Source organism: Hyaena hyaena, unplaced genomic scaffold (assembly GCF_003009895.1).
Source record: "Hyaena hyaena isolate Hyena2069 unplaced genomic scaffold, ASM300989v1 scaffold_32, whole genome shotgun sequence".
Lineage (NCBI taxonomy): Eukaryota > Metazoa > Chordata > Mammalia > Carnivora > Hyaenidae > Hyaena > Hyaena hyaena.
The window spans coordinates 652,504-724,592 of NW_024080663.1; the positions used below are offsets into that span (position 1 = coordinate 652,504).

General features: G+C 37.9%; 1 protein-coding gene across 5 annotated transcripts; it reads right to left on the bottom strand.

Annotated features, from left to right (window-relative positions):
* Positions 1 to 3,600: 3,600 nt before the first annotated feature.
* Positions 3,601 to 56,848, bottom strand: SLC35A3 (solute carrier family 35 member A3). Of its 5 annotated transcripts, XM_039228435.1 has the most exons (9): positions 56,042 to 56,072; positions 47,921 to 47,930; positions 26,955 to 27,159; positions 20,289 to 20,443; positions 20,089 to 20,211; positions 16,422 to 16,593; positions 12,039 to 12,157; positions 9,157 to 9,290; positions 3,601 to 4,181 (listed from the first exon to the last, which is right to left on the bottom strand). In XM_039228435.1, exons 3-9 carry the CDS (start codon positions 27,139 to 27,141, stop codon positions 4,091 to 4,093), a joined length of 981 nt encoding a protein of 326 aa, XP_039084366.1. In that variant the 5' UTR covers positions 27,142 to 27,159; positions 47,921 to 47,930; positions 56,042 to 56,072; the 3' UTR covers positions 3,601 to 4,090. The 5 variants fall into 5 exon arrangements, with proteins under 5 accessions (XP_039084366.1, XP_039084369.1, XP_039084367.1 ...); XM_039228438.1 differs by lacking the exons at positions 47,921 to 47,930; positions 56,042 to 56,072 and adding an exon at positions 56,571 to 56,848; XM_039228436.1 differs by lacking the exons at positions 47,921 to 47,930; positions 56,042 to 56,072 and adding an exon at positions 56,091 to 56,211 and having other exon boundaries at positions 3,601 to 3,694.
* Between the last annotated feature and the right edge of the window lie 15,241 nt (positions 56,849 to 72,089).

The window sequence follows — 72,089 nt, forward strand, 5'->3', positions numbered from 1 at the left end:
TTTGCTCTCTATGCACTGAATTGATAGTCACAATAAAGCAATTACATTCAAATTATGAAAAAAATATCAATTACTATAATTACTTAATCTTGAGGCTGGCAAACAGATAATTTATTTAAAATAACAAAAAGATTAGGTTATTATCACACAGGTAGAGAAGTTCTAAATAGTTCAAATAAAACCCAGTGTTTCATGCTAGAACACAGGCTAGAAAAAAGGAAGGGAGATCTTTTACATGATAAAGGTAATCAAAGAGGTATGGAAAAGATCAGGAAGTCATTTCTGATATATAGAAATGAATCTAATTCATGGTTAAGTCAAACACAGGTAAAAAGGGAAACAAGGATTATAGGAAGACATTTACAGAGAGTTAATTATGAAAATAATGTTTTTCATAAATCTATTAAATACATAACTGCATACCAAAAAATGACAAAGAGAAATTTATCAATTAAAAAGCCATTTAACAAAAGACCAATTTATACATTTTTCTAATTATGTCCATAGAAAATTTAAATATACAAATCACATTCCCATACTCAAAGGAATCTTTCTAAACAAATGAAACAGACATATAAACAAAATCAGAATTCAAATCATTAAAAAAATATTTTAAAAATCACAGTAAATTATATCTCATAATAAGAAATAAAACAAAATGACAGCTATACACATTTGTTAAAGTTTTAAAAGCTCAATGATGGAGCAACGGTGCATAATTTATTTAAATAAGTACTGTTTACTAATGATTATATACCTATTTTAATATTAGATAATGGATTTAAAGAGCAAATGTTGAAACACCCAAAAAATTGAATTATAGTTATTCTTAAAATGTTAATTTTCCCATGTGTCCAAAGTTGTGAATTACAGTAATATCCTCCAGAAAAGTCAGGTATTTGGTAAAGCAAGGCACATAGGACCAGATTTTGATAAAGGTGCTTTTTCTTTGGTCCTGTTATTACTTTAAATATGCTACATATCTGGATGATTCTTAAGATGACTTTCAATATAGCATAAATAACTTTTATAAACCTTTTCTTATGTAAAGCATACATCCATGTGTAATTAAATATTATAACAATGAAAGTGTAAATAAAACAAGAGATGCTAAAACCCTATTTTTAAAAACAAAACTCAGTTGAATGACTATATAATGACATTTTAAAAGTCCAATAATTTGATATGTCAGAAAACTGTATCAGTTCTTAAAAGTAATCAATAGTACATTAAATCTACTGGGCACAAAGTCAATTGGTTTCTTTTCAAATTCTGTCTCCTTAGAATCTAGTTTAAATATCAAGCTACTTTTCTCTCTATGAAATTGTGACATTCAATATAAATTGATGTAAACATTCAAATTTTGCATCTCTAACTACAGTTTCCACCATAAAAGTAGCCTACAACTTCTCTAAAAATACTGAAGAACTGGTGATGCTACTGTGAAACATCTACATGTTGAATTTCAAACTTTTCTTCCCAAATACCATATTCTTAATTTTTAATAGAACCATCAGCTGGCACTCTTCTCCCATGAATTAGCATATTTTTATAATGAACAAAGTAGTTAAGAGATAACACGTAAACTTTAAAAAGTAAGAATTTAAATAATCAAGGAGTCATCATTATAAAAGATTGATACAATAAGGCTTTTGGAGGTCATCAGAACACACACACCACACACAGGAAAATGGCATTATCTGTATATATAACATGATCTAGGCTACAGGCCCATCTTCAAACATGGTTCTTTCTTTATGAATTAAAAATTATAAGCTACATAACCCAATCTATAATAACATCTTCGAACCTATAAGCAAAGCTTGCCTATTAAAACTTTGCTTTGAAAATATGCTTTAGACTATTTTGTCCTTTGTCACAATTCTTGATTATATTTTTTATAAGCTTTATTGAGAATCTTGAAAATTGTGTTATTTTGGAAACCTAAAAATATATTATGGTAACTAACCTGTCTGGTTTCTAGTATTTGCTTATATCACTTTTTTAAGGGACAGACTAAACCTGAATTAACAATTAGCTGTAAATGTGCACTGAATTAATATGTAAGTGCCCAACTAGTACTTCAATGTGGGCTAAACATAAATCTTCATGTTTACTCTTGAATTCTGTGCATTTGCAGGATTTAGATTTCACTTAGCAGTAGGCAGTAAGATGGAAGTCAGAATGGTGTCAAAAACACCTTGCTCAAAATGTGGTAAATTTATTAAACAAATACTCTAAAAGATGGTCACTAAAAATCATGTCAAGCTTCCAGAAAGTTTGGTTAGTGCCAGTTTGAAATTACCAGTAAACTGACTTAAACTATTTTGTAACTTTAAACACTTTTAAACTTTGAATGCAACAGACTAGGCCTGTGTCCTATAGAGACTAGGTCTGCATAAGCAGAGTAACCCAGCCAGTCCTAATTAGCCAAAAGTATCCAACAGTTTGTAACACAGTATTTTTGAGCCAAATTCTATTTGACAAAATCCATTATAACTATATAAAAATATTTCCTTTTCTACAGTTTTTATACTATTAGAATGCGAGACTTTTAAAAATATACAAAGCACAAATGAAAAAATAAAGTAAAATACTTCTTATACACAATAGGAGAATTCTGTCTATATAGTCAATAATTAAATTAAACCCATATTCCAATTTTAGAAAGTATTCTTGCTCACCAATTCACTTTTCATTCTTGCTATATTTTCTCTCCCTTGAACCAACTTATTAAATAACATATGTAATTTACAACCTCAACTCCAGTGCTAATCAAAACGGAAAAGAAACCACTGTCTTAAAGCAAAGTGGTGGTTCCTTCCCAGCAGCTTTTTAGGGCCACAGAAAGGGAACTCAGAATTTGCTACCTCTCCCAGACATGTGACCAGAGTATTTCCGGGGATGAGAGGCCTAAAAAGTTCTTCTGAGCAGCCTTGAGTTATAGCTATGGTGCCATTTAAAATAATGAAATACAGTGGCAATCTGGAATGTCTCTAAGAAAGGTCATTTTGGTTTCAATTCGTTGACATCTATACTACAATCATTTTGGTTGTTGTTTTTAACAGTTGCAGATTAAAGGAAGTTTTTACAGATCAATGAGTAAAATATTCACTTAAAAACATTCTAGTTGTATACAGTATATGCTTTGATAGCTCAAAATTCTCCAAGTGGAGATATTAGACAATAATTATTTTAAATTATTAAACAAGTATTTATTCCCTTTAAATTACATTTTGAAACTTCAGTGGAAATTACTACATATAGAAATTTAAAGTAATACTGAGGATTCATCTGATTTACAGAAAAGAAAAACAGTTAGGAGATTAAGGACAAAACTCCATTAGTGCAAAAGTCTCTGGTTACTCTCTAGCAAGGATTGCTTTCAACAGTTTTGAAGCACTAAAAGATCTTAAAATGTAGATGGAGAAATAGATATGTGTACTTCTCTACATTAAATTTGAATATGAATTGTTTTCTCTGACAAATTAGACCCAGAATGTTAAGTTTATCAAATTTTATATAGTTGAACAAATAACATTAGCAATTCTTTCTTTAGTAATCTTTTGTATAAATATAAAAATCTCAGATACATGAAAATGTTTTTCAAATCATACTTCTATTTCTTCACAGCGTTATAGGCAATTATAATTATAATTTTCAAACTTTGAATATTCCATGTGATTTGATATTTCTGTACAGAAAAAGATAAAAAACATTTAATAAGATTAAATAGATCTAATCTGCAAAAATTGGTATTGGACATTTGTTGTGTGCTCTTGCAAAGAGTGCATAGGACATTTCTGCAGCAATCAAAAGGTAAAATCTTTTTAAACTCAGATTTCAAGTTTTTTCCAATAATTATTCTAATCCCTGGAAGTACTTTCAAGCTTTGATTTCCAGATGTAATAGGTATTTTGTTAACATATACATGTATTTTAGCTTAAACCTTTATATTTTCAAACCATTTGAATATGATGAGATTCAGCATGGTGATATCTTCTTAGAATCTGTAGAAGTCCTCTATTTAAGATTAATGTTGAGACTCCTAGTGCACCATTGTGAGAAACCAGTTAAAGACAGTATATGACTATGCTTTAGTAGGATTGCCTGTAGGTTTGGGATCATAACCATATAGGAAAGTAGCTGTTATTACAAGGATGGCTCCAAGGAAAAAGACACTAAATAGATGAAGAAAAAATGAAAAAGAGAAAATCAGATTAAAAGCAAACAACTTCTATTTCTTCACTTGTAAACACAATTATAATTTGGGGAAAAAAGTTCCAATAAAATGACTAACAAATACTGAACACTTACTACATTCTAGGTATTCAAGCCACATGTTTTACATGCATCATCTCATTTAGTTCTTATAACAACCCTATGAAGAAGTATTAGTATTGCCCTCATTTTTCTTTAATATACAAGAAAACTGAGGGTTAGAGAGTTTAAGTAACTTGCTTAAAATCCCACTTGAAGTGGAAGACAAGATTCAAATACAGGTCCGTCTGACTCTTGAGCCTGTACTTTAATCCACTGCATTGTATTGTCTCCCAAAGCAAAGATGTTTTATGTTGTATTTCCCCTTAATACGTCTATTGCCTACAATACATTGAATAATAGAAGATCTCAATTTTTAAATATTTGAAAATAAAAAGGGAAAAATGGCTTTTTTTTTTTCAGATCAAAGTAAAGTTCAGTTTAAAATCCAAGGTAGTAATAAGCAAAACTCAGAACCAATTTGCATAGGATACTTTACAAAAGGAAATTAGATTAAATCCAAGTATACTTGGTTTATTCTTCATTTTATCTATCCACAGATATAATATACCTTATTATAAACTTGAAATGAGCTTAAACTGGTACTAGAACTTAAAGTGGAGCTAATCTGAATACCAGCCTTAACTTTTAAGATGTATATTCTTCAAAGTGCTATTAGAGACATGTATTCATCTTGTTTTTAAAGTTTCTATTAACAGTTGAAAATCACTCTCCTGCTTTACAACAATAAACATTTGTTCTATAAAGGAAAAAGATCATAACCCTTCTTATGATATAAAGGGCCCTTCCTAATGTGGTCCCTCCAACCTCATCTCCCATACCCCATCCCACCCAATCTATAACTAAGCCACTCCACTCAGTGAGCACAACATGCCTTTCAAGACAGGCTCTTTGTAGATGCTACTCCCTCTGCTTGCAATGTCTTTCTCCCAAGAAAATTGATTATTCATACCTCAGGTCTAATGTCTCCAAGACTCATTCCCCTAGGCAAAAGTATTCTATGATAAGATTTACTGTGCCATATTAAATAAGACATTATTTACATGTCTGCACTCCTGCTTAACCATGTGCTCAACATTCATCATTATACCCCAAGTGCCTAGGATATAGAAGAGCTCAATAATTATCTGCAGTGATAAATATCTAGTGTTGACTTGACATAAATGGGCAACTTTTCAAAAGCCTTGGATGTAGGTACACATGTAAGGTTAAGATAACATAAACTTCTTACAATACACCTTGAAGAAAATTAGTACCATAGGAATATTTACTAATTACTTAGGCTTTGGATAAGCTTCTGACTGAAAACTTTATTTGTCAGGGATTCTGACTTTTGCTTAGCTCTCTGGACCTCTGGAATATATACCCAACTGAAAAGTTGTCTGATCCTCCCTGAAGGAATCCATTCTATGAAATCACTAACAGGATCTACTAGAAAACCTAATAATATCAGGAAACCCCTGCTTGTCAAGACAGCTATTTTTAGATGGTTCTGAGAGAAAAAAATTTCTTGGGGAAAAACTATTAGAGTACAATGATTACTTCAAGGATCTGAACACCTGAATTATAATAGAATTACATATATACTTCAATAATGTATTAATCATAAAGCTCTCATTTATTTATTCACATATCTATCTCTCTAATCAACGTGGCCTCCTTGAAGAGAGGAAACTATATCTCATTCATAGATTTAAGTTTTTCCAGGATCTGGTATAGTGAAAGGAAGACACATAGTAGACACTTAATACATTTTTGATAAAAGAATAAATAAGCCTAAATACAAGGATGGTTAATACTAATAAGCAAAATAATCAACACAAGAAAAATCAGTTAGGAAAGGAAATACTGGTGATGTGATATCAGTAGAGATGGCTAGTAATCAGCCAGAATTAGGGATCTAGATTTGAAGTGAAGTTGGGACCTATCTTCTTAGAAAGGACAGACAAGGCATGGCAGTGGGTGAGATGAATGAGAGTGAATAGGGATTGACAGATTACCAAAGAAGCAGCCAGAAAAGCAAGTACAGGAGTACCACTTCTGAGAAACCAAAGCAAATTAAAAGAAAAAAAAGAAAAGAAAAAAAAAAAAAAAACTAAACAAAACCAAAAACCAAACCAAACCAAAACAAAACACATACACACAAACTAGGTTTTAGGAAGTGAAATGGGAATAGCAATGGAAAATATAGTAATATATTTAGAATAGAGGTCATTGGATTTAATGCTTAAATGAAGATGTTCTTCACAAAAATAAGAATACAGAAAGATAGAAGGACTAATTGTATTTTAGGAAAAATAATCCATCTACTTTATCTGACTCAGTGTCAAAACATTCAGTCATTCAATAATAATGGTATCATTGTCTTTTCTCTTTTTATCTTCATCCCAACATACTTTACAGACCCTCAGAAACATGGATTTACATGCAGGTATGTATCTTATTGACATACCACTATTTTGTCTCTCTACTGATTTCCCTTTTCCTTTACTTGTTCATTCCCTGAGTGATTCAAAGATTTAAAATTAACACCTTATACAAGGTTTTATTTTTTTTAAGGTATGCCTTTTTATTTTATTTTATTTTTTATGTTTTATTTATTTCTGAGAGAGAAAGAGAGAGAGCATAAACAGGGGAGGGTCAGAGAGAGAGGGAAATACAGAATCTGAAACAGGCTCCAGGCTCTGAGCTAGCTGTCAGCACAGAGCCCCAACATGGGACACGGGGCTCGAACCCACGAACCGTGAGATCATGACCTGAGCCGAAGTCGGACGCTTAACTTACTGAGCCACCCAGGTGCCCCTAAGGTATATCTTTTTAAATGTACCTGAAAAATCTACAGTTCCAAACATTTTCAAATATATAAAGCACATAATTTCCCCATTTAATGAATAGAGTAACTGAAGCATAGTTAAGGTATAGATTCTAGTTGTTAGGCGAGTCTCACTAGCTAAGCAGTCCATTCCCATACCAAACTAGAAACAGAAATAATTTTAAATTCAGGCCACAGAAAAATTACAGATCTCAACATGCATGCCCCAGACCTATTGTCCAGGTTGCTACAAGAAGGAAACCATAAATGTTCAATATAGAAATATAAAGGGCATACTACATATTTCTCCTGCCAAATCCCATCCATAATCCTATCTCACTCTCAATGACGCAAATGAATTTTACTAGCTATATTAAAATTTTAAGATCTTGAACATTCATTCAAAGACACAGAGTACCTCATATAGGCCAACTTTGGCCTTGCTGACTTTTAAGATGGTAATAAACCTTCTGAAGAAAGGAGGAAGGAATGTTAGAACTGAGGGGGATGCTCTTTTATTTCAAGAGTTCTCCTGATTAAGTAACATTTGAACCAAGACCTGAGGATGTGAGAGAGTTTGTCATGTGAATACATAGGAGATGAGTGTTCCAAAATGACTGAAGAACAAGTCAAAGCCTATAGCTAAGAGATTACTGTAACTTAAAAATAAGAAGTGAAAAAGAGTAAAGTAGTATCAGATTATCGGATGAGGACAGAAAAATAGCTGAGGGTCACATCAAATAGGTAATTAATGATGACAACTTTTAGGTGACATGGGAAGCAGAAAGTTTCTGAACAGAATGGTCATATGATCTAATTTACTAAGTGGAGAAAAGTGTAGGGGCACAGAGCAAGAGAAGAAGCAAGAAGATACATCAAGAGATTATTTTCTTAATCAAGATGATAAATGAGTATGCCCTGGACCCGGATGGTAGCAATGAAGTTGTAAGGAAGTTACTTCTTACTTCACTCAGAAGATTAAGAACTTCCCTACATTTGAGCTTTCCTTTCTAAGTCTATCCACATCCATACCTATAGACTCTGCCTTCTCTTAGGTTACTATGGATAAACTGTGTTCCTATTTAAGTCAAGGAAGATTTTGGCCTAAGCAACTAACTGGAAGAATGGAGGAGCTGCCATTTACTAAATTGGGAAAACCTTATAGGGATAGGGAATGAATTATGTAGTAGACATTCAAGTGAAAATGTCAAATAGGCAATTAAATACACAAGCTTGGAATTGAAATTAAAATGTGAAAGTTATTAGCATATAGATGGTATTTAAAGCCTTGAGAATAGAGATCACCTAAGGGAGTGAGTGTAAATAAGAGGTCCAAGGGCAGATCCTTCAGAGCCTCCAAAGTTTAGAAATTGAGAAGATGAGGAGGGGAGTGAAGTTAGAGGAAAACCAAGTATAGCATCCTGGAATCCATTAAAATATAATCTTATTATTTTGGAATTATAAATTAATAATTATTTTAAAAATGATAGGACCTTCAATACCATCTGTGTTTATACTTCATTCTTCCTAACTCCATCTCCTTCCTTGGCATCCAGGACACTACACATCCTGGGTCTTCTGCCTTCCCTTGCAATTCCCTTCCCAACCACTCTTCTTCCAGCCACCATCCAAAACAGTTTTCTCTGGCACCACATTCTGTATGTTAACTATTCTCTTCAAGAATGTCATCTACTCTCCTGGTTTTATCTATATAGATTCCACACATAAAAACCCATTATATTGCTTACTTTATGACTTTATATGACTTATTAACTTTTTTATAGGACTTTTTACTTTGGAGAAAAGGGTTTGGAAAAATTTTTTCAACCTGTTGGGAAAATTCTGGCTACCCAAATTTGTATAAAAACTTTCCAGTGGGAGATTTTCTCTTATGCATTTAGTTTGAAATCTTTTTTTAAAAGACAATTAAAAGGATCCTTTACTATATTTCCATGAATCTTCAAAAGTTGTAATAAAACAAAATTTTTCACACCAAATCTTATTAAGAATTCTTATTTTCTATATATTTTGGAGACTTAAAGAAATAGAAAAGAATGTATTACCTGGTTGGCACAAAATCTTGTAGCCAAAAATAGGATATCAATGTTGATAGTATTATGGATAAAGACGTTGCAAATCCTTTTAAAATATTATCTGCATATTTAATAACAGCAGCTATTACAAGGCCTCCAAGTGCCTGCAAAAGTATTAAAAGATTATTTTAAACAAACATATATAAAATCGCTTTTCAAAACAATCTCAATATTCAATGAAACTATTAGGCTTTTGTCCTATACATTTAATCCCATTATAATAAATGATTTTTATTTTTTAATTTAAAAAATTTAATGTTTATTTATTTTGGGGAGAGAAAGACAGTAAGTGGGGGAGGAACAGAGAGAGAGAGAGGAGGAGACAGAGAATCCAAAGCAGGCTCCTAACTGTCAGCAAAAAGCCTGACATGGGGCTCAAACCCATGAACCATGAGATCATTACCTGAACAGAAGTCAGATACTCAACCAACTAAGCCACCCAGGTGACACTTAAAAATTTTTAAATGTTTATTTATTTATTTTGAGAGAGAGAGAGCAGGGGAGGAGCAGAGAGAGAAAGAGAAAGAGAATCCCAAGCTGGCTCCACAGTATCAGTGCAGAGACCAACATGGGGCTCGAACTCATGAACTGTGAAATCATGCCTGAGCAGAAATCGAGAGTTGGACACTTACCCGATTAAGCCACCCAGGTGCCCCATTAAGTGATTTTTATTAAATATCTCTTATAACCATAGGGTTTTGTTCAATAGCCCTTTTATTTCAAAAGTTACTTGAAGTAACTACCAGCATAATCTGTAGTTTGTTAGTTTAACTGTATTGTAAATAAAACATCTATCCTCAACCAATTTAGTAATTAAACATCACTTGTTCAGACAAATGTGAGAAGACTGTCACTCAGATCAATGAAACATTCTTACTTTTGAAGTAAAAATAAAGTATAATTTAAGTTATTTTACTAGCTTTTCAATAGGCTCCTAAGTTGGCTTCTTTCCTCTAGCTTCTTGTCCTTCAATCCCCTTTTTATTGCTGTCAGACTACTCTACCTGAAAAAATTATAGAAAGAACTTTCTGCCAAATACCTCTCAAATTCCAAATTGTGCCTGCTTAAATTATGAGGGTTTTAGCATACAACACAGTTTTGTTTTCTGCCAAACTCTAGTTATAAACTCCTAAATCTGGGTTACCCATGTTAACAAATTCGTCACAAGACAGAAGCTTATTATTAGTGAAAGTCACAAATTATGCTAATTGAGCTCACTACAAATTGATGTGTGAGTCCCATTACCTCCTGGCAATGTAGTCATTCATCTATTTAGTCTCTATTGAATCATACCAACTATACCAAACCTTCTTTATTTAAAGTCTTCTAGGAAGAGCTTCCTTCTGCTAGGATAAAAGCCATCAAACAAACTTGCCTGACTTACCCTATCTCTATTTTATATTTCTTCTGAATTTCCATTTATCCTTGCCTCCTCTTCTCCTATCTTAAAAATAGAAGTATATTTCCTAAGTCAGGCAGAGAAGGACAAATATCATATGTTTGCACGTAAAGGAGGATTAGGAGGAACTTGACGGAGGAACAAGGGGGAGAAGAAGGGCGGAAATGGTGGGGGAAAGGGAGAGAGGCAAACCATGAGAGACTCTTGAATGCTGACAAAAACTGAGGACGGATGGATGTGGCGGGGAGGAGGGATGGGCATGGAGGAGGACACTTGTGGGGATGAGCACTGAGTGTTATGTGGAAACTAATTTGACAATAAACTATTTGTAAAAAAAAAAAAAATGAATATAATGAACAATGGTAAAAATAAAAAAAAGATGAAATGAGTTTCTGGGTTGGTGCACTCATGGAGGTACTGGGAGTTGGTGTGTCCAGAGTGGGCTTGGAAGCTCCTCACTTCCCCTCCCATACCTTGCCTTATGCATCTCTTCTATCTCACTATTCCTGGGTTGCGTCTTTTATAATAAACCAGAAAACCTAGGTAAAGTGCAAAAAAAAAAAAAAAAAGAAGTATATTTCCTGCTTTCAAAACACAACTACGATTTGCCACCTTTACCCAAATTCTGTAAGAGACCTTGCCTCTTACAGCTTCAAATACCTCTAAAGAAAGGCTTTGTGAGGGCAGTGACTTGTATCTTCACTTTTACATCCTCCAGAGTAATCAAGGTGTTTTTTTTTTTATGATGAAATTACTCAACTCTTGAATAATTTCAAATTATAAACTGAGATAATTTGATAGGAATATTTTAATATGTGTTACAGATTTAATTATCTTGATCTGCTTTTGAGCCTTAATGGGCTGATCACAACTTACTGTACAATGACAAGAACTGTAAAAAAAAAAAACAAAAAAAAACCCTAAAGTTATATTTACCTTCAACTTCAAGTCCTTTAGTCTTAAACTTGCATTTTCATTATGTCAAATTTAAATACCACAAAGTTCATTTATGACCTTTTCAAAGTAAGTTTTCATTATAACATTAAGACCGGTTCTATTTTAACTTCCCTGAATAAACTAGATATAATGAGAGCACCAACAGGAGGGATCTTTTTCTCTCACGTCGTACATCAGTAGCTACTCTGATTCTCTTTATTAAAATAAAGCTTATTAGCATTAAATATAAGACTTTATTTATTTATTTTTATTTTAATGCTTTATTTATTTCTGAGAGAGAGAGAGAGAGAGAGAGACAGCGTGAGCAGGGGAACATCAGAGAGACAGGGAGACACAGAATCTGAAACAGGCTCCAGGCTCTGAGCTGGCTGTCAGCACAGAGCCCGACGCAGGGCTCGAACCCATGAACTGTGAGATCATGACCTTAGCCAAAGTCTGACGCTTAACTGACTAAGCCACCCACATGCCCCTAAATATAAGACTTTAAATGCTTTACCTGAAGAATAACAACTATCCAAGTCAGTTGGTTATATCCCTGAAAAAATCCATTCTTTGACACCAATTCTCCATCATAAATGTACACACCCATTAATCCAAATATACTCCCAAAGAAACCTAAAAAAAAAAAAAAAATTACGGCATGTGTCATTTAGTTTGTCTGGAGAGATATTTTTGCATTGATGTTCTAAAATTTATATTTTAGCTTTTCCTTTTTTATGAAATTTGATAACTATAAAAATCTTTCACTTGGTTATTTATATAAGCCTAACAAAATTAAACTTTGTACTACATTATGACTATAAGGCACAGACAGGAGAATATAAAAAAGAACAGAGATTACCAACCCTGGTAATGTTTAAATCACATGACCACATGGCTGTCTCATTCAAATATCTGAAAAATGCTCACTTTTGGCCTTTTCATTGTGTCTCATATCTTCCTATTGCAAGCTCTACATTCTTATCTATTCATATTCACATACGTAGACATAAAAGCTGAGGTATGTGGCACAGCATTTTTCCTTCTTAAGAAGTTCTGAAAGTACCACAAGTAATATCCAAAAATTCAAAGCTAAGAAATAGTCGGGCAACATCAGAAGCTGTCATTACTAAAGCCTCGAGGTTAAGGAAAGCCTGCTCAGTGTCAGGAGAAACTGTGTCTTCTTCCCTGCTGCGTTCCTTAGTTCTACCACAGAGCTGATCACATTGCCGTGGGACCTACGAGATTTCCAGGCGCGATCCTAAACTGTAAAGAAAGAAACGGATGCCAGTAGGGCTGCTTGTTAGGAGTAGTCTCTGGTATGACATGCAGTCAGAGTGTAGGATGAGGCAGTTTTTATAAAGCCATAACTACTTGAAGTATTCCATGATGGAAAGGAACTGAAAGGATAGGAAATGTTCTTTTAATTTTATTTATGCCAACTTGATCGTTTTTTAATTAAGTTTTTAATTTTAATTCCAATATAGTTAACATACAGTGTTATATTAGTTTCAGATATACATCAGTCATTTTAAGATGTCTAATTTTGAACATGAACGTAATACAAATTTACAAAATTACAAAAATACAAAATACAAAAAGAAACACATGAGTATTAGGTTTCTATTTTTTAATTATAAAACAACATTTGAAAATTAGGAAAATAGGATACACTACAGAAGCTTATATACATGTCAATGTATACAGATCTACAGCATTCTATCAGTTGTGCAATATTCCATTTATGGATGATAATAATAATAAAATACTTATATAACATGATCTTCCACAAATTGTTCTAAGTGCTTTATGTATGTTAACTTACAACAACCCTATTGGGTAGATACTCTTATTCCCATGTTATAGATGAAGAAACTGATACATAGAGAAGTTAAATAAACTTGCCTTGGCTCACACCGCTGCTAAGTGACGGACTCAGGATTTGAATCTAGTCAGTGTAGCTCTGGACTCCATGACCTTAATCACTGCACTATTTAATCATACTGATCATACTGATCATTTATTTGAGTAATATTCTACGTGCTATTTTTTACAATTGCAACCAATGTTAAAATGAATAACCTTGATCTATCTTTGTATTCTTGTGTAAGTATACCTGTAGGATAAATTCTTATTCAGAAGTGGAATTTTTGCATCAAAACATTTATTTAAAATTTTGTTAAATACTCCCAAATTGAGATACAGTAAGGTTATTAGAATCTATATTCCTGGCAACCATAGGTAATACGAGTTCCTATTTCTCCATCTCTGGCTAATATTGGACCTTATCAATTTGCTAATAGTTGACAGTTTGATACTTGAAAAATGCTATTAAATTGTTTTAATTTGTGTTTTTATAATCTCAAGTTATCTATAACTTATTTATATATCCTTTACAAAACTTTTACTTAGCTTACCATTCATGTGTTATGAGGTCAAATTAGAACCCATTAAGCACCATAAAATTATGAATTCGGGCTTTTCATTCTTATAATTCAAGAAAATGTGGGCAACAACAGAAACTTTCATTTCTTTCTTTCCTGATATTTGCATATTTATATAAATAGCTGACCTTAGTGCTTACTATGCAAGGCACTTTATTCTAAACACTTCACAAGTATTAACTCATTTAATCCTCATAGCAACATATGGAGTAAGTACTATAATTAAGTACATTTTATTGATGAGGAAAGTGAAGCAGAGGAAGATTAAGTAACTTCCCTAAGGCCACATAGGTGGCAAATGATGAAATCGGAATTTGAGTGGTCTGACTATAAAATCAAGTGTGCTTATTTACCATACTATAGATATACTATTTCTGAAATGGTGAATTACATTGGTTGGTGCTTCTTAAGGCTGTGTACTTGCCTTCTAGACAAACCAAACACAAAAAGAGCTAACTTAATCTTTAAAAGTATTTACTTTGAATACTCTTTTTTAAAAAATGTTTATTTGTTTTTGAGAGAGAGAGAGAGAGTGCGTGAGAACACGTGTGTGAGCAGGGGAGGGGCATAGAGAAAAGGAGGACAGAGGATCTGAAGCAGGCTCTGTGCTGACAGCAATGCTGGGCTCGAACTCACAAACTGTGAGATCATGACCTGAGCCAAAATCAAGAGTCTGATGCTTAACCTATTGAGCCATCCACATGCCCCTACTTTGAATATTCTTAAAAAACAAAAAAACAGAGAAACTGAAACAAATTCTATGTGATAAATACGAAGGTTCAGTTTGTTATCACATTACTTGAAAACAGCTGGAAAAATGGAAGAATCAAATTTGGAAGGTTTGTTTGGGAACGTTTAACTTAAAGTACAGGCCATTAGGCGTAGACATTCACTGTGGACAGCCTGACTGCTACCAGGAGAGATACGGTATATTTGTTAAGTTGATGTAGACAAAAAAACAAAACACAGTTTTCAAAGATGAGTTCTAAAATCACAGGAACAGGGGTGCCTGGGGGGTTCAGTCGGTTAAGCGCCAACTTCCGCTCAGGTCACGATCTCACAGTTTGTGGGTTCAAGCCCTGCCTCAGGCTCTGTGCTGACAGCGTGGAGCCTGGAGCCTGCTTCAGATTCTGTGTCTTCCTCTCTCTCTGCCCCTTCCCTGCTCACACTCTTGTCTCTCTCTCTCTCAAAAATAAATAAACGTTTAAAAAAAATTTTTTTTAAAGACTAAAAGCAACTTTAAAAAAAAAGTCACAAGGACAGACTTGAAATAGAATGGTTGATTTGCAACGAAGCTATCTCTCACATGCAGCATTTTCTAAAACTAATATACACCTGGAATACTAAATCTGGAATATTGTAGTAGTTTAAATATTTACTCAAATGAAATCCTTAAGTATGTGAGGTCTTTCTGTTATAAACTATTTACCTTCAGTTAGCAAAATTACTACAGAATTTAAAAGCTAAAACATAATATTTTAAAATAAAAAGGTATACTAAAATTTTAAAACAAAGATGAAAGTTTCATCATTTCAAACTTTTTCCATAAGTATCTTTTTTTTTCTTTTTCAGCTTTATTGAGATAAAATTGACAAGTAAAATTGTAAGGTATTTAAAGGGTATGTCTTAGGTTGAAATATAATATGGTGACTATAGTTGACAATACTGTATCATATAATTGACATTTGCCAAGTATCTTAATCTCCTTTCCCTCTCAGGGAGAGAATATGTTATTTGTAACACCTTCTCTGAGAATTGTAGCAACCAAGAAGAAAGTTCCTGAGTCTTCAAATAGTGAGGACAGAAACAGGCTATATACACACTTATGTCACAGACCTAAAATTCCATATTCTTGAATAAAGGCATTCATTTAAAACTCAATGCTTTTGGGTGTTGTTTTTTAGATACAATGTTTTTGGGGGGAGGGAGAGAAAGAGAAAGAGGGAGAGAGAGAATCTTAAGCAGCCTCCATGGCCAGCACTGAGGACTCAGGACTCAGAGCTCCATCTCACAACTATGATGAAATCATGACCTGAACCAAAATCAACAGTTGGATACTTAACCAACTGAGCCACTTAGACGCTCCTTAAGTATAATGTTTTAAAAAGCAAAGACCTTGCCAGATATTTGTATCAATGAGATTTTATGGGAGACTTATTTATTTAAATTGTTTTATGTCTTATTTTGAGAGACAGTGAGTGAGTGGGGGAGGGGCAGAGAGAGAGGAAGACAGAATCTGAAGCAGGCTCCAGGTTCTAAGCTATCAGCACAGAGCCAACGCAGGGCTTGAACCCATGGACTGTGAGGCCATGACTTGAGCCGAAGTCGCACGTTCAACCGACTGAGCCACCCAGGCACCCCGGGAGGCTGATTTATTTAAGATATATAGTAATCTTTAAGTCTAACTTTAAAAAATATCATTAAAAAAAAAACATTAGAAAGCATTTAAAACTTACCAAGTTGAATGTTTCTTATCCAAACTGATTGTTTGGTTTCTTTTAAGATTTTCTCAAAGTAAACCCCAGCGAAGCCACTTGAAAAACATGCTGTGAGAACTGCCATGAGGCCTACAAATTGAGAGCCAGCTGAAAGTTCCTTAGAATCTGGTTCCTGCGAATCTGAGGGCCACTGAACAAGAAGAAAAATGAAACTGGAGTTTATTCTTACGATATTTTACAAAGTACATATTTAGAGTGCACTCTCAGACTTTAAGATAAAAATGCAACCAATACCATTCTTGGGGATTGCAAAGGAGAGCTTCTGAAAGAAAGCCTTAGAATCATTTTATTTTTTTCCCATAGTGATATTACTGTTACAACTTACAATTTTAAAAAATTCCCTAAAAAAGAGAAAGAGAATGAGCAAATGCACAGATGCACAAAACAGCTTCTATAAGCAGTTCAGTTGTAGAAATTCAGAGTGTGAACTGTTAGAGCAGCGAAAATGAGTCTGGAGCTGTTGGTAATTATGGTGGTTCCATATGGTATCATGTTAGCCACTGTGGGCTTTATCCTATAGCTCAGTGTTCCTGAAATTATCCTCATGGCTTTTGTCAAATCTGTGTTCCACCTGAACTATTAATTGTTATTTTAATTTAAATTTTTTAAATATTTTTTTTTTATTTTTTAGAGAGAAAGAGAGAGAGGGAGGGAAACACAGAATCTGAAGCAGGCTCCATGCTCTGAGCTGTTAACACAGAGCCCAACAAGGGGTTTGAACTCACGAACTGTGAGATTATGAAAAGGGCTGAAGTCAGACACTTAACCAACAGAGCCACCCAGGCGCCCCTTGAAACTTTAATTTGAAACATCTCACTTTTTACAATGTAATACCTACTTTAGCTTATCCCTAGCAATATCTATGAAGATATGCGTTTGAAATGACAGTTATATCTTTGTAATAGGCATTTAAAAATACGTAACTAGGGGCAGGCATCTGAGTGGCTCAGCTGGTTAAGTGTCCAACTCTTGGTTTCAGCTCAGGTCATGATCTGGTGGTTTGTAGGTTTGAGCCCCATATTGGGCTCTGTGCTGACAGTGTGGAATCTGCTTGGTATTCTCTCTCTCCCTCTTTCTGCACCTCCTCTGATTGTTTGCTTTCTCACTCAGAATAAATAAATAAACATTTAAAAAATAAAAATAAAAATGGGCACCCTCCTACACTGTTGGTGGGAATGTAAACTGGTACAGCCCCTCTGGAAAACAGTGTGGAGGTTCCTCAGGAAACTAGCAATAGAACTCCCCTATGACCCAGCAATAGCACTGCTAGGAATTTACCCAAGGGATACAGAAATGCTGAGGCATAGGAGCACATGTACCCCAATGTTCATAGCAGCACTCTCCACAATAGCTAAAACATGGAAAGAGCCTAAGTGTCCATCAACAGACGAATGGATCAAGAAGATGTGGTTTATCTATACCATGGAATACTACATGGCAATGAGAAACAATGAAATCTGGCCATGTGTAGCAACATGGATGGACCTTGAGGGTGTTATGCTGAGCGAAATAAGTCAGACAGAGAAGGACAAATATCATATGTGTGCACGTATAGGAGGATTAGGAGGAACTTGATGGAGGAACAAGGGGGAGAAGAAGGGCGGAAATGGTGGGGGAAAGGGAGAGAGGCAAACCATGAGAGACTCTTGAATGCTGACAAAAACTGAGGACAGATGGATGTGGGGGGGAGGGGGGATGGGCATGGAGGAGGGCACTTGTGGGGATGAGCACTGGGTGTTATGAGGAAACTAATTTGACAATAAACTATTTGTAAAAAAATATAAATAAATAAATAAATAAATAAATAACATTTATTCAAGATAGACATAGCACCCCTGGAGAAAGTGATGGGGAAGGAGGGCTCTGGATGGCAGGAAATTGACATGATTGGATTTGTTTTTAGATAGAGTTTGAATTTTGAGGGATGGATAAGACTGAAGTAAAAAAAATCATTTAGGAGGCAAATGATCACATGAGAAAAAAAGACAACATGAACTGGGGAAGTGATAATAGAGACAGAGAAGAACAGAATCAAGAAGCATAGAAAGCAGCATCAGCAAGGTCTTAGTGACTGATTAAATGTACAGGCAAAAGGAAGAGTCTAGGACAACTCCCAGGCAGAGTACATAATGAGGGAAAAAGTACAAGCAAGAATAGGCTTGGTGGAGGAAAAGGTAAAGTTTAGTTTTGGATATGCTCAGTTTATAAAGCCTATTGAATAACCAAACTAAGATGTCCAACAGGTTTTTAGATGTACAAATCTGAAAGTACAGGTGATGACACAGACCAATGAACTATGAGCATATATGTGCTAATAAAAACCTACAGAATGAAGTCTCCAAAAATAAGGACATAATTTAAGGGAAATACCGAGCAAACAAGCAACCCCAGTTATCAAGTATCAAGAAAGAGAACCCCAGGAAGGAACCCAACAAGGAATCATTAGAAAGATAAGATGAGAAGAACCAGGAAAGAATGGTATCAGAGAAGCTGATAAACAACAAGAAGGGACTGATTAATAACTTCAAATGTAGAGCACCTGCATGGCTCAGTTAAGTGTCTGACTTTGGCTCAGGGCATGATCTCTCAGTTTGTGAGTTTGAGCCCTGCATCAGGCTCTGCACTGCTAGTGTGGAGCCTGCTTGGGATTTTCTCTTTCTTCCTTCCTTCCTTCCTTCCTTCCTTCCTTCCTTCCTTCCTTCCTTCCTTCCTTCCTCCCTCCCTCCCTCCCTCCCTCCCTCCCTTCCCTCCTTCCTTCCTTCCTTCCCTCCTTCCTTCTTCCCTTCCCTTCCCTCCTTTCTTTCTTCTCTCTTTCTCTCTCTCTCCCTCTCTCTCTCTCTCTCCCCCTCTCTGCACCTTCCCCACTTGCGTGCTCTGTCTCAAAATAAATCAACAAAACTTTAAAATTTTTTAATAAAATAAATAATCTCAAATTCTCCAGACATCGAGTAAAAATCAGTGTTGTTTTATGTACAATGTTATTTTCCTAACTAGATTTATGTCAGCTATTTTGAGTTTTATTTATTTTAATTTAAAACTTTTTACTCATTCATTCATTCCCTTGTTTAAATTCCGGTATAGTTAACATACAGTGTTTTATTAGTTTCAGGTGTACAATACAGTAACTTAACAGCTCTGTATATTACTTAGGACTCATCAAGGGAAGTGTACTCCTAATCCCCTACACCTATTTCACCCATCCCCCCACCTGCCTCCTCTCTGGTAACCATCAGTTTATTCTGTATAGTTAGGAGTCTGGTTTTGGTTTGTCTCTTTTTTTCTTTGTTTTGTTTCTTAAATGCCACAGATGAGGGAAATCATATGGTATACAAACATAATTGGACATTACTCAGGCATAAAAAAGAATGAAATCTTGTCATTTGTAACAACATAGATGGACCTAGAGAGTATAAGGCTAATAAGTGAAATAACTTCTATAAAACTTTTATTTCTTATTAGTAGCAGTCCTAATGTAATATCTTACTCAAAGGAAGCCCTCAAAAAATGTCAGTTGTGAGAATAAGTATTTACTTGCTTCAACAAATAACAGAAACATATTCTCCATGCACAATACGGTCTTGAAACTGTGATAAACATGAATGGTGTACTTATCTTGAATAGTTACCTGTACAAAAGCAACTCCTGTCATCAGAATGACGAGGGAGAGCCACTGGTACACACCTAATTTTTTACTAAGCATAGACACAGAAAATAATGCTGTCGTAAGAATTTTCAACTGATATGTGACCTGAAAAAGAAAATAGCTAACATTATTGCTTGTTTGTTTGCTTCTTAAAAGAACTACTAGAAATATATTTTAAGTACCTGATAAGTAGCTGCATCCAGATTTGACAGTGCCACATAGAGTAAATTATTCTGAAGAGTATATATCCCTGATGGAATAGCAAGTTTCAGCGTTTCCATAGGTTTATTAAGTATTTCATCATGTAGTATTCGATTCAGTGCTCTTAGACTACATTCTAGAAAACACATGAAATGGATAAAACCAGTAATTAACTCTGAATAAGTTACATACTTTTAAGGCCTCAGTTTTCTCACCTATAAAAAATGGAAACAGACCTACATGTTAAGACACTTTTAGGTCTGAAATATACCATTAATGATATTAATTTTTCAAAAGTTAAATATTATAACACATAAATTAAGAACATCATCCTTATATTCTTTCATTAGGAAATACAAGCAAATTGATTATATATGTATTTACATATATACACATATATATCTGCACATATATATTTATGATCACCAAAAGCTCAAAGCATTAATTTTTCAGCTAAGTATTCTTACTCTATAGTAGCAAAATTATAAAAACTTGAATTTTATGTATTCCATTTTATCACCAGCCATTCAAGCCAATTAATAATTGTGGAGACTTTAATTATAAAAGACAGTAAAACAACTAGAGAGTGTGTTTGGCTGCAAACAACAGAAAACTCAACGAAAACTGGCTCAACCTCAAGGAGATCTGTCTCATCCTCAAAGGGCCAGGGCCAGGTCCAAAGCTGCTAGAGCAGCTCAGTGATGCCGTCAGGGTCCTAAGCTCTCTCTCCATTTATATTGGCTTTTTACCTTCATGCTTCTCATCTACGTCCACAGGACTATTGCAACAAGGTCACCAAATGATCACTGCAGTTCTGCCTGGTTCTTGTTTTGAGGAAGCAAGAAAGAGCAGGAGGATACGGTGACCTAGTGGGCACCTTGTCTGCCCTCACAGACCAGGGTTTTGTTGCACAGCTACCCGCTGCGGCAAGGGAGCTGGGCAATGTAGTCTTTCTTTCATATTCTCCATAGTAGAAATAACAAAGGGAGAAAGGGGGTGGAAATGGACTTCGAGCTAGCCAGCCTACAGTAGTAATCACAAAATAATGTCCAAAGAACTTTGAGAGTTACATAGAGCCCTAAAACCAGGAGAAATCTAAGGATCCTACTACTTTACCAACAATGACACTTCATAGCTGATTTTCTCTCCTAACGTAAAACTTGAAATCTTTGATTATGAAAACTTTCTTTAAAATGGAAAAATTGGGGCGCCTGGGTGGCTCAGTAGGTTAAGCGTCCGACTTTCGCTTGGGTCATGATCTTGCGGTTCGTGGGTTCGATCGTGGGTTCGAGCCCCGCGTCGGGCTCTGTGCTGACTGCCGGCTCAGAGCCTGGAGCCTGTTTCAGAGTCTGTGTCTCCTTCTCTCTCTGACCCTCCCCAGCTCACGCTCTCTCTCTCTCTCTCCTAGAAATAAATAAAAATATTAAAAATATATATATCTGATATTTATCCTTTCCTTACTCTAAAATAATAGTAAAATAAAAGATAACTAAAAGTTACCAAAAGATTTCTTCTTAGATTTAATAGGAAAAAAATCTAAAATGTTAGCTTATTTAAACATTTTTTAAATTAAATTAAAATTTTAAATAATTAATGCTATCACATATTTTTCTCAACAGGAGTTTAGGAAAGTCTTGTTCCATATTCCTTCCAATTCTTGATATTGCTAGACTTTTTCCTTTTGCCAATCTGAGGGTACTGAAATCGAGTCTGTGGCTTTAATTTGATTTCTCTGCTTGCTAGTAAGGTTGATCTATATTCATATATTTTAAAAATATTTATGTAAATATATTTTCATGTTTTTGTTTTTAAAAATTTTTAATATATTTATTGGCCATTCATGTTTCTTTCTTTTTTTTTTTTAAGTTTATTTGAGAGCGAGAGAGCATGTGTGCACAAGCAGGGGAGGGGCAGAGAGAGAGGGAGACAGACTATGAAGCAGGCTCCAGGCTCTAAGCTGCCAGCATAGAGCTCAAAGCGGGGCTCACAAACCTGGCTGAAATAAGACACTTAAGTGACTGAGCCACCCAGGAGGCCCCAGGTTTCTCTTCTGTAAACTGCTTATTTATATTCTTTGTTCACTTTTCTGTTGAGCTGCTTGTCTTTTCCTTATTGAATTATATAAGTTCTTTGATGTTCTGGATGTTCATAATTGGTAGTTACACATGATGTAAATATCTTCTCTCAGTTTCTGGCTTATCTTCTCATTTGGTTCTATATACAGGCATTTTTTCATTGTAACATACCCCAAATTATCCATTTTTTATTTTTTTATTTATTTATTTTTAAAATATTTTTATTTATTTCTAGGAGAGAGAGAGAGAGAGACAGCGTGAGCAGGGGAGGGTCAGAGAGAGAGGGAGTCATAGACTGAAACAGGCTCCAGGCTCTGAGCTGGCAGTCAGCACAGAGCCCGACGTGGGGCTCGAACCCACTAACCACGAGATCATGACCTAAGCGAAAGTCGGACGCTTAACCGACTAAGCCACCCAGGCGCCTCTATCCATTTTTTAAAAGTTCGTTTGTATTCTTTGTATATTATTTAAAATAATTCACAATACCAAGGTCATAAATATCAATCTTTCATCTACCTAGAAATTTTTTTTTAAGGACTCTAACTCATAACCCTGAAATAGAGAATTGCATACTCTATCAACTGAGCCAGCCGGGGGCCCCTGGAATTTATTTTTGTGTATGTATGACTATCTGTACTTCACTTCACTGAGAGTTGGTTTTACTGCCTCTCTCAACAATGCCAACTACTCATGTCAGAGGTAATTTTGGCTCTACAATGCTAAATGAATGGATACTTCCATTGTTCTAGATCTTAGCAACAAAAATACTACTTCCTCATCTTTCCTATTACATTTACATGTATTTTATTCTACTTTACTGGTGACTCAGTCTTCTTTTGCTAGTTTTTCCTTCTCAAACTGACCTCTAAATGTTAGAAATGCTACAGACCTTGGTTTTTGGCCTTTTCTTCTTAGTATTTACTAAATTACTTCATCCAATCCTTGACTTTAAAGAATTATATAAGGTGACAAATTCTTGCGCTCCATATTCATATATTCCACTAATCAACATCTTCATTTGAATGCCTTATAGGCATCTCAAATTTGACATGGCGTAAAAAGAAAGCTTAATTTCCTCTTAACTTATCTTCTATATATCATTTACTGTAATACCTATTCACCCAGTAATTTAACCTAAAAACCTGGGAATTATTCCTCAGACTGGATTCCCCATTTCCTTGACCTACACACACCTACTCTATTAGCAAGTCATGTCAGCTGTAGCTTAAAAAACATTTATGTGAACCAAATCAATGCCATCTTGGACAAACCTGCTGTAAAGGCCCCACTCCCCCAAAACACATGCACACACGCATACACACACACACACACACACTCTGTCCTTTTGTTTAACCACACCTTTAAGCACACCCTTGAGATATAATGTCCATGATCTATCTTGGAGATATGACTGACACATACCTATACTTAAACATTTTCCTCTTGGACTGTCCCCCAACATGTGCTCCTCAGCCTCTAGGGCTATAAAAGCAGGTCTTCAGGGAGATGATGTTGCAGAGATCTACTCCTCTTGCAGCCACCCAAGACACCCTCATCAAGCTGATCTGTCAGCCTTTTTCTTTAGTCTTTGAGGTCTTTCAGCCTTTGGAGGTTGTTTTGCATATACCTCCTGTTCACAGAACAATATCTCATAAACATCATCTCTTCTCTAGCACTGTAATCTAAGCTACCATCATCTGCTTGCCTGGACTAGCACCACAGCTTCCAAACATGACTTCTTGAACCTATTCTTGCATCTCCTCTACTGTCAATATGGTTGCTGTACTGGTCTATCCATGTGCAAAATGGGACATATTTTAAACATTTCGATTATTTACTTTTGCTTTTATGGTAATATCTGTAGCCCTCAAAGCTGTATTGTATTTTCTGAATGCCAATTCAATCTCTCTTTATTCCGTTCTCGTTCTATATCAATATGCTACAGCCATACCGGCCACCATGATAGATTTAAAAGTATACCAAATTTACAAACAATTAAAAAATGGGCAGCAGACTTGAACAGACATTTCTTTAAAGATAAACAAATGGTCAATAAGCACATGAAAAGATGCTCGATGTCATTAGAGAAAATCAAATCAAAATAAGATACCATGTCACACCTACTACAATGACTATACTTTTTATTTTATTATTTTATTTTATTTTATTTTATTTATTTTATTTTATTTTATTTTATTTTATTTTATTTTATTTTGAGAGAGAGGATGAATGCACATGTGGGGGTGGAGAGAGATGAGAGAGAGGAAAAGAGAAAATCCCAAGCAGGTTCCATTCTATTAGAGGAGAGCCTGACACGGGACTCAATCTCACAACTTTGAGATCATGACATAAGCCAAAATCAAGAATTGGTCATTCAACTGACTGAGCCACGTGGCATCCCTATACATTTTCTTGTTTTGAAAATAACAAGTGTTGGTGAGGATGTAGAGAATGTTCAGCCCTCGAACATTGCCAGTGGGAATATAAAATGGTGCAGTAGCTGTGGAAAAGTTTGGTGGCTCTTCAAAAAGTTAAATGCAGGAGTGCCTGGGTGGCTCGGTTGGTTGTGTCCAACTTTGGCTCAGGTTATGATCTCATAGTCCATGAGTTCAAGCTCCACATTGGGCTTTGTGCTGACAGCTCGGAGCCTGGAGCCTGCTCTGGATTCTGTGTCTCCATCTCTCTCTGCCCCTCCACTGTCTCTCTCAAAAATAAATAAACATTAAAAAAAAAAGTTAAATGCAGAATTACCATGTGACTGAATAATTATACTCCAAAGTATATACTCAAAAGTTATGAAAGCAGGGACTTGAGCAGAGACTTATGCCTCTATTGCAATATTAATTATTCAGTGTTCATTACAGCATTATTCACAATAACCAAATGTTGGAAAAAACTTAAGTGTCCATCACTATATTAATGGCTACAATGTTACACACACACACACACACACACATACATATACATACAATGAAATATTATGTAGTAATAAAAAAAATAAAGTTCTGGGGTGCTGAAGTGGCTCAGATGGTTAAGTATCTGACATTTTGAAAAATTTTTTAAATTTATTTCTGAGAAAGAGAGAGACAGTGTGAGCAGGGGAGAGTCAGAGAGAGAGGGAGATACAGAATCCAAAACAGGCTCCAGGCTCTGAGACAGCTGTCAGCACAGAGCCCAAAGTGGGGCTTGAACTCACAAACTGTGAGATCATGACCTGAGCCGAAGTCAGATGCTTAACCAACTGAGCCACCCAGGTGCCCCATGTATTTGACCCTTGATTTGGGCTCAGGTCATGATCTCACAGTTCATGTGATCGAGTCCTGCATGGGACTCTGCACTGACAGCATGAAGCCTATTTGGGATTGTCTCTCTCCCTCTATCTCTGCACCTCCCCGCCCACCCTCGCTAATGCATTTTGTCTCTCTCTCTCTCTCTCTCTCAAAATAAACATTAAAAAAAAGGAATAAAGTTCTGATACATGTTACAACATGGATTAACCCTTTGAAAACACTGTCTAAAATAAGCCAGACATAAAAGGAAAAACACTGTATGATTCTACATAGATGGAAAATCTAGAACAGGCTAATTCATAGAGACAGAGAGTAGAATAGAGGTTTCCAAGTGCTGAAGATAAAAGGAAATGGGAATTATTATTTAATGGTTATAGAGTTTCTGTTTGGTGTGAATGAAGTTTTAGAAATAGTGCTAGTGGTTGTACAACATTGTGAATATAATCCATGCCACTGAATTATACTTAAAAATGGTTAAAGTTGCAAATTTTGATATACAGGTGTGTGTAAAAATATATTTTCCTAGAATTTCAAAGAATTAATAATGTAATATACCCCAAAATAAAGAATTTTATACTTCAAAACCTATGAATTATGTATCAATAAAGCTGTCTTTTTTCTTAAAATGTATCAAATTAGTCACCACTGGACTAACCAATGCAACAAGTAATATAAAAAGGCTTGACTTTTTAGTCAAAAGTCAAAAAATTAGGGGCGCCTGGGTGGCTTAGTCGGTTAAGCGTCTGACTTTCGCTTAGGTCATGATCTCACGGTTCGTGGGTTCGAGCCCCGCGTCGGGCTCTGTGCTGGCTGCCAGCTCGGAGCCTGGAGCCTGTGTCAGTCTGTGTCTCCCTCTCTCTCTGACCCTCCCCTGCTCACGCTGTCTCTCTCTCTCTCCTAGAAGTGGATAAAACATTAAGAAAAAAAAGAAGTCAAAAAATTAGTAAAAAAATTATGACTTCTCTAAATCTCTAAAAGTTAGAGAACTATATAAAATTTACTTATTGTCAAATTATTATAAATGCAAGAAGCTATATTTCATATTTACAGCATTAACTGGAAGACATGAATCATGATATAAATCAGAATAAAATGTCTTTGTTACTAGACTAAAATTGTCTTAAGAAAATAAAAAATGTTCTTAACAGTAGAACATTAGATAAGGTAATGATGTTCAAACGTGTAATTAACAATATACATTTATTTATATATCATACATAAATAACACTAAAATAATCAAGTAAATTGCAATGACTTGAAAATAGAAAACCAAAACGCTTACTGCTATCTTTGTAGACTAATAAAATGCAGGCCATTATTTTCAAAAGTTCAGCAACAACCACTGCTGTAGAAGACAGATAACGAGGTCCCTCTTCTTTTAAAGTCCTAGAATAACGCATCGTTAGAACCAAACTAGTAGTCTGAAAGACCAAAATTCCCAAGGAAAGGTATTTTAGGTTGGAGGACATTGTTTTCTCTTCATTTGCCTGAAAAACAAAATAAGCAGGGCAAATAAACAAAATTAGAAAATACAGAAACATTTATTAAAAATCAGTATGAGATTTCTATTTCCAGACCAAATTGAGTACGTGCATTCCACCCTTTTCCTGCTAATTATAACTATAAACCCTGGACCAAAGACAAGAAGTAACTACAAGAAGACTCAGGAAGGTGAAGAAAATAAGACAAACAGGCTAGAAACCCCAGACCTTTTTTTTTTTTTTAATTTTTTTAAGTTTATTTATTTATTTTGAGAGAGAGAGAGAACACAAACAGGGGAGGGGCAGAGAGAGAGAGAGGAGGACAGAGGAGCCAAAGCAAGCTCTGTGCTGAAAGCAGAGAACCTGAACTGGGGCTTGAACTCACAACCCATGAGATCATGACCTAAACTGAAGTCAGATGCTTAACAGACTGAGGCTGGAGAGGCTAAATTATGATCAGGCAAAAACAATTATATAAGAATTATTTCTAGAATTAAAGAAGTATATTTCATAATGATAAAAGAGTCAATACATCAGTAAGATACAACCAGTACAAAAGAGTATGTGCCTAATAACATAGTTTCAAAATACATGGAACAAAAACTAACAGATTAAAAATCAAACAAACAGAGGCGCCTGGGTGGCTCAGTCGGTTAAGCATCAGACTTTGGGTCAGGTCATGATCTCAGTGTTCATCGGTTCGAGCCCCACTTCGGGCTCTGTGCTGACAGCCAGCTCAGAGCCTGGAGCCTGTTTCGGATTCTGTGTCTCCCTCTCTCTCTGACCCTCCCCTGCACACACTCTCTTTCTCAGAAATAAACAAAACATTTAAAAAACTTTTTTAAAAAAACAGGTAAACCCATAAGTCATAAGGTGAGATTTTAACCTGTTTTCAGTAATTAATAGAATACACACCAAAACCCCCCAGTAAGAATACAGAAGATCTGAACAACAGTATCAACCACCATAACTCTTGCAAACATGGAGATGCTCCACCAAGTGCCTCTTTTAAGGACTTAACACAGTATGTGTGATCAGTTTATTTCTCCTCCACCCATCATTTGCTTCCAAATGATATTAAGGTTCAATGCAATCCCAAGCAAAATCCCTATAGGCTTTTTTGATAGAAACTGACAAGCTGATTTTAAAATTTATATGGAGGGGCACCTGGGTGGTTCAAGGCTTGAACATCCAGCTCTTGATTTCAGCTCAGGTCATGTTCTCACAGTTTGTGAGATTGAGCCCCGTGTCGGGTTCTACACTGGCGGCACAGAGCCTGCTTGGGATTCTCTCTCTCCCTCTCTCTCTACCCTTCCCCCACTCATAAGCACTCTCTCTCTCAAAATAAACTTTATTTAAAAAAAATTTCTTTTTCTTGTTTTTATTTATTTCTGAGAGACAGAGAGAGATTGTGCACAGGGAAGGATCAGAGAGAGAGGGAGACACAGAATCTGAAGCAGGCTCCAGGCTCTGAGCTGGCTGTCAGCACAGAGCCCCGATGCGGGGCTCAAACCCATGAACCCTGCGGTCATGACTTGAGCCAAATTTGGATGCTTCGCTGACTGAGCCACCCATGTGCCCCTCAAAATAAACTTTAAAAATAAAATAAAATTTATATGGAAATGCAAAGGACCTAGACAACCAAAACAATTTTGAAAAGAAAAAACAAAGAAGTTAAACTGAAAGTCCACACTTTCTATAAAGCTCTAGTAATTAAAACTGGTATTGACACAGGACAGAAGTATAGATCAGTGGAACAGACTATAATCCAGGAGTAAGTCCATACATATTTGGTCAAATGACTTTGACAATGGTAACAAAAAGAAATAATTCTAGAACGAGACAACTACATTTTTTATTTTTTTAATGTTTGTTTATTTTGAGAGAGAGAGAGAGAGAGAGAGAGCATTCATGTGCATGTACCTTTGAGAAACAGAGAGAGGGAGAGAATTCTAAGCAGGATCCGCACTGTCAGTGCAGAGCCCTATATGGGGCTTGGTCCCATGAAAGGTGAGATCATGACCTGAACTAATATCAAGACTCAGACACTTAACCAACTGAGCCACCCAGGTACTCCATTTTTAAATGAATCTCTATACTTATTTATCTCACACCAAATATTTAACTAGAAATGAATCACAGACCTGTCTTAAAAGCTAAAGCTATAAATATTCAAGAAGAAAACAAGAGGAAAATTTAGCCACATAGGAATATGCAAAGATTTCTTAGATACAAAAACCACAAACCACAAAAAAAAAAATATGGATAAATTGGATATCATCAAAATTTAAAACTGTTCTTCCAAAGATACTATAAAAATAGAGGCAAACCACATCAGAGGTGAAAATATTCTCAATACATCTCTTGGAGAATGGCCTTGTGTCCAGAATATACACAGAACTCTTACAATACAGTAAGTACAAGACAAACAACCCATGAGCAAAAGATTTGAATAGATACTTCATCAAAAAAGACAAATGAATGACTAACAGGCACATGAAAAGATGTTTGACATCATAGTCATTACAGAAACACAAATTAAAACCACAGTGAGATACCATTATGTAACTACTAGAATGGCTAAAATTGTAAAATTGATGCTACCAAGCAATGGAATGGATTTAGAGCAAATAGAGGTCTTAACATTGCTAGTGAGACTACAAAGTGATACAACCACTTGAACAACAGTTCGGTAGTTTATTTTTTAAAATATTAATAATCTTTTCATATGACCTAGAAATTCCACTTTTAGGTATACTCGAGAGATCTGAAAACATTTATCAATAATGCTTGTATATAATTATTCATGTGAGTTTTATTTGTAACATCCCAAAACTGGAAATAACCCAAATGCCCATTAACAGGTGAATTACTAAACATACTGTGGTACATCCATATGATGGAATACTATTTAGCAATAAAAAGAAATGAAATACTGATGTATGGTAAAACATTAATGAATCTTTTTTTTTTTTAAATATTTTTTATTTATTTCTAGGAAAGAGAGAGAGAGAGAGACAGCGTGAGCAGGGAAGGGTCAGAGAGAGAAGGAGACACAGACTCCGAAATAGGCTCCAGGCTCCGAGCTGGCAGTCAGCACAGAGCGCGACGCGGGGCTCGAACCCACAAACCGCGAGATCATGACCTAAGCGAAAGTCGGACGCTTAACCGACTAAGCCACCCAGGCGCCCCTAAAACATCAATGAATCTTAAAAAGAAATTGAGCAAAAAAGTTTGTAGACAAACTGTATACACTATATGATCCATTTATATGAAATTCTAAAAAGAGCAAAAGTAATTTGCAATGACAGATGCACATTTGTGGTTGACTGTGGCCAGGGATTGACTGCAAAGGGATAGCAAGGAATTTTTGGTGACAGTGGAAATATTCTGTATCTTGATTGTGTGATGGTTATACAATTGTATTCACTTATTGTAACTCACTGAACTGTACATTTAAAAAGGGTACATCTTAATGTGTGTAAATCACAAATCAACAAAATTGATTAAAGATTCAGAACAGGGGTGCCTGGGTGGCTCAGTTGGTTATGCATCCGACTCTTGATTTTGGCTCAGGTCATGATCTCATGGTTCATGGAGTTTGAGCCCCAAGGAGGGCTCTGTGCTGACAGTACAGAACCTGCTTGGGATTCTCTCTCTCCCTTTCTCTCTCTGCCCCTTCCCCACTCGTGTGCACATGCATATGTACACTCTCTCTCTCTCAAAATAAATTGGATATCATCCAATCTGGATGATATATGGATATCATATTGGATAAATATGGATATAGTAGCATACTTTGCTTCTGGCTCTAATTTCTTTGGATTAATACCAATGATGTTCTGTTTGTCTACAGGCCAATTCTATCCTTTCTGTGATTCCATCTTCCATTCTAAGTTTTGTTAATATGAACCCTCTTTATTATATATCTCTTTATAGTTCTCACAACCAAACCACCATTTATGGTTCTAGTTATATGATCCTTTGTCTTTTCTCACCTCATAATTATTAAAATAGCATATAATATATTCAAACAGATTCAACAGTCATTATTTGGTGCCTATACTAGGCCAAGTACCATGGTAACAGAGAGAGCCTATCCTTGAAGGAACAAAGTCTAGCTTATTAAATTTAGCAGTTCCTATCTCAAATTGAATATGCTCCAAATCCAAACAATGTAGCACCATAAATATGAGGATAAAATTTTCAATAGTGAAAAAAAATGATTGGAAGAAATTACCTTAAGTACTTCATCTGAATTTCAGAGAGAAAATATGAATGATATATCTCTTTTTGTTGTATATAAATTAGAGCATCAGGCCCAGAGGAAAGAATACACAGATTTATGTATTAACCACCTCACTTTTGTACATATGCATTAGCAAGAATCCTAATGTGACATGAAATTACAGCATTTTAGGGAGAGAAGATGCTTTAGAAATCATCTAGCACAAATCTCTTCATTTTATTATTTTTTATTTCTTCATTTTAAAATGAAGAAAATAGTGGACAGAGAAGTTAGATGGCTTGTTCAAGGTCATATAATTACTAATTGGAAATATTAAGTTATATAGTTAAATATCAGATTTCTTAGCTCTCACTACATGTAACTGTAGAATTCCAGAGAACATCTGATGGCCTTTATCTCTATATGGAAGGGGTGTGGGTTCCCAGCAATGTACATTTGACATAGGCATCTGATTCTCCTGATTCTCCTGGAAAATCTACTCAAGAAAGTCTTTTGTTTACTGTGCAACTAAGACCATAAAATGTACCTGTTATAACAGCAGTGCTCTAGTTTCTTTTCAAATGAAAATTTAAAGGTCAGATTCTAAGTCAGAATGTACTATCTTTACTACTTTGCTTTTCGATTTCCAAACATGTACAACAACATCAATACATTGGCCTTGATAATTCAGATCTTAAGCATTAATAGTTACAATGTATTTTTTTAAGTATGTGAGATAATAGAAAAAAATATATATTGGTCTTTGCCCCTAGCTCTTGACACAGGGTTCCTGAAACCCTTGTGATTTCCTAAGTGATAAGAGCACTAGGAGCATCTTTTGTTCTAATATTTGGTCTTTGGTCCTGGTTCCTGACATAGGGCTTCTCAAACCCTTGTCATTTCCTGGGTGATCAACTGATCATACCTATGTAATGAGAACTCCATAAAAATCCCAGTAGTATGAACTTCAGAGAGCTTTCAGGATCACAAGCTATACCCAGCATGAGGATGACATAGCCCAACTCCACAGGGACAGACGCTCCTGCACTCAGGACCCTCTGAAATCTGATGTTATGTATCTCTTCATCTAACTGTTAATTTTTTTTAACATTTATTTACTTTTGAGAGACAGAGAGACAGAGCACGAGCAGGGAGGGGCAGAGAGATGGCAGGGGGTAGGGAGGAGAACAGAATCTGAAGCAGCTCCAGGAGCTGTCAGCACAGAACCTGAGGCCTGAACTCACGAACCATGAGATCATGACCTGAGCTGAAGTTGGATGCCCAACCAACTGAGCCACCCAGGTGCCCCTTTTCATCCAATTGCTCATCTGTAACCTTTATCATATCCTTTAATAAACTGGTATAAGAAAATGTTTCTCTGAGTTCTATTAGCCACTCTAGCAATTTGATCCAAGTTGAAGAGGGGAGGGTGTGAACCTCCAATTTGTAGCCAAATTGGACAGAGTTGTGGGTTATGTGGTGACCTATTTACTACTTGCAACTGGCATCTGAACTGGGGTGGGAGAAGTCTTATGAGACTGAAACTCCAACCCATAGGATCTGATACCATCTGCAGGCAGATGGTGTCAGATGAAGTTAGATTGTAGGATACCCAGCTGGTGTCACAGAAAAATGCGTGGTGTGAGGAAACCACACCCCCTCCCCAACATTTGATGACCAAAAATGTCAGAAGTGAAGTGTTAATGTAGGAAGAGGAAAGGAGACACACAGCAGGAAAGAACTGGATTGTTTTTCTAATACCAACTTGGAAAATAAAATATATACAAACAGATGATCACTGGTCCTAGATCAACTGTAAAGAATGCAACTTAACGGGCGCCTGGGTGGCTTAGTCGGTTAAGCGTCCGACTTTCGCTTAGGTCATGATCTCGCGGTTCGTGGGTTCAAGCCCCGCGTCGGGCTCTGTGCTGACTGCCAGCTCAGAGCCTGGAGCCTGTTTCAGTCTGTGACTCCCTCTCTCTCTGACCCTCCCCTGCTCACGCTCTCTCTCTCCTAGAAATAAATTAAAAAAATTAAAAAAAAAAAAAAAGGAACGCAACTTAATTTATAATTCCGCCTAAGGAATGTATAAACTCAAAATGAAAAAAAATACGAGTATTTCAAAGATTATACAAATATTTTTATTTAATGCATACCATAAATTAACAGCAAATTCATAAATATGAAATCTACCAAAATGAAGATTATGTTCCACATCTATAATTTATAAGATTAATACTGTTTCTTCATTTTAAAGTACACAATAGTTTCTCATTATAACTGAACACAAACTCTAAACAATCTTATGTTTAAAATTTAATTTTAGTCCTCCCCACATTTTCTTCTCTTGCCACCTAATTCCCCTTTTTTTTAATCCTTTACGGAATTGCTAATCCTCTGGTTTCTATATTATTGTTTCATTAAAATTTCCTATCTAAGAAACTTGCATACAAATAATCAACAAGAAACTGTGCTAAGTTCTCTCATAAATGTAGCTTTATTCAATTTACTATCAAAGCCTTATAAACCAGTCAACCAACTACTGCTCATGTTTTTTTAAGGTCCCTGGTTACTAAGCTCCCTGAACTCACTGGGAGTTCAGTGAGGCTCTCAGATTTATAGCAGGAGCAGAAGAGTAAGATGCTTAGATGTTCCACTTTTGCCTTTAACAGCTAGACCTAAAAAATGCACTCTCTTTGATTACTAAAGTAAATGATACTACCTCATTCTGATGGCTTTGTTTTGCTTTGTTCTGTATTTTGAAGATAGCATTTAATACTTTTTAATTAAAAAGTATTAACTATAATACTTTTTAAAAAACATTTTTAAATATTTTAATTATTTCTAAATATTCTTAGAAAAATGTAGAAAACTGGGATGCCTGGGTGGCTCAGTCAGTTGAGCCTACAACTCTTGATTATGCCTCAAGTCATGAGCCCTGAGTCAGGCTCCAGGCTCCATGCTGAATGTGGAGCCTGCTAGGGATTCTCTCTTTCTCTCTCTCTCTCTCTCTCTCCGCCCCTCAACCCTGCTCATGCTCTTTAAAATAAATACATACAGGGGCGCCTGGGTGGCTTAGTCGGTTAAGCGTCCGACTTTCGCTTAGGTCATGATCTCGCGGTTCGTGGGTTCGAGCCCCGCATCAGGCTCTGTGCTGACTGCCAGCTCAGAGCCTGGAGCCTTGTTTCAGTCTGTGACTCCCTCTCTCTCTGGCCCTTCCCTACTCACGCTGTCTCTCTCTCATTCCTAGAAATAAATAAAAACATTAAAAATAAATAAATAAATAAATACATACATACATACATATATACATACATAAAGTATTAAAAATAAGAAAAATGGAGAAAACTTGTTTTAATTAGTAAAAACTTCAACCATAATCAACTACCTGAAGACATCTATATTTGGTATAGATTCTGTCAATAATTTTTCTTATTTCAGTTTTTTGGAAAGCCCTAAACCCCAGGACTTTAGTTTTCAACAACCTTTTGGGTTCCTGTAATCACAAAGTTCCACCTTTTCCTAAAAGACAGACCTTTCTTGATGGAAAAAAATGGAATGTTAAAATTCAATAAAGTACCAAAAACAGGGCACCTGGGTGGTTCAAATGGTTAAGCATCTGGCTTTGGCTCAGGTAACGATCTCGCAGTTTGTGAGTTCGAGCCCAGCATCAGGCTCTGTGCTGACAGCTCGCAGGCTAGGGCTGGTTTCAGATTCTGTGTCTCCCTCTTTCTCTCTACCCCTCCCTGCTCATGCTTTGTCTCTCAGAGCATCAATAAATATTAAAAATCAAAAATAAACATTAAAAAAATTTTTTTAAGTACCAAGAACATAGCAAACATCTATGATTATATCACCTGGAACTAATAAGTCTCAGTCTTGTCACATTTGCTTATCTTTCTCTGTGTAAAGGAATAACATTACAATAAAAGTCAAAGTCTCCCTTAAGCCACACCTATAAATCCTATTCCTTTCCCCCTCCAGTAGGAACCTATTATGAGTTTAGAGTATATATTTCTAGTCTACTATTAAAAATTCTTTATACATATATAGATATAATCATTAATTACTTTAATATATATACATAGCAACAAACTGCATACTTTATTCACTATTTTCCTTACTTTATTCAGCATTGTTTTGCCATCTATGTTGATATACAGACCTAGCTCATTGCTTTTAACAACTCCAATGTTCCATAAAATGAGTGGACCTTTTATTTACCCATTCTCATACTGATCAACATTTAGCATTCTTTTCCTTTTGATAATTTAAATATAGGGGCACCTGGGTGGCTCACTCAACTGAGCATCCAACTTCAGCTCAGGTCATGATCTCATGGTTTGTGAGTTCAAGTCCTGTGTCAGGCTCTGTGCTGACAGCTCAGAGCCTGGAGCCTGCTTCAGATTCTGTGTCTCCTTCTCTCTCTGCCCCTCTCCTACTTGCACTCTGTCTCTCTCTCTCTCAATAAAATAAACATTGAACAAAAATTTTAATTAAATTTATAAATTTCCTTAAAATTTTTCAAATAGTTCCTAAGTATTATATAAGTCACAAGAATTTTAAGCTATTTTTCTAAAATTTAACATTTTATATGAGTTTTCAAGTCTCTCCAGTTCTAACACACACACACACATGCACACACACACACACACATACCTTCTATTAATCTAATTTCAATTTTTTCATCTAAAACTTTTGCTTGAATTTTTCTTTTTCTTTATTTTATTTATTTACTATTTTGTTTTATTTTAAGAGAGGGAGAAGCGTGTGTGCACAAACACGAGAGAGGGGCATAGGGGGAGAGAACCTTAAGCAGGCTCCACACTCAGTACAGACCCCGATGTGGGGCTCAATCCCATGACCCTGGGATCATGACCTGAGCTAAAATCAAGAGTCAGACGCTCAATCTACTGAGCCACCTACGCACCCCTGCCTGAACTTTTAAACTATAAACTTTTGAGCACATATAGTAATATATATAACATATATAATGAACTACTGTACAATTATTTGTTGTTTAATTACTGTATTGAATAACAACAATATATAAATGCAATCTGTGTATGTGTGATTTGATACAGCAATCGCATTGCCAGTACTTCTTTTTTTTTTTAAATGTCTTATTTATTTTGAGAGAGAGAGAACATACGGATGTACCCATGAGTGGGGTTAGAGGCAGAGACAGAAGAGAGAGAGAATCCCAAGTGGGCTCTATGCTTTCAGCACAGAATGCAACATGGGGCTCAATCCCACAAACCATGAGATCATGACCTAAGTTGAAATCAAGAGTCAAACACTGGGTGGCTCAGTTGGTTAAGTGTCCGACTTCAGCTCAGGTCATGATCTCATGGTTCATGGGTTCAAGCCCTGCATCAGGTTCTGTGCTGACAGCTCAGAGCCCAGAGCCTGTTTCAGATTCTGTGTCTCCGTCTCTCTCTGCCCCTCTCCCACTCATGCTCTGTCTCTCTCTGTCTCAAAAATAAATTAAAAAACAAAACAAAACAAAAAGATTTTTTCAAAAAATAGTCAAACACTCAACCAACTGAGCCACCTAGGTGCCTCACACTGCTAGTACTTCTAAAGTCCTTTGCAAAAATTGAAGACACAAAGAAATGGAAAAACATTCCATGCTCAAGGGTTGGAAGACTAAATATTGTTAAAACGCTAATACTACCCAAAGCAATCTATACATTCAATGCAATCCCAATCAAAATTGCACTGCCATTCTTCTCGAAGTTAGAACAAACAATCCTAAAATTTGTATGGAACCACCAAAGACTCCAAGTAGTCAAAATAATATTGAAAAAGATAACCAAAGTGGGAGGCATCACAATTCCAGACTTTAGCCTCTACTACAAAGCTGTAATGATCAAGACAGGCTGGTATTGGCACAAAAACAGACAAATAGACCAATGGAATAGAATAGATTGGACCCACATATGTATGGCCAATGAATCTTTGACACAGCAGGAAAGAGTATCTGATGGAACAAAAAAAAAACAAAAAAAAAAACAGTCTCTTTAGCAAATGGTGCTGGGAGAACTGGACAGCAACATGCAGAAGAATGAAACTGGACCACTTTCTTATACCATACATAAAAATAAACTCAAAATGGATGAAAGAACTAAATGTGAGACAGGAAAACATCAAAACCCTAGAGAAGAAAACAAGCAACAACCTCTTTGACCTCAGCCTCAGCAACTCCTTGCTGGACACATCTCCAAAGGCAAGGGACTTAAAAGCAAAAATGAACTACTGGAATGTCATCAAGATAAAAAGCTTATGCACTGCAAAGGAAACAATCAACAAAACTAAAAGGCAACCAATGGAATGGGAAAAGATAGCTGCAAATGACATACCAGAAAAAGGGCTAGTATCCAAAATCTATAAAACTTACCAAACTCCACACCTGAAAAACATATATTCCAGTGAAGAAATGAGCAAAAGACATAAATGGACACTTTTCCAAAGAAGACATCCATATGGCCAACAGACACATGAAAAGGTGCTCAATGTCACTCATCATCAGGGAAATACAAATCAAAACCACACTGAGATACTACTTCATGCTGGTCAGAGTGGCTAAAATGAACAACTCAGGAAACAACAGATGGTGGTGAGGATGTGGAGAAATGGCAACTCTCTTGCACTGTTGGTGGGAATGCAAACTGGTGCAGTTGCTCTGGAAAACAGTGTGGAGGTTCCTCAGAAAATTAACAATAGAACTCCCCTATGACTCAGCAATAGCACTGCTAGGAATTTATCCAAGGGATATAGGAGTGCTGATGCATAGAGGCACATGTACCCCAATGTTCATACCAGCACTTTCAACAACAGCCAAATCATGAAAAGAGACTAAATGTCCATCAACTGACAATTGGAACAAGAAGATGTGGTTTATCTATACAATGGAATACTACATGGCAATGAGAAAGAATGAAATCTGGCCATTTGTAGCAATGTGGATGGAACTCATTATGCTGAGCAAAATAAGTCAGGCAGAGAAAGACAGATACCATAAGTTTTCACTCATATATGGAACAGGAGAAACTTAACAGAGGACCATAGGGGATAAAGTAGTTAAGGAGAGGGAGGGAGGCAAACCACAAGAGACTCCTAAATACTGAGAACGAACTGAGGGGTGATAGGGAGTAGGGTAGAGGAGAAAATGGGTGATGGGCATTGAGGAGGACACTTGTTGGGATGAGCACTGGGTGTTGTATGTAAGTGATGAACCACGGGAAACTATCCCTAAAACCAAGAGCACACTGTATATTAACCAATTTGACAATATATTATATTTAAAAAAAAAAAACAACAATAATAAAATTAAAGTCCTTTACACAAGGGGTATTTCAGGGTTTGGTTAGTTAGTCTAATAGACCTTGCACTTGCTTTCCCAATCACTGTTTTTCCTCTGAATGGTTACATAAAGTTGGTATTTATAAAGTTAGTTTTATTTTATTTATTTTTAGTTCTCATTTTAATTTTTTAAAATTTATCGATTTATTTTGAGAGAGAGAGCACGATCAGGCAAAGGACAGTGACAGAAAGTAAGAGAGAATCCCAAGCAGGTTCCATGTTGTCAATGCAGAGCCTGAAGCAGGGTTCAAATTTGCGAGCAGTGAGATCATGACCTGAGCCAAAATTAAGAATTGGACGCTTAATTGACAGAGCCACCCAGGCACCCCTAGCTATATTATTTTTAAATCCCATCTCACAACATATGTACAAGATAACTTTATTCATTGAGATTTGATGAGTTTGGATGATGGCTTAATTAGAATATTTTTGCATTTTGTACAAAAAATATTAGTAAGCAGTTAAAAGAGGTTCTCATCAGTTATTTTTTAGTTTTTATTTTGAGAGAGTGCAAGTAGGGGAGAGGAGCAGAGGGTGAGAATCTTAAGCAGGCTCTATGCTCAGCCAGGGAGCCTAAAGGCAGGGGGGACTGGACATGGGGCTCCATCTCATGACCTTGGGATCTTGACTGGCATCAAAATGAAGACTGAATCACCCAGGTGCCCCAGGAACAAAAAGATTTTACAAACGCAATAGAAGGTACAAATTAAGTACATTTGATATGCTAATTAGATGTCCTTCATTTTCTTTAAAATAGCTTCCAAAGATCCTTGCTTTATAATGCATTGTCAGCCAATTCTGAGTTAAAGTCGTAAAATGTTAAAACAATACACATTACATGAAGTATATGTGTCATTAATTTACACTTCTGCTACCACCTCTACTCCCAAATTAATCAGGATTAGTGAGATATTAGTCATGTAAATCATCATTAATTACATTAGATATGCATTAACTAAGTTTTGAAATATTCAAAACATTATATACTAATAATTTCTACTCATCTTTTCAGACTTATATAGGTCCTTGTATGTAAATCTGAACATCAGTCTGGCTACAGACTTATTCTATAAGCTTACTATGTATATATTATAATCTTTAGGTCTGTATATGAAGCCCATTATGTCCACTGCAACAATAATATCTGGGAGTGCCTGGGTGGCTAAAGTGGTTGACTCTTGATTTTGGTTCAGGTCATGATCTCACGGTTTTGGGATTGAAGCCCGTGCTGGGCTCCAGGCTGACAGTGTACATTCTGCTTGGGATTCTCCCTTGCTCTCTGTCCCTTCCCCCATTTGTGTGCAGGCACAATCTCTTTCAAAATAAATAAGCACTTAAAATAATAATAATCATATCTGTACTTTGCTGATTTGTCTCCAGCTACTAAAAGCCCTACAAGACCAATGTTTAGTCAGTATTTTTAAACTGTAATAAAATTTACCTAGATTTTTAAAGACTACTAAGTACCTAAGAAATTCTGCACATCAATTTTTCTTCTATTGTAAAAACAAAAGGCTAAATTTCTTAACTTACGGTTTTTAGAGTAAGCTATATTTACATTTTCTAAACAGTAGTTCTGAAATATACTCCCTTAGTACAAATAATAATCTACTAGCAGTTACTGACATAATACAGTACATGTGAAAACACACAAATTACAAAGTGATAGGAAAATATAAGTTCACATTATATGCCAGTCAGAAATAGCTATTAGTAAAAACAGATCTTTTAAGGTTTCCCAAGTAAGTATGAACAGAAAAAATAAATAAATACATACAGAAATACTGACCTTAAGTTCTTGTCCATTATCTTCCATGATGCCTAACTTTAAAACTGCAACCTATACCTGTATGCTACATAATGACAAATAAAATTCATCACAACTGCCTTTACTCCTGATGCTGGCATTTATATATCTTCCTTTCAAATTACCTCAAACGTAGCTACTGCATTCCCTAAAAGCAGCAATAATATGTCACACTTGAATATGTCATACTTGAAATCCCTAATAATCCTGTGGAATCCAAAAACTTCATTTTTTACTAAAGTGAAAGAAAAATGAACCAAAGGTAATTTACATTATTGGTACAATCAATTTTGTTTCTATGATAGAAATAATAACTTCCATCAAATTAGTTCACTTCAAGTGCTTAAGGAAAAGCACAATCCTGCTCAGTAACACTTAATAACCAACTCTTTACTATCTAAGGTTCCTATTACAATCTAAGTAAAACAACTTTTCATTGTTTCTCCTTCCCTTTCTTCCTCAATGTGTCAGATGTCTGTTTACCTAAGGCAATATTACCTGTATGTAAATTACATTACTGTCAATTTTTAACTTGTTCTTTCAGGACTTCAGAATTTCAATTCTTACATTCAGTAAAATCAATAGTACTCAAATATTTCTTCACTTATACAAATATAAAACCTATTTGCATCCTAATTTTTAGATTTAAAATTGTTCAGTATTATTTATTGTATTCTTTATATAATGTCAGTAATTTAGAAAACAGTACAGCTCTAAGATCCCCTTTGAGGGGCAACTGGGTCATGATCTCATGGGTCATGGGATTGAGCCCCATGTTGGGCTCTAGGTTGAACATGGAGACTGTTTAGGATTATCTCTCTCCCTCTGCCCCTCTACCCCACTGCACACACTCTCTCTCAAATTAAGAAACAAAAAAAGGGGGGCAGAGTCAGTTGGGTGGCTCAGTCAGTTGGGTGTCCGACTTTGGCTCAGGTCATGATCTCACAGTTCATAGGTTCGAGCCCTGCATCAGTCTCTCTGCTGTTAGCACAGAGCCTGCTTCAGATCCCTCTCACCCCCTCTCTCCCTGCCCCTCTCCCATGCACACACATGCTCTCTCTCTCTCTCTCTCAAAAACAAGCATTATAAATTTAAAAAAAATAGTATAAGTATGTAAACTGCCATGACCTAAGATGCTAGAGAAAAATACCATAGGAAAATTTTGATACCTTACATCAACTTAGTTAAACTCATAAACTCAAACAGTCCCTTACTCTGTATGGTGCTAGGTTAGAACTGGTTAAACACAAAATCTGCTTAAAACTTGAAAGAGAGTGATGCAAAAGCCATTACTCTCAGAAAATCCTCAGGGTTACATGTGGTAAAACAGAAACAGAGAAACAGACTGCAGTTTCTCTTACTCTTCCCTGCACTGGGTCAGCTCTTCCTCACAGCTGCAGACCCTACTGCACAGGAGTGGGCTCAGGCTCTCCACCAGATTCTTGACTGTGGACAGTGAACGACAGCCACACAGAGAGGACAGCTTTCTATACACTCTCCAACCAGCTCCACTGCACAGTCCTATTCTGGCTACAGCACATGCTTCCCTTCCTAGATGGTTCTGAAAGCTCTGACTTGAGTATCCACACCAGTCTTTCAGGAGGGCTGCTTAGTGACTTCTCAGTAACCCTTCATCACTCTTTTTTTTTTTTTTTTTTTTAACCATAACTTCCCCTGATTCTCTCACAATTGTGAAAGGTCTTTTTCCTATCATAAATCCCTTATTCTATAATAGTGAAGGGTTCTGTTTCTCTATTGAACCCTAACTGATAAAGTTTTGGGTACCAAATGTGGTTTCCAAGGTAATAGAACCACAGTGATAGTAATTTGGAATCAGTTTTCTGATCTGACTAGGTTTAAGGCCATTAATGACCCTATTACCAGTGGTAAAGGAGATACTGGTAGATCACTATGCTAAGGCAAAATATGAATTATTCCCAGGGCGCCTGGGTGGCTCAGTCGGTTAAGTGTCTGACTTCAGTTCAGATCATGACCTCATGGTTCATGGGTTCAAGCCCCACGTCGGGCTCTGTGCTGATGCTAGCTCAAGCTCAAAGCCTGGAGCCTGTTTCAGGTTCTGTGTCTCCCTCTCTCTCTCTGACCCTTCCCTGCTCACACTGTCACTGTCTCTCTCTCTCTCAGAAATAAATAAAACATTAAAAAAATTTTTTTAATTAAATTATCCCCTGTAGGGGCACCTGGGTGCCTTAGCTGGTTAAGCATCCAATTCTGGATTTTAGGTCAGGAGCCTGCTTGGGTTTCTCTCTCTTCCACTCTCTCTGCTCTTTTCCCACTAGCGTGTGTGCAGGCACTCTCTTTCTCTTTGAAAATAAATAAATAAACTTAAAAAAAAACCTACTGCCTATAAATATGTATAATCAACATACGGCTTTAAGCGATCAAGGAGCTGCTGCCACAAACATTTTACTGGAAAATGGTTATCTAATGGTGTTCATTTGTTGCTTCTATGATAACTAGAAGACTTGGAGAAAAAGAATAATGAACTTGAGACCCTAAATTCACAGACCACGGTCCAGGTAAGGTATCAGAAAGCTTCCATGACTGCCTTAAAACAACTTATCTCTTTTAGCTACAAAGTCAGTATTTATGAAAAAGAAATCCAAAGTCTGATCCTGTCATGGGCTTGCTTTTTGAAAAAGCAAATTGAGTTTACAACTTCATAGGGTCCCAGGATCCTATATTCTATATATTTTTACAATCTCTATATCCTAGCACATGCCCAGATATTAAAATATGTCTGAGGATTGTAGTAGGCTGAATAATGGCCCCCAAAGATAAGGTCCTAATCCTTAGAACTTGTAAATTATACCTTATTTGGTAAAGGGGATTTTGCAAATGAAATTAAGGATCTTGAGACAGGAAGATTATCCTGGATTAGCTAAATGAGCCCTAAATACAAGTGTCCTTATAAAAAGCAGGCAGAACAAATAAGATCGTTGGGGTCAGGATGACTATGCCTTCAGAAACTGTCAGAAGTGGGGATTTCTGAGGAGGAACCGCCAAGTGCTCTTGTAGAGGGGCGAGACTCTGAGTCGAAACTGTCTTGCCTGCATTTTGTCCTGTCTACACTGCTGTGCACATGCCCTGAAGTATTCCTGAATGATGAGACAGAATGTGTTTTCCCTGGCCATTCAAAGCCCACGTTTTCAGAGCAAATAGAACACAAGAAAACAATTTCACATGTAAAAAGTACCTCAGCCTATCTGCAGATAACACTGGGGTTACTGGCTCTAGCAGCTTTGGAAGTAGCAAATCCATTATGCCATAGTTAAGGTACAAGCAGAACAATAAAAATAGTGAGATTAATTAAAAAAAAAAAAAGACAGAAAAGAAGAACACAAAGACGCAAGAGGAGAAGGCAGTGTGAAGATGGATCCAGAGAGAGAGATTTAAAGATGCTGGCCTTGTCCATGAATGATGCAGCCACAAACCAAGGAAGGTTGGCAGCCACCAGAAGCTGGGAGAAGAAAGGAATGGATTCTTTCATAGAGCTTCCAAAGCCTTCGACTACCAGCCTCTCTGATTATCAGCCTCATGATTCTGACTTTGGAGTTCTGGCTTCCAGAACTCTGGGAAAACAGATTTCTCTTTATCTAAGCAAACAACCTGGGATAATTTGTTACAGTAGCCACAGGAGATCAATATAAGAATGTATATTTTAAAATTTTAATTGTTCTCCATTCTATGTCTACTTAGGCAGAAAGCATTTAAAATGTTTAGGAAGAAGACTGGTTAAAATTAACTTTTCAGTACTTGAAAGAATAAATTAGTTACCAGGAAAACTGACTTACATTGAAAAGTACATACAACAGTTCTTCTCATGTAGTTTGTGCTTAATAAATAGTTTTTAAAATAAATGCCACACTCGGTAAAAAAAAATCAAGGCTATCCAATAAATATTACTCTAGTGATGTTCTGTCATAAAAAATTTGAAGCCCATCCACTTGGTTCACAAAACTAAATGGTTAATAATAACATTTCTATAGGGATAAGGACTTGACTAATGTTACAAAGTAATTCTTCTACTAATGCTTATTTTAGAAAACATCCATTTCTTTCCTATTTTAAAGGACATGAAAGGCAGAGAATATACAGATCATCACTATTTTTATTCGTGTATTTTTCTATAACCTAAAATATTAATAGCAGATAATCAGATATAGTTTATAAACTACAAAACAATTCCCAATTTAAAATTTTCCATTCACACTTGACTATTTTCAAATTGACTCCTTTAAACATGATTTATTGTCCAGGGGCGCCTGGGTGGCTCAGTTGCTTAAACGTCTGACTTCGGTTGAGGTCATGATCTCTCACGGTTTGTGACTTTGAGCCCCATGTCAGCCTCTATGCTGACTGCTCAGAACCTGGAGGCTGCTTCAGATTTTGTCTCCTTTTCTCTACCCCTCCCCTGCTCATGTCTGTGTGTGTGTCTATCTCTCTTTCTCAAAAATAAACATTTTTTGAAAATATGTAAATAAATAAACAAACACAATTTATTGTCCAGTTACAGGTACACTACATGAGTCAGAATATGCCATCTAAAACATATCTAGGTATATGCAGAAAGTCAAACATAATATAAACATTCTATAAGTGTTATTACCCAAGTACTAACATTAATAACAAGGTTTCAGCATTTTTCAACTGTTTTAAGTATTAAAATGCACAAGGATAATCAAGAATGATGTTTACCCATTTATTTAATTCAACCTGAGGAAAAACCTGAAAGATCAGGAGCCTTAAGATGTTTTTCATGCCACTCACAAATGGTAAAAATTTCAGAAAAACATGTTTAAAATTAACTGAAATTTAATAGAAGATATAGAATGAGCTGGTATTTATGGGGTTATAGTTTGACAGACTGTCAAGGACAAAAAAAAAATTTTTTTAACTCCAGCTATTAACTGTACTTGGTTAATTAAAGAAAGATTACCACCACCCCCCCCAAGGACAAAATTCCACTATTAGAATCCAAACTCTGTGCAGCAGAGTTTTCTTCAACCACCGCCCTTTCTAAACAGGAAACTGCAACCACTCCCAGTTAAACCTACAGTCTTAGGAGTTTACATACCTATGGGCTTATAAATTACATAGATAATGATAGATAATGAGTACATTTCAATTATGCTTATTCAATATTTACTGTTCAAGTCTCATGGCATTCTGCCTACCAACTAATGGGACAGCCTTCAGACTCTCATAACTATCCTCCATACAGCAGATGTCTTAATAAACTGTAGACCTGATCACATTCCTTCTCTTTTTGTAAAGTTTAACTAACTCCCTCCCAATAGAAGATACAGTACAAACTCACATAGAACAGTCCCTCACAAATTTGGCCAACCTAAATTCCCTACCATAAACTATGACCTGTCTCAGACACTTTGTCTTCCTGCATTCTCTGAACAAATACCCCTTTAAAAAAAAAAAAAACACTTTTCCAGGGTGCCTGGGTGGCTCAGTCAGTTAAGCGTCCAACTTCGGCTCAGGTCATGATCTCACAGTTTGTGGGTTCGAGCCCTGTGTCGGGCTCTGTGCTGACAACTCAGAGCCTGGAGCCTGCTTCAGATTCTGTATCTCCCTCGCTCTCTGACCCTCCCCTGCTCATGCTGTCTCTCTCTCTCTCTCTCTCAGAAATAAATAAAACATTAAAAAAAATTTTAATAAATAAAAAAAAACACTTTTCCTCTTCTTTACCAGTAGAACTCCTATATTTACAGGCCTTAAGATACAAGTCTACTCTCAGTGAAATTTTCCAACATTTCAAGCAGACTGAAGTCTTCCCTCTACTACATTCCAATGTGATTTTCACTTATATTTCATAATACCACTTGTAAATTTTATCAATCTAATTTGTTGACAGATATGCACTTCCATTTTTTATTCATCACTGTATATCCTGCATCTCCTTACCAGTGCCTGTCACGTAGTAGGCATTTACTATATGTTGGATTTATAAAAGAATAAATAAACTCCACAGTAAATAAATTCTCAGAAGGGGAGAATGATCCTCATGAATAAAGTCCCTCTGTATAATACATAATAGAGGTACCCATGCAGAAACTAGTCTCATGAAAGGTTTTCTAATCATTGTAACTTCACAAAAGAAGTTAAATTAATAAAATAACATTTCAGACATTGCACCTACAGCATATCAGACATTGTACTAGGTGCTTTACAGGCATCATCTCATTTAAATCTCATTTAGTCTAGGGCTGCCTGGGTGACTCAGTTGGTTAAGACTCTTGATTTCAGCTCAGGTTATGATCTTATGGTTTGTGGGTTCGAGTACTGCATCAGGCTCTGTGCTGTGTGAAGTCTGTTTGGGATTCTTTCTCTCTCCCTCTCTCTGCCCCTCCCCTCCCCTCCCTCTCAAAAAAATAAATAAGCTAAAAACAAAATAATTAAAAATAAATCTCATTTAATCTGTAAAAGGAGGAATCACACAGTTTATACATTTAAAAATCTGTAGGTTCTGAGATATTAAGTATATAATTTGCCTTGCATAACATGTCAGAGCTCAGATATAAAGCAAGATTTCTTTGAAAGCTACCAATTCATGGCTTATGAATTTTTGCAATAAGTCTTTTGCATGGTCTTTGCAGTGAAGGCTAAGTGTTTAAACAAGTCTAAGTTTTAGAGGGCCAGTCAGCATAATAGATTAGAGTATGCCTCTGGACTCAGATTGCCTAATTTCACATTCTGTCCCCACCACTTGACAAATAAATTATTTTACCTCTCTGGAGGCGCCTGGGTGGCTCAGTCGGTTAAGTGCCCGACTTCGGCTCAGGTCATGATCTCACAGTTTGTTGGTTCAAACCCGCGTCAGGCTCTGTACTGACAGCTAGCTCAGAGCCTGGAGCCTGCTTCTGATTCTGTGTCTCCCTCTCTCTCTGACCCTCCCCTGCTCACGCTGTCTCTCTCTCAATCAGAAATAAATAAAAACATTAAAAAAAATGTTTTAAAACAAAAACAAATTATTTTACCCATCTGTCCCTCCTTTTCCTCATCTATAATATGGAAAATAGTATGTACCTCACAGTACAATTATGAGGATTACAAGGTATCAATCAGACAAACTGGTTAGAATACTACAATGCTTTATTTGAACATTCATTGAATACTTTATAAGACTCACTCGTGTTAGAAAATGCTACTAGAAATGTTTAAAATTGGCTTTAAAGAGCACATGAATTTAGAAAAAACTCTGTGTCCAACTTTTATAGAAAAAGTAGGTAGAGTAGGTATAAAGTTGTATGTAGACACTCTCTTACTGGAATGGTCATTTTTTTGTTGTTGTTTGTTTTGGTTTTTTGTTTTGTTTTGTTTTTTTAGCATTTTACCTGTTGTGACCTAAGAGTTTCTGCTTCTTCTTAGCTCTAAGTTCTACTGTAGTACCGGATCCAGCATACTTTTTCAATCAAAACACTGATCTCCAGACAGCAACTGGTTCTTTGGATTTTGAGGGTATCTCAAAAACGATACACTAATAAGAATTCTGAGTAGCCAATTTAGATAGAGAAGCCGGGTAATATTCAAGCTTATAAAGTAAAAACTATCATATTGATATACCAAACACTCTCAAATCTACATAGCAAAAGACACTTAAAAATTTTTAAAAATAAAGAACCACAACACTACACTATTTCATAAAGGAGATAAGTTGAATGTACTAAGAATACACTTGCTTTTCAGAGGGTCAAAATCTAATGTTACACTACCAATTCATACTGATCTGACTTTAATAATAAATTCATACACATGAATAACAATATTAACTGCTGGTTTGATAATATTCAAATGGTGATGTTCAATGACATTATAATTGTTGGTTTGATTTCAGTTACCCAGACAGATCTAGAATTTACTCTCAATTTTTTTGCTGTTTCCTAAACATGCACAAAAATTCCACAGATTAATACCAAATAGAAAGTTCCTTCTCTAAACCTTCAGGAGAAGGAAAGAAATTCAAAAGTTGTACTTGACAGCTACTGAATGATAAAATTGGGCTTTAACTGAGGTTATTCAGTTGGTTCTAATGTTTATCCAGCCATGCATTCATCATATTGAGTTTCTGCTGAGTGAGAAACATATCTGAGGATACAAACTACATCCATTTCAAATATAACTGAGGCAGTGTAAATAGTGTGTGTAGAACCTAGGGCCAATTATTTGACCTGACTGAACTTTAATGTTCTCGTCTATAAAATGGGATGAAAGGAAATAGAATATGCCACCCGCAAAATATCCCACTTCAGCATATTGGTTGTTTTCAGCTGTAGGTACGTAGAAAAAAAATTTTTTTTGATGTTTATTTATTTATTTTTGAGACAGAGATCGAGAATGGGGGAGAGGCAGAGGAGAGAGAGGGAGACAGAATCTCAAGCGGACTCTGTGTACCTGATGCAGGGCTCAAACCCATGAAACTGTGAGATTATGACCTGAGCAGAAATCAAGAGTCAGATGCTTAACTGACTGAACACCCAGGTGCTCCTGGGTATTTAAAAATTTTAATAGCAAATGCAGGGGAGGCTTTCCCCAAACCTCCATTATCTGCCTAAAAATAAGTCCTCTAAAAGGAACTCAGTTATCATAAATCCCCTCCCCAAAGGAGTTTCATCAGCCAGGGAGGATGGACTCACTATAGGAGAGCAGATTCAAACTTAACACCACACCCAGATAAACCTTGTCACAAATTATCTTACCTCTAATCTGTTCTTCCAAGGGCCCATTCATCCTTCCTAAAAATCACTTCTTCTCCCCTAAGAAGCCTACATGTCCCTTTTATTTTCCCTCTTAAAATGGGATTTAATCCTGAATGCTAAAACTATTTCTTTGAATTCGTAATTTTCCCTGAGTGTATGTATACCTTGTATACATGGAGAATACATATTAATAAACTTCTGTTTTTCTCTTGTTAATCTCTTTATTGCAAGGGTCTTAGTGAGGAACTCAGAATATCAGAGAGAAAATTATTTTCCTCCCCTACATTTTCTGATGACAAAGGATGGAATTGCTGAGACACCCTGCTCACTCCAGAGATTACAGATGGACTCTGGAAGAACTGGAAGAAGCCAGAACTGGGTAAGAATTCTTACCAAACCAGCTCTCCCTGATCTGTAATGCCCAGTCCCAAGAGGAAGATAAAACTTCAAACTGTTCCTTCCTTTCTAAATTCAGATTCACAGAAGAAAAACACTTGTAAATAAATATTAGTTCTTGAATTAACAGTCTTGGGAATTTGGTTTGGGGGTACCCACTGGTTATTGACCCTTGCCTCCCAAGGTACAGCTATTACTTTCCTATTTGCCTCATTCTGTGCCCTAAGAATTTGGCTTGGCTTTCTGGCTGCCTGACACAGAGTGGTTATTGGTTCTTCTGTGTGTAAGTGGCTCAACCATCAGTTTAGGAGCCATAAGAATATGGAATAAAAGAATATAATACAGAATATTCAATAGGAGCTGGATAGAAATGTGTGTTACAGGGGCGCCTGGGTGGCTCAGTCAGTTAAGCGTCCGACTTTGGCTCAGGTCATGATCTCACAGTCCATGGGTTCAAGCCCCGCATCAGGCTCTGTGCTGACAGCTAGCTCAGACCCTGGAGCCTGCTTCAGATTTGGATTCTGTATCTCCCTCTCTCTCTGCTCCTCCCCATTCATGCTCTGTCTCTGAAAAAAAAAAAAAAAAGAAAGAATGAAAGAAATGTGTGTTACACCTATTGGAAATTAGCATCCTACTGTTGCCAGCTGTAGGGGGTAGGATGAGGTGGAGGCGTGTTGTCTCTTTCTCTTGGAGTCGTTCTGGATCTTGGGAGGGCTGCAACTTTTCTACCTTCTTTGGGGATGTCATTGCATTAAGTTTAGTTATAAAAGGTATTGGTTTTGGTTTTGAGTCACTTGATAGTTACACCCTTGGTTTTAAAGAATATTTAATTTTTTTAATGTTTATTTTTGAGAGAGAGTGAGAGACAGAGTGTGAGCAGGGGAGGGGCATAGAGAGAAGGGACACAGAATCCAAAGCAGGATCCAGGCTCTCAGATGTCAGCACAGAGCCCAATGCAGGGCTCAAACCCACAAACCCTGAGATCATGACTGAGCCACCCAGACGCCCCAGAAAAAAAATATTTTTAAAAAGGAGTTCAATACTACCAGGAATATTTACTGTTTGTCCCAGCTGAAACCTAATAGATAAGATATTTGAAAGGACTTTTTTAAAGGAGTTCTATGGTCAAAAGTTAGTCTAACTACAAGCTGATATTCAGAGCTTCATGGGAGTTTTTGTTTTTTAAGGCCTCTCTTGTTCTATTTCATCCTGTTCCTCACATAGGAACTTTTTAGTTAACTGAAACTTCCTGAACCCCTGCTGACCATATGCTCTGCCAACTCTGTCCACCCGCTTCTTGTTGGCATGATTTTGCTGAAGATAATCTGGAATTTCACTGGCTGCTTTGAGAAACCTAACATCTTCCCAAACTGCCTCCTTGAAGACCTCTCTCCCTTCCCATGATTTCTGCTCCTCTTTCCTTCGCCACCTTCGATCTTCCATTCAGTCCCCTTGAATCCTTCAAGCCCCTACCTCCTCCACCCTTCTGTCCACCAGCAAGACTTCTCCCTTCCCCCTTCAGCCCTCCGATGCCTACAGTCATTTCTACTTTAAGCAGCATTCAAAGGGAGTCAGAAACAACTACCTAGAAGCAACTACCTGATGCTGAAAAGAGGAAAGGAGCTATTTGGAATTGGGCAAGTGAACAATCTTCAAAGTCTTCACAGCAAATATTGTAAAAAGCTTTAGCCATCTGAGCAGGTAACCTTATCTTCTTCCATCTCCCAGAAATACAATTTGGATCCAATTCTTCTTTTCACAAACTAGTGAGTTTTATATTATTGTACCTGACATGTGTTACAATAATTTAAGAATTTAAAAGGATTCAAGAATTTAAAAGAAAGGCTGTAAGATCTATTTGTGTTTTTCTGTATGTTTTAGATGTGTGACATTTTTCTACCTCTGGATAGTCTTGACAAAATTAATTTGTAAAAGAGCTCCATTTAACTGAACTAAAGATAAAGAAGTGCCATATTAATCTAATACCCTCTCAGAGAAATACAGAAACTAACTCAAATGGTTTTAAATTCACACGACTCAGTTAATCTTTGGCAAATAAGAATATTGTTGGTTTAATTGAAAAAAGCAAAAAAAAAACAAACCAGCCAACAAAAAAATAGATATATCTCCAGAGTTGTGAGCATTAAATATAATGCAGACATACAGATTTTCTACCTGGGTTTACTAGTCAAATAAGCATATGTTATCTCTGTGTCACAAAATTTGTCAGCAGGAAAAGTAACTTAATAAGATGGCTAGTTGCTAAGGTCTCATGAAATTTTCATGAGTAATTTAAACACATGTGTTTAAAACCACTGAATTAAATAATTATAAGTTTAAATGTAAAAAAGTTTAAAAATATAAAAATTCATAAATGAAATTTTCAACGATAATTACTTTTTATACTATGTCTGCTTGAAATAGTTTACCAAATCTCTTTGGTAACTTACAGCCTTAGAGTTTTGCTAAGTCAAGTTAAATGATGAATATTCACTGAATATGTATAATCATCCCACAAAAGGCAAAATGAAACATTAATTACTGAATGTAAGTTAACCTACTTTTGGTCTCTTATTAAAAAGCAACCAGGGGCACCTGGGTGGCTCAGTTGATTAGACGTCCCACTTCGGCTCAGGTCATGATCTTGCAGTTTGTGGGTTTGAGCCCCGCATCGGGCTCTGTGCTGACAGCTCAGAACCTGGAGCCTGCTTTGGATTCTGTGTCTCCCTCTCTCTTTGCCCATCCCCTGCTCATGCTCTGACTCTGTCTCTCAAAAAATGAATATAAATGTTAAAAAAAAGAAATTAAAAAAAAGCAACCATAGATATTTGGATCTGTTCGTAAACATGTGTTGTACCATGGTGAAAAATATTGAAAAAATTACACCATGAGGAAGCATATAGCTTTAGAAATTAGGAAATGAAGTATTCATAAGTTTGCCAATGTACAGAATGTTGGTGTATGACAAACATTTCACAATTACTTCCTAGTTTTCACTAGAATTAAGGTATCTAAGTTAAGAATTCTAATTAATATATGTAATTAAAATGCTAGGAATAACAGAGGGGGAACTTAGTATACAAGGAAAGTGGAATGTGTCCTGGTGTGAAAAAATGTATGACATATGGAGATAAGTTTTTGTTAAAGGAAAAAAAAAAGAGTAATTTTGTCCTAAAATAGAGTAATTCATTGTTCCAGAATGAGAAAGAGCAGAATAAAAGACAAAAATTAAATGGATATAGAAAGCTGGGAAGAGAGAGGAGATACTTATTTCAAATGGTCCAGGTGGCTAAAACTGAATGCATTAATTATAGGGGTTATAAAAATGAGCCTTAATATCTAAAGTACATTGATGCAAAACTAGAACTGAGTCTTGTCTCTAGCAAAAGAGGAAAGCTTTCTTGGACTATGGGTTTGCCCTTGATAAAATTCAGAAAAGTTTTCCTTTAAGTAATCTTTTATTTTCCTTTTAAGTAATCTGCCTAGAAAACAAAGACCCTGTGTTTTATCAAAATAACTTCCTGTACTTTCCCATTTTCTTTATCCGTCTTTGATTACTTAAGAAACAGAGTCTTCTCGGGGCGCCTGGGTGGCTTAGTCGGTTAAGCGTCCGACTTTCGCTTAGATCATGATCTCGCGGTTTGTGGGTTCGAGCCCCGCGTCGGGCTCTGTGCTGACTGCCAGCTCGGAGCCTGGAGCCTGTTTCAGGGTCTGTGTCTCCCTCTCTCTCTGACCCTCCCCTGTTCACGCTGTCTCTCTCTCTCTCCTAGAAATAAAAAAAAAAAAAAAAAATTAAAAAAAAAAAAGAAACAGAGTCTTCTCTATTAAAAGAGCTCATTTATATTTATTATATATAACTATGTAACTTTCAGTATTTGCCTTCAATGTTTTCGTCAGTTTGGTTAAATGGATAACTAAGTATTGTTTCACAGGACCTATGATCCCATTTATTTATTTTTAATTTATTTTTATGTTTTTATTTATTTCTGAGAGAGAGAGAGTGTGTGTGAGCAGGGGAGGGTCAGAGAGAGGGCGACACAGAATGTGAAGCAGGCTCCAGGCTCTGAGCTAGCTGTCAGCACAGAGCCCGACATGGGGCTTGAACCCATGAACCGTGAAATCATGACCTGAGCCATAGTCGGACACTTAACTGACTGAGCCACCCAGGTGCCCCCTTATGATACCATTTAATCATGTGTTTTAAAACAGTATGTTTCGGGGTACCTGGGTGGCTCAGTCGGTTAGGTGTCGGACTTCGGCTCAGGTCATGATCTCACACTCCTTGAGTTCAAGCCCCACATCTGACTCTGTGCTGACAGCTCAGAGTCTGGAGCCTACTTCAGATTCTGTGTCTCCCTCTCTGCCCCTCCCCGAATTGAACTCTCTCTGTGTCTCAAAAATAAATAAACATTAAAAAAAATTTTTAACTTAATATGTTTGGCAAAACTCCCAAAAATCAAATTCTAAATTTTTTTTGAGCTGGACCTAACTTTGATTTGTTCCAGAGGGTCCCTGAAACACCTCAAAAGATTTGTTCTTGGGGCGCCTGGGTGGTTTAGTCGGTTAAGCGTCCGACTTTTGCTTAGGTCATGATCTCACGGTTCATGGGTTCGAGCCCCGCGTCAGGCTCTGTGCTGACTGCCAGCTCAGAGCCTGGAGCCTGTTTCGGAGTCTGTCACTCCCTCTCTCTCTGAGTTGGAGAGACACTGCTCATGTCTCTCTCTCTCCTAGAAATAAATAAAACATTAAAAAAAAAAAAGATTTGTTCTCTCCTTATAAAAAGAAAGATGTCAAACTAACAGAGCTTATTTGATATGTTAAATTCTATAGAAAGCATTGCCAGGGGCACCTGAGTGGCTCAGTCAGTTGAGCATTGGACTTCAGCACAGGTCATGATCTCACACAGTTCCTGGGTTCGAAGCCCATGTCGGACTCTGTGCTGACAGCTCAGAGCTTGGAGCCTGCTTCAGATTCTGTGTCTCCCTCTCTCTCTCTGCCCCTCTCTTGCTTGCTCTCTGTCTCTGTCTTTCTCTTCCTCTCGAAAATAAATAAATAAAAAAGTTTTTTAAAGCAAGGAGGTGTCAATTTCCAGTTATAGATAAAATAAGTACGTCCTGGGGATATTGTACAGCATGGTGACTATAGTTAATAATGCTGTATTATACATTTGAAAGTTGCTGAGAGAGATCTTAAACGTTCTTATCAGAAGAAAAAAATGTGTAATTATGTGTGGTGATGAACTTCGACAAGACTTATTGTGGTGATCATTTTGCAATATATACAAATAGCAAATCTTTATGTTGTACATCTGAAACTAATATAATGTAACATGTCAGTTATATCTTAATAAGAAATAATTTTAAAAAGAAGGTGGCATTTAAGTCATTAAAGAATAAGTAGAATTTCTACAAAGATGGTAAAAAAAGGCCTTCCTTGTAGAATAAAAGATACAAGCAAAGACCAAGGCAGGTAGGCATAGAGCATGTTCAGAAATAACATTTCCAAGCAAGTACTGTGGTTTTGCCAAAAAAATACGATTATGTGGGATACAGTAATTTTAAAAAATGAAAAGGACATATCGGAGTGGAGCTACGAAGAGCTCCAATTTTGAAGCGTTTGAATGCAACGCTAAATAATTTTACATTTGTTTGGGAGCCAATAGAGGGTCACTGAGTATTTCTGAGGGAAGTAACCAGGGGCTGCGTCAGCTCCCTGTCTTTAAAAAGCAGTAGGGAAAAAATAAAAATAAAAAAATAAAAAATAAAAAGCAGTAGGGAAGGGAGTGATTGGAAGAGGGACAGATGGAGGGAAGCAAGTCCAGTTTGGAAGCCACTGCTGTAGTGCAAAGAAGAAGACAGAAGCACCACAATTAGCAGAGAGGGAGTGGGGATGAAAAAGGAGAGAAGTAACTTGAAATGTTGAAAAAAGGAGAATCTATACTTGGGAGGAAACGTTAGGACCAGAAATGTAAACTTCCAAGTCATTCCCTTAAAGGAAACTGCCCGAGTGTACCAATGAAAGTTAAGTAAGAGCACCAAGTGAAAAACTACCACATTTCATCTTTAACTATCCAAGTTGAATGTTGACTGAAACCCAAAGACTCTGATCCCCCTTTCAAAGGCTGCATGTAACAGAACAGAATAAAAGATTCAGTCTTTCTACTGTCAAGTCATGAAGTGTAAGTGGTCTGCTAAGCAAGGCCCATTACATTTAACATCATCCTTTAAGTCCGTTGAACCAGCATTCCCGAGAGGTGTTTAGTTGGTTTAAATACATGTTATTAAAATCCTCCCTTCCTCGACACTCAGAACCCTCCCCCAACACACACACGCACGCACACACCTGTCCCGACAGGAGGCTCACAGGAGGCTCACCCAGCTGCGGACGGCCCTTGCCTCTGTACTGGCCTTACCAAGGACAGCCCTTCCATTTCTTGAAGTCCCTGCAGCTTCCTGAGCGCAGGGTCCTGGTCTGGTGGAGCGGCGCCTACCGCAAGGCTACGCTCGGAGCAGGAGCCCAAGGGACGCTCACTGAAGGAATGACCGCCCCCCGGGCCCACCGGCCACCTGGCTCCGCACGCCCCAGGCTCTGAGGCTCACAGAGCCGTTTTCATGCGCTTGACACACCCCTCTCCTCGGGCCCTTTTCCCTCCTCCGCCCAGCACATTCCGCACGTCTTGCCTCGGAGGGACAACGCGCCACTTCATCCGCTCCCACCCCTGCTGAGCTCGACACGGTCCCCGTCGCTCAGACGGACTTTCCCTCAGCCCCCCCGCACACCTTTTCCTCCTCCTCCTCCCGGAGCTGCTCCGGTCCCCCACCCCCCTACCCCCCGGCAGCCTCTCGCGCCCCGGCCGTGCGCCCGCCGCCCCCCAGCGGCGCGCCGCGCTCACCTCCCGCGCAGCTCCGCCGGCTGCGCTCACCCCGGACGGCGGCTCGGCCCCGCCCGGCGCCCCGCCGGGTCCCCGCGACCCCTGACGCGCAGAGCTGCCGGGTCCGGCCGCCTTCGCCGCCGCCAGCTGGTGCGGCCCAGGCGTTTCCGGGTTCCCGCGGTCCCGTCCCCCAAATGCTCCGGCTTCCGCCGCGGCCCGGGCAAACGCCGTTCCCGGCTCGGCTCCGGCGGCCCCAGCGCGGCACTTGCCGGCTCTGTCCCGAAAGCGAGCCACCTGGGCGGCTGGGCGGGCAGCTGCGGGTGCAGGCTCCACTGTTGCGTCGCCACCCCGGGCACTGCCTCCTGCTAGATGTGTCCCGGGTGGAAGAGTCAGGTGGAGCGGCGCCCGCGGCTGCTTCTGCGAGGCTGTCCGGCTGGGAAAGGCAAGGCAAAAGTCCTTTGCCCAAAGGAAAAAGTAAAGTCCTTTGCCCAAAGGAAAAAGTCCTTTGGGCAAAGGATCCTGAGAGGGGGTGGGGAGGCGAATCCAGGAAACCCTGCCGTAGAAATAGCTGTTCCTGTCACTGAAAACGAGATTAGCTCCGGAGCGGGCTGCCATCCGGGAGTCTGGAAGAAGTCTTCCTTGACTGGGAAATGACCACTTCGCCCACCCTGGCTGAGACCTTGAGCCTGGGGAGAGCCCAAAGCGGCGCCAGCAATGGGCCTGGTGCTATTAATCAGGAAGGGGGAAGACACAACAACAAAAGACAAATGGGTCCAGAGGATCTCAGAGTCATAAAGCACTAACCCCTTCCTGGCCTTAAAGGCCTTCTGATGTTTGTTGGAAACCGTACCAGCCACAGCAGCGCATTCTGATAAGGGACGAACTGAAATTAATATTCTAGGTCCAGTTTGATCATCAAATCGTAGGGCAGGGCTATCCCTTTCCTCTTAACGCAATGCCTCAATAAATTAAGCCTGCATCTATTTATGTTGCACATGATTAAAACTACCTCCATAGAGACAGGGAGAGAACAGAAAAATAAAATTAAGTAACTGTTAGAAAAATAACTGGCTTGGGGGTGGCTCAGTCGGAGGAGCATGCGAATCTTAATCTTAAGACTTAAACGCTTGTAAAACACCTCCAAGTATAAACCACTCCGCATGGATACTGAAACACTCATTGCAAAGCATAACTTTTGGTTATGTAATTTTTACGTACGTTTTGCCTCTCATTTTTATATGATACAGAGATGCCGTATATTTGCATCTGTTAATGAATGTGTTCATTTTTGCAGCCCTGGGATGTGTATGGCTATAAAAAGTTTTAAGCTGTATTATTCATAAGCTCTTCTGGTCTGCTGAAAATGCTAGTGTATTACAGTCAAAATTATCTAACCTCTTAGAAGTCACTATGGTTTTAAATTATAACCAATATATGTGAATGAGTCTCTACTCAGCAATAATGACAGAAAGGAACAACTTTCTGTGAGTACTATGTGAAAAATTACTATTTTTGCTGTACCTGTATAAATAATAAGACTAGCTTTATTTTATAATCAAGAATAATCTTTCTTGGAGTGCCTGGGTGGCTCAGTCTGTTAAGTGATCAACTTGATTTCAGCTCAGTTCATGGTTCCTGGGTTTTGAGCTTGGGATTCTCTCTCATGCTCTCTTCCCCTCCCCCTGCTGTGTGTGTGCTTGCTCTCTCTCTCTCTCTTCCCCTCTCAAAAATAACCTTTAAAAAAAAGAATAATCTTTCTTTGACATTATCTTTGATTAAAAGGGGGAATGATTATAGAGAGAAATTTTGTATTTCAGTGGAAAACTATAGCACACTCTTCTGACTCTAGTCCCAAATTAGCAAAAGTTGGATTATCAGACTACAGCCCTGTTCACTGCCTTTTTACCATTTGTGTACTTTGTAAATTCCAGTTAATTGGTAGATTTGCAGACTCTGTCATCTCTGGTGGAGATTTAAGTGAATTCTCCCTTCTTGTGGAAAAACTAGTTTGACTACCTTCCTGCAGTTTGGACTGGATGGATCCTATCACCATGCCCAGAGATCATTAACACTTACCAGTTTGGTTCTAGATTCCTTCGATATCTGGCTACTACTCTCTAAACTAAGTTTTCCAAAATTTCTCCCTCCTGCTTGACTCAATGTGTTCAAGAACTAAAACCTGACCACCCATACCCCTTTCGGGTGCTGCAAAGACTTCTCTCCTCAGAATCTGACGAAGCCCTGTGAGCTAAAATCTTCATTTAAAACCTTGAAGAGCTCAAGCAGTTATTACTATAGTAGACCATACAGGGTTAGAGTTCTCCCTGGACAAGCCACTGTCCGGGTCAAAAAGGAAGCTTGGCAAGATATCGGGTTACCCATGCCCTTGCCTGAGACCTTAATGGATTATTTCTTGGACCCTACTTGGCTCCACTTAGGAATTTATTCACCCCTCTGAGGTGTTCAGCAAAAAATTATATTCATTTACCTTGAACAAAAGACTGACAGTGTTGAACTTCACCTGAGCCTTGTGCCCTTGAAGAACAGCCAGAGTTAAGATACTCTCCCAACCACCACACACCAATGTTTTGTGTTCCAGGAATAGGCTTATGGCAAAGACATACCCTTTCCCGTATGACTTAGATAAGACCCACTGTCCACTCTTTTTCTCATGACCCCTGTAAGACTTGAGGATACCTCTATTTATCTGTGACAAAGCCAAATATATACCTTTCCCTTTTCTCATGAACCTGCTGACAAGGCCAAACATACCCTCCTACTTCTTGTCCTTTGTCTCATGATTGATTAGCTGAGATTAGAATTCTTTTCCCCTTGAAACTAACTGTGCTGGTACATTTTAGGTGTCAGCTCTGCTGGGCTAAAGGATTCTCAGATAGCTGGTAAAATATTATTGCTCTGTCTGTGAGGGTGTTTCCAGAAAAGATTATCATTTGAATTGGGGAACTGAGTAAAGCAATGGGTGGGCTGTGAGTCACCCATCCTTTGAGGGCAGAATAGAACAAAAAGAAGAAAGGATAAATTCACTCTCTGCTTGAGTTGAGACATCCATCTGCTTTGGTCTTCAGATGTCACAGCTCCTGATTCTCAGGCTTTTGGACTCAGATCAGGCTTTATATTATCAGTCCTTCAGTTCTAAGGTCTTTGGACTCAGGCTGAATTATATCACTAGTTTCCCTCTTTCTCCAGTTTGCAGATTGCAGACTTTAGTCTTGGCCTTCATAACTGTGTAAACCAGTTTCTATCATGAATCTCTTCCTACACACACACACACCCACACACACACACACACACACACACACACACCTGGTTTTGTTTTTCTCTAGAGCCCTGACTAATACACTAGCTATCCACAGGGAAATAAAATATCCTGTTCAGCTAACTAACTGAGACTTTTCCTGCTTGCAAAACAAGTTGAACTGTAAATCATTCCATCTACAACTTGTTTACTCCTCTTTATGAAACTTGAAGACAAAAACCACCTGCTGAAATACTCTGATTTTTGGATCTGAATGCTCTCTCTTTTGCAATAGCTTGAATAAAATCAATGTTCTTCCCTGTCCAGTTTTTGTCTTTGACAATAGCAAAATGAATTTTGTAGATTATTTATGGTCTCTATAATCAGTTGACTTTAAGACAGGGAGACCATACTTGGTGGGCCTAACCTAATCTACACCTGATGTTTCTACTTATTTCTTATTTACTACTGATCTGTTGTAGTGGGACTTTTATTTTTTTTTTTAAATATTTTTATTTATTTCTAAGAGAGAGAGACAGCGTGAGCAGGGGAGAGTCAGAGAGAGAGAGACACAGACTCTGAAACAGGCTCCAGGCTCCGAGCTGACAGTCATCACAGAGCCCGATGCAGGGCTCGAACCCACGAACTGCGAGATCATGACCTAAGCGAAAGTCAGACGCTTAACCGACTAAGCCACCCAGGCGCCCCTGTAGTGGGACTTTTAAACAAACATACTATCAGATTTATTCTCAGCAAGGTCAACAGTGACCTCAGTTCTGTTAAATTCAGTATATGATTTTCACATGTCATCTCTCTGTTGTGAGAAATAAGCCCACTGACCCGATCAAAGGAGGGATGTTGAGACTGGGAGCACAGTGAAGTGTTTAATCAATGTTCTTACAAGGGCAGGTGTCCAATGGACAGGTACACTCCCGGCAGTCACAGCAGACCATTTATCTCCTAGCATGTTAAGTCGGTACCCTGCTTCCTCCTTGGCTGAGTACTACAGAGGTTACAGCCTTACTGGATGTTGCGTATGCCCATGTAATTCAAAAAGTAATCTGATTGGAACAGAGATTTTCAGTCCCTCCTTCCTCTGTTCTTTGGCACATGCTCATTGGAAAGCCTGCTAAAATAAACCTCTGAAACAGAGAGGGGAAGAATAACCAGGAAGTGAAGTGTCTAAGGGTTTGGGACTCCATTGTGTGTGTCTGTGTGTGGGAGGGGTTTCGTACATATTTCCAATAGGTTGTGAACTTATTGTTAATTAGAGAGCACAGCTTTTATTTGGTATTTCTAAAAATGAATCGTCTTTTTACTTCTTACATCTTTTTTTTTTTTTTTCTTTTGTGGGGGTGAGGCTGGATCTCAAGAAGAGGACTTGGAAGCTATCTGCTGAGTCAGCTCCAGGCTCAGAGCACAGCCTTGCCGGAGGGCACTTAGCAAGATGGGTAGCGGGAAATGCACTTGGGGACCTCATGCTTCTTAGTCTGCGTTGACCCAGCCTAAATCCAAGCCAGTTCTGGGCTTCAGTTCTCCTGTACACCTCCCACTCTTCTGCCCAGAACCCCTGCTCTCAGAGCCCTCAGGCACTTCAGTGTGGGCATACTGGGGAACAGAGGTGGAATGGATGGAAGAGATCATTAGTCTCAACCTGCACTTCCCAGAGTTTGAGTCCCACATCCTGTGAGCTTGAGCTGAGCCCTGCTTCAGGTGAGCCCCGCCCGCTTCTCTCTCTCTCTCTCCTTTTCTCTCTCTCCCTGCTCTGCCCCTCTGTATTCCCTCTCTCTCTCTGCCCCTTGCTCACTTGCACCTCTCTCACTCTCTCTCTTTTTTTTTTAATGTTTATTTCTAGGAGAGAGAGAGAGAGAGAGAGAGAGAGAGAGACAGCGTGAGCAGGGGAGGGTCAGAGAGAGAGGGAGTCACAGACTCTGAAACAGGCTCCAGGCTCCGAGCTGGCAGTCAGCACAGAGCCCGACGCGGGGCTCGAACCCAACGAACCGCGAGATCATGACCTAAGCGAAAGTCGGACGCTTAACCGACTAAGCCACCCAGGCGCCCCCCTCTCTCACTCTCAAAAGTAAATCAATCAATAAACCTTCGCTATCCAATATGACAGCCACTCCTCATCTGCAGCTATTTAAATGGACATTAAATCAAATTAGAAACCCACTTTCCTCAGTTACCCTAGCCACATGTAGCTAGAGGCTCTCATATTGGACAGCACAGTCTAGGTCGTTTCTATCCTCCCTGGATCTCCACAATGCAATCCTGGGCCACACTTCCTGATAAAAGTTCAGTGGGCGGGGCCTGAAGGCTGACAGGGGCACCTTTTGCGCACCGCCCCACTGCCTCCAGAAACAAGTCATCTTAGAGGCATCCACAGGTGAGCCCCCGGGGCCAGGCTAGCTCTGCATTCCACTGGGTGAGGCACAAACTTCCACCTCCTCAGAGAGGTCAGGCTGATTCTCCATCTTTTCTAGCTCTTCAAGGCCCTGCTTATTCTTGGGTTGGGATGAACTGCAGACACTTCTCATCCTTCTCTCTCTTTTTTTTTTTTTTTATAAATATTTTTTTAAATGTTTTATTTATTTCTAGGAGACAGAGAGAGAGACAGTGTGAGCAGGGGAGGGTCAGAGAGAGAGGGAGTCACAGACTGAAACAGGCTCCAGGCTCTGAGCTGGCAGTCAGCACAGAGCCCGACGCGGGGCTCGAACCCACGAACTGTGAGATCATGACCTAAGCGAAAGTCGGACGCTTAACCGACTAAGCCACCCAGGCGCCCCACTTCTCACCCTTCTCTAATAAGCGGTACTTATCAATAGTCTCCTGGCTTCCACAACACCACTATCTTGTCTTTCCCCTCATTTCTCCGATGATTCCTTTGCTTCTTCTCAGTCTTCTTTATGAGGGCCTCTTCCTCTACCCGCTCCACGCATTAACAGTGATAGCTCCGATTTTTAGAGGTTTGGCACTCCCTTGCTACCGCACCTCACACACACTTTTGTGCCCGCACCCTCCCCCTACCCCAGCACACTCACTCTTGATTTAACTGGGATTCATTTTTTAAAAATTTATCTTTTTAAAAAATTATTTATTTATTTTTAAATTTTCATCCAAGTTAGCATATGGTGCAACAGTGATTTCAGGAGTAGATTCCTTGATGCCTCTTACCCATTCAGCCCATCCCCCCCCACACCCCTCCAGCAACCTTCTGTTCTCTGTATTTAAGAGTCTCTTATGTTTTGTCCCCCACCCTGTTTTATAGTATTTTTGCTTCCCTTCCCTCATGTTCATCTGTTTGGGATCATATGAATAAATTCATATGACATTTGTCTTTCTCTGACTGACTAATTTCATTAGCTTAATACCCTCTAGTTCTATCCCCATGGTTGCAAGAAGGCAAAATGTCATTCTTTTTGATTGCCAAGTAATACTCCATTATATATATATGCCATATATATGATCCCATATATATATATATATATATATGCCACATCTTCTTTATCCATTCACCCATCAGTGGACATTTGGGCTCTTCCCACCTGGGGCTCGTTTCTCATGAACAAGCTCACTTCACTGGTTGCTGTGATGGCTGGTAAGTGATCTCCTTCCTGTCACTGCTCATGCTCTCAATTGTACATAAGCCTCCCAGGGGTGGCTGTCCCTGCTCTACAAACATCATACCCCTTTCCAATGCTGCTACTACCACCTTTCAGCAGATAGAAACAGAACCCAGGAGCTCCAGGCCCTCCACCTCCTATTTATTTTTAATTTTTATTTATTTCCTTAAAAATTTTTTTTAATGTTTTATTTATTTCTGAGAGAGAGAGAGAGAGGCTGCATGAGCAGAGGAGGGTCAGAGAGAGAGGGAGACAGACTGAAGCAGGCTCCAGGCTCTGAGCTGGCAGTCAGCACAGAGCCCGACGCGGGGCTCAAACCTATGAACCATGAGATCATGACCTGAGCCACCGAAGTCGGATGCTTAACCGACTGAGCCACCCAAGTGCCCCTTCTTTATTTTTTTAAAGTAAGCTCTATGCCCAACATGGGGCTCAAACTCATGATCTCAAGATCAAGAGCCTCATACTCTATACTGAACTAGCCAGGTGTCCCCCCACCTCCTATTTAAATTGGGCAGTTACATGAGCAAGGTGGGCAAACTGGGGTCTGTAGTGAGGAATGCAATGCCTCTCCCCCACTTGTTTTATCTGCAGTTAGAAGGAGTCTCTAGTTAGTGCTGCTTGTTGCCTGATGCTTCACTATTTTTGGGAAAAATCATTTCTTGCAGCCTTGTCTCTCTCTAGGGCTCAGACTTAGATACCCATGGAGAAAAATGGAAATGGGGTCCAATGTTCTCAAAATGCCGCTCCCCTCTAATGGCAGAGTTCTTCTCAGTTTTTTAATGAGTTGAATTCATTAAACTAGTTCTTCAGCATTTAGGAAGAATCTGTTCCTAGGAAGCTCCTAAGACCATGAAGGCAGAGAGCTGTTGGGCCTCTCCATCATCACATCAGATAAGCCCTGATACTTCTGAACCTCCTCTCAGGGGCAACTAGGGCAAAGCTTCTCAAATGATCCCAGTGAAGGACCAATCCTTTTCCTCCTGAGTCATTTTGGATTGATACTTTTGGTAAAATTCAATGAAAAGGAACTGCCAGAAAAATGTGATAAAAAGCAATCTGATCAGGCAATGCCAGATCTAAGTACTTGTACTCAGTTTCTATATTTCTCTGTCTGTAGACCTGTAATACACTGTTCGTTTCCGTTCACTGGTTTGTGGAGCAGTCTGAGTAGCCCTGGTCTGTGGAGAGAACGGAGGCCAAGGTGGGAATGTTGCTTGCCATCTTGAGCTGTATCCTAGTAATATTTTTTCAGGATTTATTTTTCTCTTCCAGTTTCTGGTGAACCGGGAAGGCGATGACCATCTTCACTTCATTTGAACTCCCTGCTCTCTATTTGTGGGTGCCAAACTGTCTACTTTCTGAGTTATTATTATTATTATTTTATCATAAACGTTCTTCTAAGTCTCCTCTCTCTTTGGTTGATTGCTCCTTAGTAATGTTGACATCTCCACTGCAGAGTGTGAGAGGTATTTTGCAGGGAGTTAAACTGAATTGTCGACATTTTTTGTAGCAACTTTTGCTAGAGGTTAGGGTTAAGCATGAGTTTGGACGTGTTTTGTGAATTTCATTTTTAGTTCAGAAAAATATTACTATATACTTGATGTGAAGGATCATCCTTCAGAGCAAGGGCTCAGCTGACACAGAACAGGAATAGTCCTCTAAGCAGGTGATAGGTGTAGGGCAGGTGGGCACTGGACTCCCTTACCTCACCCTTTTCATCTATACTGCAACACTTCCCTTTCCTTTCCCAATTTTCTCCAACTTTTTTTTTTTAATGTTTATTTTTGAAGGAGAGAGAGACAGAGAATGAAGGGGGCAGGGACAGAAAGAGAAGAAACAGAATCAGAGGGAAGCTCCAAGCTCTGAGTTGTTAGCACAGAGTCCCGCATGGGGCTGGAACTCAAGAACCCGCAAGATCATGAGCTGAAGTCGAATGCTTAACCGACTGAGCCACCCAGGCTCCCCTTTCTAACCCCTTATTGGGTAGATCAGCTTAACCTCTTGAGTTCTTTTCCAGGCTCTGGATTTTGAATCATAATGACCTGAGATCCCCAACTCAGAAGAATTGAGAAGGAGGGAATTATCCATATAAACCAAGCCACATTCACAATTGTTTTCTTTTACATATAAATCTCTGGGCCATGAATATGAAAGTAATGCTAGACCTGAAGTTCTTTTACTTCTGTTATTTGAAAACACCAACTTTGACTAGAAAGGACACTTGAGAGCAATTCGTGATCATTTTTAAGGAGAAAACAAAACCCCTTCCAGCCTCCAGGATCTTTTTCTTTTCTCCCAGGACCAAACAGAAATGGATAGATGCCTAATTCTTCCTTTACAACCTGTTAGAAGAGGTTTAAAAGGCCAGTTTTAAGAATGCTACCAGGAGGGGTGCCTGGGTGGCTTAGTCGGTTAAGCGTCCTTCGCTTAGGTCATGATCTCACGGTTCGTGGGTTCGAGCCCCGCGTCGGGCTCTGTGCTGACTGCCAGCTCAGAGCCTGGAGCCTGTTTCGGAGTCTGTGTCTCTCTCTCTCTCTGACCCTCCCCTGCTCACACTGTCTCTCTCTCCTAGAAATAAAAAAAAAAAAAAAAAAAAAAAAGAATGCTACCAGGAAAGAAAGGACCAAGGTTATGGACCTCTCCTCTTAATAATAAACTGTCGTATTTTAGGTACGGTCATGTCTCATATTAAAAAAAAAAAAAAAAGTACAAGTCTCTAGACACATGTGCCCTGAAAGCCTCTGAGTTGAGTAGGAGAAGCTCTCATCCAAAATTGGCTGAGAACAAAATAGGACAGGATTGAGTTACTTTGTTCCCTAAAAGGAAAAGATTAAACTTTATAGAGTCATAGAAAATGCTGAGACATTTTATAGAGTCTACAGAAAACAGAGCTCACCTTTTTTTTTTTTTAATGTTTATTTCTGAGAGAGAGACAGCGTGAGCAGGGGAGGGTCAGAGAGAGAGGGAGTCACAGACTGAAACAGGCTCCAGGCTCTGAGCTGGCAGTCAGCACAGAGCCCGATGTGGGGTTCGAACCCACGAACCGCGAGATCATGACCTAAACGAAAGCCGGACGCTTAACCGACTGAGCCACCCAGGCGCCCCCAGAGCTCACCTTTCAATCTCTCCAATTTCAAATACTTTGTGATGAGGAAAGATCTCCCATGTTTCTTTACTCAATAATCTACCCACCCCTAACTGTAGGAAATAATTTGAAGGCAGTGGGAATCTCGTCATCCTGACACTGGCTACATAGAAATACCTGACTTCTTAATACTTAGTGGACATTGTCATGCAAAGAGCCTTCACACAAAGGTGTTTTTTTTTTTCTCTCCCATGTAATTACTAAAGTGAAATTAAATCTCTTTACTGGTTGAAAAAAAAAAACCTCTTCAATTTTCTCTTGAATTAAAACTTCAACCTTATCTATTGTTAAAATAATAATATTTAACTTTGGGTTTAGGACCTTGGTTTCATTTTTTCCCCCCAGCTTTATTCTGACATAATTGACATAATGCTGTATAAGCCTAAGTGGACAATGTGATGATTGGCTGCACATATATACTGAGGAATGATTACCAAAATAAGGGATTTATCTTCTGTAAATATGCATGAATGAACTTGCTGATAAAGAGACAATGGCAGGGCGCCTCGGTGGCTCAGTCAATTAAGTGGCCAACTTCAGCTCAGGTCATGATCTTGCAGTTACTGAGTTTGAGCCCTGGGTCAGGCTCTGTGCTGACAGCTCAGAGCCTGTAGCTTGCTTCGGATTCTGTGTCTCCTTCTCTGCCCCTCCCCTGTTTGCACTCTGTCTCTCTCTCTCTCAAAAATAAATACTATATATATATAGTTTTTTTTTTAATGTTTTATTTATTTCTAGGAGAGAGAGAGAGAGAGAGACAGCGTGAGCAGGGGAGGGTCAGAGAGAGAGGGAGTCACAAACTGAAACAGGCTCCAGGCTCTGAGCTGGCAGTCAGCACAGGGCCCGACGCGGGGCTCAAACCCACGAATGGCGAGATCATGACCTAAGCGAAAGTCGGATGCTTAACCGACTAAGCCACCCAGGTGCCCCCGTTTTTTGTTTTTTTGTTTTTTTGTTTTTTAATGAATTGTATGTAAGTGTTTAAAGATGGCTTTTTGTGACATTCGAAAAATGACTAGTGCTTTTTAACTGAAGAATTCTGTTTAGAATATAAAAGATTTACCATGTTCCATAGAAGTCAAAAACTACTTTAATAAATGCTCATCTTGTTTTGATGTGAATTCTAACTTTTTTGAATTCTACGACCTCTCCACCGTAGGGTCGATTATACACCTTTGTCCAAATGACACACAATCCTCTGTTGTCACAAGAGGGCAAATGGCAGCATTCATCAGGGAAGTTGCCCAGAGGCACCCAGTTTTTTTCTTATAACTTGGAATTATAGGAAAAAGATCCCTGAGCTAGGCATCAGGGTACCTGCATCTAAAGAATCTGTGTAACATTGGATAAGGCACTTAGGTCCTATTTTTTTTTTTTTTTAGGAAAGTGTAAAAAGGGGGGCACCTGGGTGGCTCAGTCGGTTAGGCATCTGACTTCCCCTCAGGTCATGATCTTTCGGTTCATGAGTTCGAGTCCCACATAGGGTTCTGTGCTGACAGCTCAGAGTCTGGAGGCTGCTTCGGATTCTGCGTTTCCCTCTCTCTCTCTCTCTCTCTCTCTCCTGCTCCCCTGCTCATGTCCTCTCTCTCCCGAAAAATAAATAAACATTAAAAAAAAAAAGAGAAATGTGTAAAAAGGGGTGTGTGTGGGAGAGAGAGAAAGAGAGAGAGAGAACTGATTACAGATGAAAAGATTTAGGATATGCTAGAAGCCTATATAAAACTCAGGCTAATTATATAAGTATAATTAGGACAAACAAGTTTATTGACCCAACTGAGTAATAATTCTAAAAGGATAAATTTAGCAGAAATAAAAACAAAGACTATTTCCCACAGTAGATGGTCTCTAAAACCTTACGTGGTAAAGCACAAAATGTAAGTTCAGTTACAATTGAAATTATGCAAGGGCTCTGTAAAGGTTTTTATGGCAAAGGTGTGGAGACTTTTTATTCATCTCTAACCTACAGAAAAGTGCATAAATCATAAGTGTGCACCTCATGTACAACTGTGACCCTTGTACAACAAAGGGGTTAGGATTCCAACCCCTCGTGCAGTCCAAAAGCTGCATAGGACTTTTTGACTCCCCAAAATCTTTAAAAAATTTTTTTTAATGTTTATTTATTTTTGAGACACACAGAGAGAAAATGTGAGCAGGGGATGGGCGGGGGGCGGGGCTCGGAGAGAGAGAATCTGAAGCAGGCTCTGTGCTGACAACAGGAAGCCCAATGCTGGGCTTGGACCCACAACCCGTGAGATCATAACCTGAGCTGGAGTCGGACACTCGACCAACTGAGCCACCCAGCTGCCTCATGATTCTCCCAAATCGTAACTACTAATAGCCTACTGTTGACTGGACTTACTGATAACATAGTTAACATATATTTTGTGTGCTATATATATTATCTACAGTATTCTTACAATAAAGTAAGCTAGAGGAAAGAAAATGTTATTAATAAAATAGGAGAGAGGTTCCTGGGTGGCTCAGTCAGTTGTGTCTGACTTGGCTCAGGTCATAATCTCACAGCTCCTGAGTTCAAGTCCTGCAGTGGGCTCTTCACTAATGGTGTGGAGCCTGCTTAGGATTCTCTCTGCCCCTCCCCTGCATGCACTCTCTTTCTCTCTGAAAAATAAATAAACTTTAGAAAAAAAGAAAAAAGAAAATACGTTTAAAGTACTATAGTGTATAAAAATCCATGTATAAGTGGACTCATGTCTTCAAAATTTAATGTGTTAAATGAATTTTTAAAATGTAAATATAAAATTACTAATTATAAAATCTGTTCTAATTTCAACCAAGCCATAAAATTTCCAATGAATTAAGACAATATGAACTTTGAGTCCTTGTTTTCCCAAGATCAAAGTTTGGAACATGAAGGGAAAAAATAATTTGGAGAAACCACCAATTAAAATAAGTGCATAGATAATTGAACACCTCTGCTTACCTCTAGGAGACAATGAGCTCACATTACACCGGAGAAATGACAGAATGTTTTTTGTCCACTAGTTGCTAGCCTTGGTTCCTGATGACCACAGACCAGTGTACTAGCCTTGGATTGCACACCTCTGTACCTGTCTCACTTAGACCACTGTCATTTGGGTTCTGTCACATGCCATCAAACTTTTTTTTTTTTTTTTGGAGAGAAAGAGAGCATGAGTGTGAACGGGGAGGGGTAGTAGAGGGAGAGGGAGAGAATCTCATGCAGTTTCCATGTCCAACATGGAGGCTGACTTGGGACTCAATCCCATGACCCTGGGATCATGACCAGAACCGAAGTCAAGAGTTGGATGCTTAGCCGACTGAGCCACCTCAGTGCCCCACATGCCGTCAGACTTAATCCTGATATACCATGGGTGACCGTCATGAATCTTTACTTCTCAATGAGGTAGGCATTACCATCTTTTTTTTTTTTTTACCATTTACCATTCTTTTTTTTTAAAGAAATGTTAAAATATTTATTTATTTATTTATTCATTCATTTATTTATTTAATTTATTTTTGAGAGAGGGATGGGTGGGAGGTACACAGAGAAAGGGAGAGGGAGAATCCTAAGCAGGCTCCACACTGTCAGCACAGAGCCCAATGTGTGACTCAAGCTCATGAATCATGAGATCAAGACTTGAGCTGAGCTAAGAGTCGGATGCTTAACTGACTGAGCCACCTAGGTGTCCCAAGTGTTACCATCATTCTTATTTTATAGTTGAAGAAACAAAGGCTCAGAGAGGCAAGTAATCAGCTTTGGAAAGAGCGAAGTGTCATAGCACCAAGCCTGGAAAGAGATTGGGCCAGATTATAGAGGATCCAAAATGTCCTCTGAGCAGTGATGGGTTATAATCAATGCTCGAGAGAGATTTTCCTCATAGTTCTATGAGAGTCAAAGTAAGTTGTGACCAACAAAGAATTATTAAATTAGTCTAAGGACAAGACAGGAGTGAAAACAGAAAGAGGGGAATAGGTGAGAATCTAGTCAGGTAAAAGTGAGACTTTGTGATCTATCGAATGTGATGTAATAGTTATAATGAGTCATTTTTGGAGCACTTTTATAGTATAATAAAAGGTGTCTAATAAGACTTAGTGCTTAATTTTGTGCTTTCAAAATACATCAATTATGATAAATGTTAACACTGAACATTTGCAGAATTAAGTTCCATATTTGTTAGGAAATTTCCATGGATATAACTTGCTTCTTTTAGTATTCTTCATGCCTGGGAGTGAATCCTAACTTCTTAGCAAAATTTTCATGTAGCAACTTTGACAGTTGGCCATGTCTTATGTTCTTATCTTTATTGTCTCTGACTTTTTTCTGCCTCACCTTGATAGGACACTTAAATTTGCAAATGTATCCAAGTTGTGTAACCTAACCCATGCTTGGCACTTGGGGTTCTGAATATTTAGCCAGGAATAGATCAGTTATCTTATTAAGGCAGATGGCTGCAGATACAGAATTTTGATGAAGTGATAAGGGACTATGTCTAGACCCAAACAGAGCAAGATCTAATGCTTTCTGTAATCAGGTGGCAACTGATAATAGCCATGCTTGGATGATGGCAAGAACTGTGAACATGAGCACAGAAACGTACAATTTTGAGGATCTTTTGGAGATGATTTGTAGTAGAAAGACTAAGGGTGGAGTCTTGGTTCAGTAATTTATGTGTTGTGTGACTGAGAGCAAGACTTGTTTCTTAAATGTTCATTTATTTATTTTGAGAGAGAGCGAGCGAACGGCAGAGGGGCAGAGGGAAAGTGAGAGAGAGAGAATCCCAAGCAGGCTCTACACTGACAGCACAGATCCCAAAGTGGGGTCAGTCCCACAAACAGTGAGATCATGACCTGAGCCATAACCATCAGATGGTTAACCAACTGAGCCACCCAGGTGCCCCAAGTCTGAATTTGTTATTCCAACTAACTGGCTATTAAGTTGAGCCAAAATGGATTACATACATAATAGCAACAAAAAGCACAAAAATTAGGAAGAATTTCAGGAAGCTAAAAAGTTTTTTTGAATGTTGTTAGATAAGATTAAATATTGTAAATGTCAGTTCTTATCACATTAACTTACAGTGTAAGTAGGAGTTTAGTAAAAATAGTAAGAGAATACTTTTTGGATATGTAGAAATACTTAAGAAGAACAAAGGAGGGAATATAAAACAGGATTCTAAGAAAGGAGAGTAGGAGATTGGTAAGAAATAATTCTAAAAATATTAAAACAAAATATTTTAATAGTTAAACGAGTCAACGGCACAAATAATTTCAATAGTATATCCCAGAAATTAAATAATTGAAAAAAGTAATCACTACAAGTCATACTCAATTCATGAGTTTGGAATACAACAGTTTGAAAAAGACATAAGTAATGTCTCACTTCATTACTGGATACTGCTATAAAACACTAAATATTAAATCAGAAGAAAAAGCTTATTAAATTATTAAATGAGGTTGATTATATTTTGAAGAGATAGAAGAGTTCGCAAAGATAAACATGAAAAGATTTGATTAATGAAAAATCAAATGCTTTTTGT

Excerpts from the sequence above, each read along its gene's own strand:
- SLC35A3 (XM_039228434.1), bottom strand. Across the intron at positions 20,444-26,954 it reads ATTAGTCTACAAAGATAGCA|AATGTAGTCTAAGAGCACTG; the intron begins GTAAGCGTTTTG and ends TGTGTTTTCTAG. Across the intron at positions 9,291-12,038 it reads GGATAGTTGTTATTCTTCAG|GCACTTGGAGGCCTTGTAAT; the intron begins GTAAAGCATTTA and ends ATACTTTTGCAG.